The sequence below is a fragment of the Stomoxys calcitrans genome, chromosome 3 (genome assembly GCF_963082655.1).
Source record: "Stomoxys calcitrans chromosome 3, idStoCalc2.1, whole genome shotgun sequence".
Lineage (NCBI taxonomy): Eukaryota > Metazoa > Arthropoda > Insecta > Diptera > Muscidae > Stomoxys > Stomoxys calcitrans.
The window spans coordinates 16755014-16827102 of record NC_081554.1 but is presented as its reverse complement, the minus strand read 5'-3'; the positions used below and the strand labels follow the sequence as shown (position 1 = coordinate 16827102).

At 36.2% G+C, this 72089-nt stretch overlaps 1 protein-coding gene and 1 long non-coding RNA gene across 2 annotated transcripts; one reads left to right on the top strand and one right to left on the bottom strand.

The window, feature by feature from the left end:
* Positions 1 to 12567: 12567 nt before the first annotated feature.
* LOC106091859 (protein peste) lies at positions 12568 to 70865 on the top strand. Its single transcript, XM_013258546.2, has 7 exons — positions 12568 to 13153; positions 38963 to 39318; positions 62231 to 62539; positions 66609 to 66818; positions 66890 to 67193; positions 69673 to 69952; positions 70018 to 70865. The coding sequence occupies exons 2-7, from the start codon at positions 39193 to 39195 to the stop codon at positions 70445 to 70447; spliced, it is 1659 nt and encodes a 552-aa protein (XP_013114000.2). The 5' UTR covers positions 12568 to 13153; positions 38963 to 39192; the 3' UTR covers positions 70448 to 70865.
* Positions 47968 to 48957, bottom strand: LOC131995742 (uncharacterized). The gene is made up of 2 exons (XR_009397590.1): positions 48830 to 48957; positions 47968 to 48407 (listed from the first exon to the last, which is right to left on the bottom strand). It is a non-coding gene; the product is annotated as an uncharacterized LOC131995742 (long non-coding RNA).
* Positions 70866 to 72089: the final 1224 nt, after the last annotated feature.

Genomic DNA, 72089 nt, shown 5'->3' with positions numbered 1-72089 from the left:
AACGGTCGGACGAATAAAGATATCCGCTTGAAATGTTGCCCATATACCTCATATTGATGTACATCATTGGGCATGGCAAATGGGTCATATCGGTTCAGATTTGGTTATAGCTCCCATATAAAATGGTCCTTCCACTTGACTTCGTGGGCCCATAATTAATATTCGATTTAGCTAAAATTTAGCAAGAAGTGTTTTGTAACGCTTTGCCACACCGAAACAAATACGATCCAAATCGAACTATAACCTAATACGGGTCACTTAGACAGAGGTAACAGCGTGCTATATTCCGGGCTGAATGTTGGGAACCCACCACAGTGGATTCTACTAAATATGTATACAAAAGAAATTGAGTAAAGGGCGTAATTTTATTCTACATACCAACCTTCTGTCAAACTAGCAACAAATTAAAGCTTCTAGGAACCGAACAAGGCTAATCGAGAGACCGACTGATTTGGACCGTATTTCGCACAGTTGTTGACAGTCGTAGCAGAACACCGCATGCAACATGTCAGCCATATCGGGCAAAAATTGCGGCTTGTAAGGAATCAAGAAGTCAAGTCGGGAAATCAGTTTATGTGGGAGCTACATCAGTGTATAGACCGAATCGGACCGTAATTTGAACAGTTGTTGGAAGATATAATAAAACACCACATGCTCAATTTCATCCAAAAATTGCGGCTTGTAAGGGCTCAGGAAGTCAAATCGGGAGATCGGTTTATATGGGAGCTATATCAGGTTATAAACCGATTTGGACCGTAGTTGACACAGTTGATGAAAATCATAACAAAACACCACATGATCAATTTCATCCAAATCGGACAAAAATTGCAGCTTGTAAGGGCTCAGGAAGTCTAATCGGCAGATCGGTTTATGTGGGAGCTATATCAGGTTAAAGGCCTATTTGGACCGCACTAGGCACGGTTATCGGAAGTTATAACAAAACACCACATGCTCAATTTCAGCCAAATCGGACAAAAATTGCGGCTTTGAAGGACTTAAGGAGTCTAATCGATAGATCGGTTTATATGGGAGCTATATCAGGTTATAGATCGATTCGGACCATAATTGGCATAGTTGTTGGAAGTATTAATAAAACACTACATGCTCAATTTCAACCAAATTGAGCAAAAATTGCGGCTTATAAGGACTCAAGAAGTCTAATCGGGAGATCGGTTTATATGGGAGCTACATGAGGTTATAGATCGGATTGGACCGTACTTGGCACAGTTGTTGCAAGTCATTATAGAAAACTATCTGCAAAAGTTTTGCCGAATCGGACAAAAATTTCGGCATCCAGGGGCTCAAGAAGTCAAATCGGGAGATCGGTTTATATGGGATCTATATCCAATGCCTAATGACCTACATCAATAAGAAATATCTATGCAAAATTTCAAGCGGCTAGCTTTACGCGTTCGACCGCTATCGTGATATCGAAAGACAGACGGACGGACTGATATGGCTAGATCGTCTCAGAACGTCGAGGCGATCAAGAATATATGTACTTTATGTGGTCTTAGATCAATATTTCGAGGTGTTACAAATGGAATGGCTAAATTAGTATACCACCATGCTATGGTAAAAATGCAAATTTTGCCCTTGAATATTCCACTAAGGAACAGGGGCAAACTTCTCACATATCAATGAGTGCAGTCCGATTCAAGTTTAAGCTCAATGATAAGGGGCCCCCTTTTTTTATATCCGAGTCCGAACTGCGTGCCGCAGTGCAACACCTCTTTGGAGAGAAGTTTTTACATGCCATTAAGACCGATCTGCAAATTTGTGACAATGAGTTTTATTAGGCCCATCGATTTCCGACCTGAATACGGACCATATTTAATATAGCTGGCATATAGACCGATCTGCCTATTTTGGGACCTTACCGATTACCGGATTTCTCTGAAATTTGCGACCATGAGTTTTATTGGTTTTATATGGCCCGTCGGTATCCGAAGCAAGTATCGTTAAAATCGGACTTTATTTGCCATAACGACCGATTTAGGGTTTTAGGCCTTTAACAGACGCATTTATTATCCGATTTCGCTGAAATTTGAAACAAAGGGTTCAAAAAGACATCTTGACATCCATGACAAATACGGTCGTGATCCGGTTATATTGAGATATAGTTGTTATATTAAGGTCATTAGGACCTTATACCCGCAAAGCCCCATTTATTATCACATTTCGTTGAAATTTGAAACTGGGACTTTAAAAGGTTTCTCGAGATCTAAACAAAATATAATGCAAATTGGCCCATTTTTTTATATGATAGTGGAGTTATAATAAAATTGGATAATATAGAGGGTGACTTTTTAAGAGCTATAGGAAAGTTTTTCAAAAAGCAAAGAACATATACACCCAGACATGTGCATGACATTTTTATTTGAATCGATAATACGGTTCATATATTTTATTGTTTGAAGATTATTTCATGCAAATGCTGACAGTGGCTGCGCCTAAAAAGGTCCATCCGATTAGTTACATTTTGGCATACTTTTTCCAATGCGTCAATTGAAGCGGACTTGTCTGCTTAAATATGAGCTTTAACATAACCCCCTAAAAAGTCTAAAGTCCTTAAATCGTCCATGAAATAAAATGTTCACCGAACTCGCCTCTCAATTAATCCATTGTTACGAGTGCTGTGTGGCATGTGGCAGCGTCTTGTTGAAAACACATGTCATGCAAGTCAAGCTCTTGCATTTTTGGGCATAAAAGTTGGATATCATCTCACGATAGCGCTCACCATTCACAGTTACGTTACGATTCGCATCATATTTGAAGAAGTACAGCACCACGATGCCACCAGCCCATAAACCGCATCAAACTGTGACTGTTTATGCATGCATTGGTAGCTCTTGCAATGCTTCTGGCTGATCTTCACTCCAAAATCGGCAATTCTGATTTTTTACGTATCCATTGAGCCAAAATCAGCTTCGTCGTAAAATGGAAGAAGCGCACGATGAACTTTTTTGACAGAGCACGCATGCTGACAACAAAAATTTTAAAATTTTGCAGACGTTGTTCTTTTGCAAGATGATTCATGTTTAAATTATAGACCAAGCTGAAGATATATAACAGTAAAACAAGACACGAAACATGTGTGAGCTGTTTAAACCAGTGTTGCCAAAAAGATAGTAGCTTAAAAAACTGCCCTTTATAAGAAAATTTTTATTTGGAACCATAGTTATGGTTCTAAGAGCAGCATTTCCCTTTAAATAGCAGCGAAAATTTACTTCCGTTTCCTGGCTTAGCTTAATACAACATTTATTTGTTATGAATATGTTAATGGAAGTATTGCACTTTAAACTATGTTAACCATAACGGAATGTACAACAGGGTGTCTCTGCGAAAACACTGGGTGGTTGTATATTATATTGAATATTTTAAACAACGGCAAGAGGGTATTTGGCTTCACATATAGATGGCGGCTTGGAAAAAAGAGAGAATATTACATCTGAATTGTGAAAGAATTATTAAGTCGTTCGAGTTTATTATCAAAAGCCCAGTATGTACCTCTAGCGAAATTTTCGGTTGCAGCCAAGACATTTATGCCGCCACTGAAAAAAGTTGTGTAGAATACAAGGTGGCGACAAAAATCGATTCATAATTTTGGCCGAATTTAATAATTTTTGGCTAATAAAGTACATATAAATAAAAGTGAAAGAGCTATATTTGCTAACAATTGTTATTTATTTAAAAGACAATGAACGAAAATGCAACTAAAATTACTTTTTTTATCATGTTGATTTCTTCAGCCCTTAGAAGCCTAATTTTTCCCCGATTTGGCTGAAATTTGGCACAAAAACCTATCATATGACTTACATCAGTGCCAAGTTTTATCCGAATCTGTCAATATGGTAATATAGGCCCCCTATGTCCCGACATGACTTCTTCAAACCAAAATAATTAAATAATAAGTTAATGTTATAGCCAGGATTTGAACGCAGGCGTTCAGCGTTATAGGCGGACATAGGCTGCAGTGGCACCAATTCGATATACACAGTCAAGGCGAAGTGTCCCAACCCTAAAAAGATATTAGAGAGTTAAAGAAGGCGCAGCGTAGCGGTACCGGTTCGGCTAGTAAGCTATATCAGTCCCATAGAGAGGGTATAATTTTTGTCCGATTTGATTCAAATTTGTATACCCTCCACCATAGGATGGGGGTATACTAATTTCGTTATTGTGTTTGTAACACCTCGAAATAAAGTATATATATTTATAATCGTTGTGATATTTTAAGTCAAATTTTTAGCGGAATCCGGAACTTAGCACGCTTTACTTGTTATTGTAAAAACAAAACAAGCGAGAACAAAAAATATGGAATCCAGACTTCAATATGATTGGAGAGCTAATAATATTTAAATAGTTATTAAATTTTAAAGGCTGAGCCAAACAAATGAGCCATATAAATTTAACCGCCCTTTACACTAAAATAAGGCAATAGTCTGAATATGTCGTACAAAGTCAATTCTCTCCGCCATAGGATGGGGTTATACCAGGTGTTATACGCGATTCTGTAACACCTCGAAATAGTGATATAAGACCCCATAAAATATATATATATTCTTGATCGACTTGACATTTTAAATCGATCTAGCCATGTCCGTCCGTCTATCTGTCTGTGGAAAGAGTAAAGCTAGGCGCTCAAAATTTGGCACAAATACTTCCTATTAGTGTAGGGCAGTTGTGATTGTAAATGCGCCATATCGGTCCATAGCTATATCTAGCTCCAATATAAACCTAGAGAGCCCAATTCTTAACCGATTTTTTCATGAATTTTGCACAATGACTTCCCCAATGACCTCAAACTTAAGTATCAAGCATGGTTCAAATCGGCCCAAAACCTGATATAGCTCCCATATAAACCGACCTCCCGATTTGACTTCTAGAGCCTCTAGAGGGCGCAATTCTTATCGGCTGAAATTTGAGGTAATTTATAGTACAAAATCAATCCATAAAAAAAATCGACAACTTATAAATGGCTTCAAATCGAAAATCGTAAAAACCGTCACGTCTGGCAACCCTGCATATACATTCTCATTTGTAGTTGCAAGTAAATATTCTCCAATGCCTACACACAAAAAAAATATTTCGTTTGACATAAAGGAAATTCACATTAAGTAAACTTCTTTTGTGAAAAACGATGTACTTTGTAGACTATGAAAGTATACACATAATTCAAAATCGTCATTAGCCTAGTCAAAATCTAGTTTTTGACAGAATTGAAAAATAAAAAGGAAATCGTACGACTTTTCAACTGCAACGTTTCAACTTTTTGAATTTATTAATATGACAACACTGGTGCATAGGTTAGTACGTGCTCCTACAACAGAAAACGGCAGAGTTACAATCCTGACGAGAACGTCAAACACATTTTTTTACTATTATTTTGCTTTACTAATACATACCGGTGGCACATGGTAATGTGGTGGCCAAACCGCCCCGGAAGGCAAAACGCTGAAAATAAATATGTATGTCAATAGATATAAAATAAATTTTGTTTTATCCTATTTAAAATTTTATAAAGGCGCTATAACAACAACAAAAAATCTGAATCATCAATCGTCGCTGCCTCAAGGCGGATTTAAAAGGTGGTCTCACGCGAACAGCTGTTAACAGCCGGCCAGGTTTGACGGTATTTTTCGTTGTTTGTGTGTTTTATGGTTCTTAACTCTAATACACACACACAACCAAAACTCGTTGACAGATAGTGCACTTAGCGAGAAAAATTTTTACTCAGCTGTTTACGGTACACAACCTGGTAATTATGTCATGATACGGACCATCTCTGGCCACCATGGGCACGCTTGCAGAAGTCCAGACGATGAAACCAATTTTCGACGGTTTTCAAGCATAAATCGGCTGATACATTCGATATTCGTACGAAGTTCATCAATCGTGGCTGAATGGTTGGCGGAGACTCATGACATAATTACCAGGTAGTGTACCTTAAACAGCTGAGTACACATTTTTTCGCGTACAACGAAAAATGGCGCGAACTAGTAATATGTGTGTGGTATGGTTCTTAACTATAATACACACACACAACCAAATATCATTGAAAGATAGTGCACTTCGCGAGAAAAAATTGTACTTAGCTGTTTACGGTACACTACCTGGTAATTATATGATGACAGAGCCTATAGACTTGACGTAGCCCCACAGAAAATAGTCTAACGGCATCAAATCGCACGACTGAGGCGGCCAATCGATTGGACCATTTCTTGAGATAACACGTTCTCCAATCTTAGTTTCCAATAAATTGATTGTGGCATTCGCTGTGTGTTTTGTGGCGCCGTCCTGTTGGAACCACGTGTCCTCCAAGTCCATATCATCCAATTGGGGTCACAAATATTCTGTTATTATTGAATGAAGGAAGTACGGTCCAATGACGCTGCCGTCCCATAAACCGCACCAAACCGTATTTTTTCGCGATGCAATGATGACTCATGGAGTATGTGTGCATTGCTGTCTGACCAATAACGCATATTTTGCTTATTGACGAAGCTATTCTGCCAGAAATTAGCCTCATTATAGCGCAATTAACGTTGAGGCCACTGACTCCGAACTTCGGTAGTAAATTTTAATAATTTCGTCTTGTTAATGCCTCATATATCTTTTCTTACTGAAGAGACATGTCGAAAGATCGATAAAACATATGGCATTGTTTGCTGTTCCTATCGGTCTACTTTTGTAGCGTCCCTGTGTGTCATAAATGCATTGGCCAACTAAAAGCTAATGTGTTTGCTTGTCCTTTTACTAGTAATAAATTTTTCCAAAAATAATCCATATAAACTACATTTTGACAAAGTTTTATCTCAAAAGAAAACGTTTTACAATATTTTATAGAATCTAATTAAAAAAATACGCAAATCTCATACTATTTAGTTAGTTAGTTATTCTTGGTTAGTTATTAACGAATTTTTAATTTTAGATAAGATAAAAAAATAGTTTCCTATGTCTGGCTGCCTCTCTTCAACTGATAACAATGAACAACATAAATGAGTTTCAATGAATATTTTACGCTCTCTTATAACTCTCTTGCAATGTTTATTAGATTAGAAAAAAAACAATTATTTCAGTATTGAGTTTTAGTTTATGCACTTGAAATTATTGTTTGCAAAAAAATATACCATATTCAACAGAACATATTCAACTATAAATACATATAGCTAATGTAGCAGATATTAGAGATGTGCGCGTGAGTGATTTTCCACTCACGCTCACGAGAAAAAATGTTACGCACTCACGACTTTTCAAGTCGACTTACCTACACGTTCGCTCACGAGAGACAAATTTTAGTCATGCGCGACTTACGAGACAATCAGGACTCACGAGGCACTCTAAAGAAAATCACGACTCACGAGGCTCTCACGGTTAAAAAAATATTTTTCCATGAAACGAATATTTTTTTCATGCATCTCAAATCATAAAGCATTTAAACTTACGAATATCAATGTATAAAATGCATTAGCACTTATTTGCTCTTTTCATTTTCATGCCTCTGTAGAGAGAAATTTATTCTTCTTCTTTCATACTTCTCCAATAGTGACAGTGTGTCTGAATTCGTTAAAATATCGCGTGATTTTGTATTTTGTTATATCTTTTAACATATCGTCGTGATTTTCCCGGAATCGTGGGTGTTTCGTGAGCATGATTTCACACACTCGCTCACGCACGAAGAATTTTAATTCACCAACGGTCACGCATGATCATGTGATTGGATTTTAATTACTCACTCACGAACAGAAATATCCTAAATACATGTAAGACCCATTTATTTCCCTAAATCACAGGAATTTCGAACAGTTATTTGAGGCGAGTTTGGTCTAGAAGAGACCATACTTTGATAAAGCTACTATGGGTTAATAAATGGTGCATATTTCACGGGATTTTATCGAAATGTTGATAATATATAATCAAGGTTGAGCACCCAGAAAAGTTGATACCAAACGTGCTCATTTCAGTACCATACGTTATTGCTAGTACGGCAACACCGTATGGTACAAAAACAATGTACCATAAAATGATTAGAACCGTTTGGTACTATCCTTATTACCGAACTGATATTGTTTTTAATACCAATCTGTTATTGGTTTTAGCACCAGACCGTTATTGGTTTTAGTACCAAACGGTTAATGATTATTTCACCCCCTAAGAAACCAAAAAGGAATGTTACACAGTGACCAACCTCAATTCTTTGTATTCAGTAATTGGTTCCGTATCCATCTATTTTCAGAAGTGGTTTTCATACGAATACACCAACATAACATCTTTTTCCACATAATGGACTATAATGTTTTTGATGTAGAATGTCCTTAGAACTTATACAATTTCGATTTTCACCGCTTTCTAATATTTGAACAGGTTTTTGTGCACTCAAATTGTATTAAAACATTTTATTATTTACATTTATTATAATATTTATATTCTAAGGACATTCTACATCCAAAACATGATAGTCCATTATGTGGGAAAAAATTATTTTAACAAATATTTTATAATGGCCAAAATATTTTAAGTACAAAGTTCAACAACACTTCGGGCGCGATGACAAGAATATGAATGTGATGCCGTCAATTCTTAATAGCCTCCCTTGTCAGGTATTGATTTGATTCCAAATGGTATTAAAAATCTTTGCCAATGACACGAACTAAATAATACCTGGCTGTAGTGGCAAAGTACCGTCATTTTTCTATCAGTGTAGGTATCCAAAGTTCGGCCCGCTTAACTTCCCAGTGAGCCATGTTTGACGAGTTCGTTACGAATGCGAACAATATCTCTGCACAAGTTTCCGATTCAGATTACGAATTTTTTGCGAAATCGTAACGAAAGTTGTATGGGCGGTTTACTCGAATTCTGAAAGTTTGGTTAGGGGAAATTCGGAATCAGAGTTGCGTAAAGAATTCTTTAGGAATTCGTAAGAAAACTCTAAGCAAATTCTGAGCAAATTCAATTTCAAAAATTCAAATAATTTTTGAAATTGACAAGATATTTTCGATGTTTTGTTAGATATTCGTGACAATTTCAGACAAAACTCTAAAGAAACATTCGAAATTGACGGGAGAATGGAAACATTTTCTGATGTTTGATCCGAAATTCCAAACAGTTTCGGACATTCCATCAGAAAATCTGAAAAATTTCTTCTGTTTTGTCGGAATTTTTCCCGAAACTTTAACTGTGATCTAAAAAACATCCGAAGAAATACCAAACCCCCGGTAAAATTTCGGAGGTTTGTTTAGAAAATAAACAGATACTCTCCACATATTCGAACATATAGTCCGAATATTTTTCGAAATTTTGTCTTTTATCTAGAAAAAAATTTTAGGAAATTCTGAGTATTTTCGGATGTATGTTTAGAAAATAATCAAAACATCTCAAAATTTTCCCTAAAATTTATTTTTCTTTATTTTTTAATTTGTTTTATTTGTAACTATTTATTTATAATAAAATAACAAAAAACAAACAAAAAGACATTAAATATAATTCATTTCTTTACTATTCATTTCACAAATAATATTATTAGTTACTACTGCTCGAATGCTTCTAATCGACTAAAAAAAACCAAACAAAACCGGTATACAAACCAAAAATAATCTAGTACGAAAATGTGCAAAAATTCTGAAAAAACTCTAAGCTGATGCTCGGAAATACGAAAATTTACGAAACAACAAATTCTTTACGATTATGTGCAGAATTTCGGTACAAACCCAATCGGTATACAAAAAAATTACCAAGTCCGAAAATGTGCAGAGATTCTGAAAAACTCTAAGATAATGCTCGGAATTACGAAAAAATACGACGAAGCAATGAATTCCCTTACGAGCATGTGCAGAATATTTGCAGATTTTCGGTCATAACCATAATAAAATGTGCAGAAATGGTCGAAAGAAATCGGGCCGAAAATGTGATAAATTTCTAAGGGAAATTTTGAGAAATCGGCAAATTTTCTTATAAAATATCAGAAAACTTCGGGAAAAACTCTGACTTCAGAGCGCTCGGCAAAAATTGATCACTGGGTTAATACCTCTTTATATATGTTAGAAGAAGATTGCAAGTATTTTGGTTAAGTAAAAAATTTTGGTCGGCTAGGATGGAAATTAGTTGGTTTTTTGAAACATTTAGGTTGGAAACTTTTGGTAACACTGCTCACGAATCACGTAAATCATGTGACTCACGCGTGACATGACAACTCACGTGCACACCTCTAGCAGGCATCAAAGAATACTAGAAAAACATTAAGCATGAGTAACAAATGCTCCCATATACATGCATATAAATGGCGAATATGCCCGGCAGTCCGCGTCGTCAAGATGTCTTAAAAGAAGGGTGCATGACATGTTAAATCGTTGAAGACATATACCCGACAGCCCATACAAATCGTTGATGACATTTTCATAAAGTTGTTGCGAAACTCATCAATGACATTTTAAAGCGATATTGTGAACGAATATGTCATCAATGAATGTATACATTACAGTACCCCTCATATATTCGTTAACAACAATATTCCAAAATTTCTGCAAGTTTGTCTTCGATAACAAAAAAGAGGAAACAATCCACAAAATTGTTATTGACATAATATTCAACTTATATCTATACACAAAAAAATAAATTTTTAAAAATAATTATTTAGTTTTGGTTCTCCTGATAATTAGGAAATTTTGTTTATGGCTGGTGTAAGTTTTTCGAATTAATAAATTTCGCATTTGCTTCAACACCTCCTCATTTACGACTTCTAATAAAAAATATAAAAATGTATGAAAATTTACCTACACATAATATAACAAGTAAAAGCGTGCTAGGTTCGGCCGGGCCGAATCTTACATACACTCCACCAAGGATCGAATTTGACGAGTTCTTCTGTGCGGTATCTCTTTTTTGGCAAACTAAGGAAAAAAGAAAATAATTAAATTAATATTGGAGCTATATCAAGTTATGGTCCGATTCGGACCATAATTGAATTGAATGTTGGAGACCTTTTGTAAAATTTTAGTCAATTTGAGTAAAAATTGCGCACTTTAGGGTTTCAAGCAGTAAAACTGAGAGATCGGTTTATATGGGAGCTGTATCAGGTTATTCGGCCCACATTTAACACGTATTTTGAAGGTCATGGGAGAAGCCGTTGTACAAAATTTCATAAATCGGATAATAATTACGCCCTCTGGGGGCTCAAGAAATCAAGATCCCAGATCGGTTTATATGGCAGCTATATCAGGTGATGGATCGATTTGAACCATATTTGACATAGTTGTTTGAAGTCATAACAAGACACCTCATGCAAAATTTCAGCCAAATTGGATAAGAATTGCGCCCTCTAATGGCTCAAGAAGTCAAGATCTAGATCAGTTTATATGGCAGCTATATCAGGTTATGGACTGATTTAAACCATACTTAGAACAGTTGTTGGAAGTCATAACTTAATACGTCGTTCAAAATTTCGGCCAAATCGGATAGGAATTGCGCCCTCTAGACGCTCAAGAAGTCTAGATCCAAGATTGGCTCATATGGCAGCTATATCAAAACATGGACCGATGTAGCCCATTTACAATCCCAACCGACCTACACTAATAAAAAGTATTTGTGCATAATTTCAAGCGGCTAGCTGTACTCCTTCGAAAGATAGAGTGTTTTCGACAGACAGACATTGCTAGATCGACTTAAAATGTCATGACGGTTAAGAATATATATACTTTATGGGGTTTTGGACAAATATTTCGAGGAGTGTCAAACGGAAGGACGAAATTAGTATAAATTTTTAATGAGAGAAAATGAAAAAATCTGTGCTGACTTTGTTGTCGACACGACCAGTGAATTTGTCTATAATAAAACTTTATAACAGATAAAATACAAGACATGTCAGCAAAAATGCCATATCTATGACAAGATTCAAATTATCTTAAAAAAGTCTTTAACGACAATGTCATGATGGACTTTTGGACTGCTGGGATGGGAACATACTGTTAGCATGCACAGCCCACAGCCACCTAGATTTCCATAATTTAGCATTGAAACTGGTTTGGAGCATATCAAAACAAATCAAAACTCTGAGAGAGAGAGAGAGTAAGAAATAACATTACTCTGTTAATTAAATTTCGCACACTCTCTTTCTATGGTATTTACTTCTAATCGTGTACACCCCATATCAAAACTCTCCCAATGTTAGGTGTGTTTTTTTACAATAGTACTATATAGTGCAGCGGAATGAAATTTTAAAGAAAATGACATTCATCCAGACAACGATGTTCTTGATAAATTACCAGTGCAGGCAGTAGTTAAAATTTTTACAATTATTTTCGTTTTTTTCCTCGTATTGTTTTGACAGGTTGGCAAATAGCGTTACCACCTCATGGCAAACAAACAGACTTGCGACTTTTTTTGCGTTTTATATTTGCTTTACACGGCTTGTCTATCCAGTACTAAATAAAACACAGCAGTTGTCAATGATCGCTGAGCTCCTCTATTTCCCCCATCACGCATACACACACAAGAAATAGTAAAGAGCTTAATAGCATTTGTTTGAGCAAAATAATGCGTTGGGAAGATGTTGCTTAAAGTATTTTTAAGAAAATAGTATCAACACAACGGGCGCTATTGTGAGATCGTTTTTAAAAAAATATAAAAACTAATTTCGATTTGTTTTTAAATTTTTAAAAATAAAAATATCAAAATAACAAAACAAAAGAGTGGTGTGACGCGTGACAATGTATGTGAGCGCTAGAATAAAAAATTCTGTGAATAGGAATAATAGCAACAAAAACGTGCTACCGTCAACTAAAATAAACTGTGAAGCGATTAAATTTATCAAATAAAACCTATACAAAAAAACTGAATCATAAAAATGCCCAATAATAAGTTAATCTAGAATTAACAGCAAAAATAACGACAACAAAGTAAAGCCATAATCAAGTGTAAAATAATAAAAGCCAAGTATTATAACAGCTGCACAGTTTTGCCCTTGAAAAGTTCAATAACGGCTAGGTTTTTTGCGCAAAAAGAAGTCGTCAAACTACCCACTATACACATATAGGGGTTTACAAAAGAAAGTTGAAAATATACAAAAATAAAGGTCAATTGTTAAATTATTTTGTAATTAAAAGTTTTTAAATAGAAAAAAATATAAATCTCGCGATTAAATAAGTGATTAATTTGAGAGGTAAGCAGTATTTAACATAAGTCAATGCTCATAAATGTCAAAACACAAACAAACATCAAGGAGTTCTCATAACGAATCTATGAATTTACGCCTATTTTAATAATTTGTATGTCTCTTTCCATACATATTGAAAAACAAATATTTTTATAAATAAATATGTATGTATAGACAAGTGTCATTATGTATGTATATAATAATGCATATAACCATATCGAGTCCTTCTCGTGAAAATGATGTAAACGACATTTTATCGATTTTTGTTTTTTGATGGATATTGAAAGAGGATATCGAATTACTTCTACTCTCAAAATATCGGAGCAGCACCATGTACCGTTATGGAATGAGAGCGAAAAGGAATTTGGTGTAAGCCCCATTTAAGGTTTCTTTACACTTTTGTGTGACCGCAATATGCCGCTTACATCAAAATTGCACATTAACGTTAGGTCTGTTCGCGTACTTTTCGAGTAAAAATTTGTCAGTAATAATCTTAACGCCGGGTTTCTCATTTTCCGGTTAAAATGTATCGTATCGATATCAGGAATGATAAATGTGGTTTTGAAAATGGTCCAAAAAATCATGGTACTTTTTACTGGCAAAAAGTACCATTTTTGCTGAAGTATAGGAATGCACGCTGGGGGTTATTGTTACAGATTAGTTAGGGTAATGCACTTTACAGGGCGCACCCCGTTTTTTTTTTTTAATTTTTTTTTGCTAAATTGCCATTAGACGATCAGACATGTTATGTGTAATTTCAAAAATTGCAACTCTGAAAGTTGTACACATCGTGTGATACGTACGAAAATATCACAAATTGACATTGGATTAAATATGCAACTTTTTCGATTAAATCGAGCTTTTATTCATCACTTATACATGTAGACACATGCCGACTAGAGCGGGGTCTATTCGTATATGAAGTACATAAGACAAGTCTTATAAATTCAGAAAGTGACAGCTATTATGACATGTCTGATTGTGTAAAAGGAGCTTAAAGCTAGACTTAGAGCATTAGCTTAATCCGTAAAGAAAGTACCAATGATACCAATAGTAGCACTTTTAATATGAATCAAGAACGACACGTTACCTTTTTTTAAGTTAAGTTTAAGATTTACGAATTTAAAAAAATTTTGTCATACCCCGGGCCTATCTGCTACAACCAACGCGATAACACATTTGATAATTTTAGCGGTTTGGTCCAATCAGTTAGACACACCTCTCTTGATATGTGTAGACAAAAAGGAAAGTTTTTCTTTAAACCTAGAAAACTGGATACTAGTTTTTTCTAAATTTTTTTAACTTAACTTTTGAAAAAAGTACCAAATTGTTCGCGGGGTTACAGTGGTACTTTCGGGCTTTAAAAAGTATCAAGATTATCATACCTGATCGATATTCTTGTGGTTAAAAAGAACTTGGTTTTCTGAATACTTATTCCTTATCGTAACCATAAACCTTAAACGGTAGATGAGTGCCGGTTAGTGACTTATCATCCCGATAAATACAGCTGTATTTTGTTTGGCGATTGCTGCATAATACAACGGTGCGTTCGCGTACTTATTCAGTAGAAATTTGCCAATAAAAACTCACAAAAGAGTAAGAAACTACTGCGTGGGAAAAAGCATCCAGCAGAAATTTGGAACATCTTGGAACATGTCATAAAAGAAACCTACGACCCAAATTTTGTGAGGATCGGTTAACACATGACCACATTATTGTAATATTAGCTAAACTCGGCCAAACATATGTGGGAGCTATATATTAATCTGAACCGATTTCAACTAAATTCTATACATATAGTAGAAGTCATAGAAGAAGACATTGTGCAGCATTTGGTGTAGGTCGGTGGATAAATGTGCTTGCAATGTGCAGTGAAAATTGGAACAAAAATGTATGAGAGCTATACCTAAATTTGAACCGATATTTGTAAAATTCACCAGTAGTCTTAAGAGCAATAAGAAATTTTTTCGTGTCAAGTTTCGTGCATTTGTTGACAAATGACCAAGTTTTTGCAATATTAGACCAAATTGGACGAACATATATATAAATCTGAACCGATTCCAACCAATTTGAGTAAGCTTTGTCTCTAGGTGTCAAAAGTTATCTGTGCTAAATTTCGAGAAAATCAGATCGAAAATGTGATTTGTACTTGTAGATGTAAACGCCATTTTGTTCAGAAATAGCCTTCCAGTGTGGCCGCGAATAATGTAAGCGCCCAGTAAGGGTTGGTATTCTATTCTGCTTTCGGAATAGTAGTGGAATTTTTTAATTGTTCAGCGAGCGGAATTTGACAGCAATAAAATGTTTTTGTTTCCATACCAAAAACACGTGTTTTTATTGAAAATCTGAACAGAATACTCAGCTTAATGCAGCAAACGGCAAAATAATTATTTTTAATTTCATAAATATGCTACGTTGAATACTAAATTTAAATGGCCAATCATGAATTTATTGAATAAAAGTTATTCAATAAAAACCTTCACCTGTAAAATTTGGAATTTGTCACTTACATCATTTTTGCGAGAAGGGCTCGATATGAACAACTGTATGATCACCATATACAAAGTATGGACACATGTTTTCAGTTTATGCGTTTATCGAACGACAAAAACTACTCATGCCATGCTATAATTGTTGTTGTCTTTACTTTACTGCTGCTATAGCTGTGCTTCGTCCGTCATCGTGCATTTGTTTTTCTTTCTCCTATCAAGTTGGCTGACATTTCTACATAATAGCATTTGTGTGTTTGTGTGGGTGCAAATATGCATGTACTACGCATATGAGCATAACAGTGTTACCGAGAGAGTAGAGATTTACTTTTCTCATAATCAACTGTTATTTGAAAATGCATTTTTAGTTGACCCGATTTGAGAACATTTTTACACTCACCATCAAAGCATGGTGTTGCATTCATGCGTTAGCAACACATTTTCCACCCTTTGAGAAAGTTTGCAGCTGGAGAGCTGGTAATAGACACAACATTGCCACTGCAACAATAGGGGCCGAATTACCGATTACTTCAACGAGTAAAATCTTTCGAAATCTTTAATATTTTGAAAAATCAAATCATGAAAAATGTCTTTAAACCTTAACAAAACCATAGTGAAGAAAGACATCTAGAAACTAAGTGGCGAAAGATCGAGGTGCTTGGAAATCTATTCTGGGTTTGACAAGTGGAACCAACGTTATTTGATAGTCAACTAGGTTAGGTTAGTTTGAAAAAGTAACCTCGAATTCCGAGCTATCACAAAGTCCCTAATTGTTCTCCATGCCACGCCCCTAAATATGTTCAAGTCGGGTATTGTGTCGCCATCTGAGTGAAGGTGTCCGGTAGCCGCAAAAGCCGGGAAATACTCCAACGACTCATAAAATGTATGCTATCACTTGCCGCACTTATTCGATATAAAAGCGTTCGTAGTGCTATGTGTCCCGTAATAAAGCCTTTTTACTACCTTGCAGTAATAGCCTCGTTAACTCGAACTTTGGATTAACCAAGTTTTTTGACTGCAATCCTGCAGACCTCCACGGCCAAATCCCTTACTCTTTCAATCCTCCTTAGTCTGCTATGGCTCGGTAACCATGTAATGCGAATGGTGCCATCCTCAGAGAAGGCGTTAATCTACACTCCAAGAATGTTAGCGATCTTGCCGTCCTGGCTATTACAGCTCTGATGGTCCTTTATATGTCCGTAAAGGCTTTCACACTCGACGACCTGACCTCCATACCACCTTACAAATTCCGCGATCGCCCGGATCTCCGCCTGCAGCGTAATATTATGGTCAGGCAGTCGGAAACTGATGTCAGACCCTGGGTCGTAAATGTAGACCTCCCGGACCACTCTGCCCTCTTGCTTTGATCCATCTCTGTAGAATGAACTTCCAGATGGTAATACCCGAGTTCCGTCGATCCAAGACTGTGGCGCTGGCAGCAGTGCCTTGCACTCGACCTCAAGAGTCGTCTTAGCTATCCGATGCGAAGCCTCTTTCATTCCTTCCAGGTTTTTCATCGTCTCCTCGATTATACCACGATGGTGTCACCTGCTCCTATCCTCTATCCATTATTCCATCGCCTTAAGTCTCATAGCCACCGTAGCTGCCTCACACTTTATCTACATATCTATGGGTTGGATATCTAGAATAGTCTCCAGTGCCCTGGTCGGCTTGGTCCTAATCGCCTCGCATTTGCCAAGACATGTTCTATGAACTTGTTGTATTATCCTTATGTTGCACATTTTCTTTATCGCAGTCCATCAATCTATTGAGGCGTAAGTAAGTATTGATCTAATAACGTTCCTGCAGAACTAGATTATATTCTTTGATTCAGGCCCCGTTTTGAGCCCACGTTGCGTCTGTATAGTTCCCAACATCTGTGAGCCTTCTCGGTACGCTCCCGAACGTGACACTTCCAGTCCAGTTTGTTGTCCTGCTCCTTTTTATTTAACGATAAATTATTGACTTTGAGCTGAGTCATCTATTCTGAATGACCTTGAGACACTGAATAGGAGCTAAGCCGCTCAATATAACAATCTATAGAAAAATCTTCTTGAGATGAAGAACGACGAGTCATGCATTTTGACTCAGTCAAGAGATTGTACCGGCCGACTAAATTAAGAATCTGACAATATCAGACAAGGATCTGGAAATTACTATGATCGCAACATTATTTAAAGTTCGGACTTAAAAATCATGCACCCTCCAGCTTTGAAGATGCATAACACCGGGTGGAATACACCGCTTTCACAAGGTAGAGTACACTGGATATCAATATATCACGTGAGGTTATCTACGATGTAGGAACAAGTCAAAGGCTAAGAAAGCAAGGGGCGCCTATTAATGTGCTGGTTCTCTCCTACCAAGTTTTTTTTTGGTAAGGACGAATCCTATCTTACATAAAGGTAGAAGGAACCAATTCGACTCAACTGGAAATGGGGTCTTCGACATGGGAGGACATCTGGCGTAATATTTTGCAGCAGGATATTAAAAAGTCTCTATCTGAAATCCCGTTTGGTATTGAACAGCTCCGATAGGTAGGTAGTATAGGTCCTTGGCTAGGAATAATCCTGGATCGATTTCGATACGTTAATCCAAATATAGTAGGGATCGTGAACAGCTCGAATAGGTAGGTAGTATAGGTTACTGGCTAGAAATACCCCTGGATCGATTCAGACGGTCTACTGCTACGCTGATCTGATACTGGTATATTGGTGGATGTGGTATCCGTTACCGACTATCAGTAGCTGGGAAAAATATTCTTTTTATACCCTTAACACAGTTTTAAGATTTTTTGGCAGATTTCCTTACTTTTCTCTGCAGGAGGATGTTCCTGTAGCAAAAGCAAGTGGGTTTAAAGTTTAATTCATAGGTAACATCTCCATCCGTGGAATAGTATTGTCTTCTTGTTCTTTTTCTACGACGCGTTTCTTCCGCCTGAAGAGTTGCAACTGACCATTGTTTTACTCTGTATACCGCATGCTCTGTAGCATATCAATCCTGGACATATCATTCAGTTCTTAGGTAACGCTTTCGAAACCTAAGTAAGGATTTGACAGCAATAGTTTGCCATTGCACCGGGTGGCATTGCTTTCTGCAAGCAATTGGGTCAGTGCAGAGATTTGTGCATTTGTCTTTGACGTGAGAAGGGTCATAACGGATGTGAACCTTTACAACAAAAGAATCTACGCCAAGGTTTGATTAATCTTTTCGAAAGCCACCGTTCAAAAGTAAAACGACTGTAGACCAACGTTTTTTGCAAACCCTGCCAAGGTCAAGCCACCACCTCTTGTGAGAGTGCCGTTCCAGATCTCCACTGCAGGACCTCTCCATTGTCAAGGTATACCCGCACCGGTCAGGGCACCTGTTTTCGGTGGTGAAAGTACCGTTCCAGGACATCAACTATATTGACCAGCTATCGTCCAAGTCAGGATGCATTCTGGCCCCGACCCAGAGCCACAGCCATGAACTTCTGGTGAGAGTGCCATTTCAAAGTTCGGTCAATCCCAAGTACAATTTCGCAATGGTCATGTTCGTCAAATCGTTTCCATGGGTTTTTTTGTTTGTTTAAGTAAAAAAACTAACCACTTGAAATTTTGCACAAAATCGATGCAGGTCGGTTGGAATTATATATAGGTAAAATCGGTTCTTGTTTCGACATAGCTCCTATATAAAGTGATTTCCCGATTTGACTCCTTGAGTCCCTCGAGTGTGCAATTATTATTTGATTTCTGACACATAGTTCTCGATATTTTATTTATATTAAGGCTACCCCAAATGACACCATGGCGAGGTTGGTGTTTACGTCAAAGATGATCGTAGTCACCCGCACTGCGCCGTTGAAATCAATCGAACAGAGTTGACACACCCTGTGTCAGTTTATTCTGTCAGTTTTATTTATACCATCTTAATTTTGAATTCACCAAAAGTTTAAAATACTATGCCAACAAATCTTGGTGGTAAAATCCTAAATGGCAACACTACCGTTTAACTAAAATGGGTTTTCCATTATGCTCTTTTGCGTATTTACAATTCATTTATGTTGCTTACTTATGAGACGTAGTTAGCCTCTGTTAAACAAAAATCTTTGAAAAATCAATCCCTCTCTCTCTCTCTCTTCTTCTGACTCTTCCTCTCTCACACAAATTCCTCAAGCAACAGCTGAAGGGTGTTGTCGATATATGACAGTTTCAGTGGGAGCACATATTTGAGTGCTTTCTACACTCGAATAGATGAAAAGTGGTTTTTGGGTTTTAGCGGCAAACAATCTGGGATTGTTATTAAAAATCTAAGCTATTTGTGGATAAAATTTGCATAAAACATGTTAAAGATTTGCTTACGCCACTCCTTTAGTGTTTTCGCGATCACTAAACACTATCCGACATACGTCAGAGAGTGCGCAAATAAAAATTCTGTATTATGAAGGCAAGAAGTGAATTCCCTAGGTAATAATAGATCTGTTTTGTTTAAGGACTATACAGTACAGTGCTGTAAAATTTACAATATTCATATGGCATTTATCCACTATAACGAGGCTCTGAATAAGTCATCCAGTGCAAGCTTATGTGGTACATCTACCAGGATTGCCTTGCTGTGTATTTCAAAAATAAGTGTGGCTAACTGAGGAAACTCATATTGGTGTATGTCAATTTACACATATCCAGTGTTAAAAAAAAGGCTAATGAAATATTGCCGATGGCGTAGAATTCTCAAGATATTGGCTGAAGTTATTATTAAATCATAGGGAGAGGAGAATAGAAAAGTGGAGAATGGAAAAGTGTTGTTTCTACTCACTTTTAGATGAGTCAATACATACAAAGCACTAAAGGATTTTTATTTGAAGAATAACATGCAATATTTTTCCAAGACTTGTGGTTAACCATGACAATAGCTGTGTTGTATTTGCCAGTCTAGCGGATTCGCTAGGTTATGGATAAATAGAACGCTGTTCCCGCTTAATGCTTTATACTTTAAAGTTGGCAACACTGACACCACATCCTAAATAATAAAATATCAACATTGAATTGAATGTTGGAGACCATAGTAGAAGTCATTGTGTAAATTTTAGCCAATTCGAGTAAGAATGGCAAAATTTCAGCCAAATCGGATAAGAATTGCGCCCCCTAGTGCTTAAAAAAGTCAAGTCTCAAGGTCGGTTTAGCTTGAATTAAAACCGGCTGTCTTTACTCCTTTGAAAGTTAGCGTGCTTTCGACAGACGGACGGACGGACATGGCTAGATCGACTTAAAATGTCATGACGATCAAGAACATATATACTTTACGAATATTTCGAGGAGTTAAAAACAGAATGACGAAATCAGTATACCACCATCCTATGGTGGAGGGTATAAAAAGTCATTTTAATTTTAAATAACTGTTTACCGGAGTTCATAAATATGATTTTATTAAAATCCTAAGCAATTTTGCCACTTTAGAACGTTTAATCAGTGAATAAATATGTTGCGCCTTCCTCTTTTAGTTTTGTCATTCAAATTGAGTGATGACACCATAACTTTTAATAAACGGCGATAAGATAACCGTTAAGCTAAAATTTCTTCATACAAACCAAGCAAGAAAATCCGCTTAATGGGCAAACAAAACACTCCTAATAGCATTCGCCAATGAAACAAAGAGGTGGCGTGTGCCAATCATTTGTATCAACAAATGATACAAAATTACATAGACCTAGTGGTTGTGTTACAGGTTTAAACGCTTTTTTTCTTTTTTGGCATTATAATCATACAAGAAAGGTCTTGATACCCTCTTGCAACTCAGTAGGGTATATAAATTGGAGAAAGCTTTTTTACTTTCAATCCATTATAAATGCAAATTCGACTCATTATTCTCATACATTCTTATATGAACTGTAAGTTCAAATATAATTAAAAACGTGATATTTTGTAACTCTTAGCAATTTTAAATTGATAAGAAATTTCAAGAAAATTCAAATCAGATAGATTTTAAATGTGACAGGTAGAAATGATGAATCGAAATCCGTGGGTCAAAAGTCCATGACATAAATTGAAGTAGAATTTTGTCGGTTCAGCAAAACAGTGAAAAATGTAGACAACTAGCAACAGAGAAGGCCTGTCAGAAACTCTGACGTATATCATTTACATTTCCAACGTATAATACATATGTATGTCGAAAAAAATAGTTTTTGACAGAGTTAATAAATAATAGGAAATCGTACCACTAATTCCAACTTTCGTAAATTTATCATTACGGCATAGGTTAGAAGGTGCGTTTTTAACAGAAAACTTCTGAGATCGAATTTCGGCGAGACATTGCGAGAGGCAAGCACGTATCTGCCTCCGCCATATCTTATCGCCCCCTCCATTGAAACCATCCCGTCAACGAATCGCAGAAGACTTCACAGTGGTACGTTCGTAAGATCACCCAGATCTTCGTGTCCGGGAACCCATATAGGTGCCATATCGTAGACCCGGAGCCTATTCAGGAACTCCCAACAATCCGTCACATACTTCGACCTCACCGTCCTCGAAGCCAAGGCCTTGAGCACCGCCATTTAAATGCAAATCATAGGCGGACATGCTAGTCTCTGATCTACGGCGGCCTCCAGTGCCGCTATACTGTTCACATAAATCCTAAGTTTTGGGGCAGTAATTCGCTTAACAGGATTTCTCTTGCAGCTATTTTCAGGCAGACCTCTGCATGATAGACTGTACACTCGTCCGGCAGTTTCAGAGATATACAGATATTGATTGCGTCAGAGTAGACCCCTAATCCAGTCCCTGACTCCATCTTGGGGTCATCAATGAAGTCCGGGGTATCATCTTCCTCAAACACAGCATTCGCCCTCCATTCATCTCTCCCGAAAAAAGGTAATCTTCAATGTCCCAATCGTTGCCGCTGCCAGATAGTTGGGAAATCAACCCAGTTTAACCTCCGTATCCATGGCATTCAGAATGGAATGATGGCCGCACCTGTCCTCTTTCAACATGCCGAGCTCCCTCAGACTAAAGGGCTACATTGGGGCCACGGTTCCGAAGAAAGGCCTCAATAGGCTGCATATACAACATCACCTTTAAACCTGCCTGCGATGTGGATCTCAGTGCCCCTGTGACTCCGGTCAGATTCTGGACCTTCTCAAACTACCTCGCAAAACTCTTCTTATCCCTTACCATACCAGTGCCCCATACGTCAGTACTGATGTTACAATGGCCGTATACACCCAATAAATCATCCTGGGGATAATCTACCACTTTCTACCGAACGTTTTTCCATTTGGTGATCATCACTCTGACCTTCTTCTATGTCCTTGGTATGCCAGGATTGTCCTTGGGCAGGATGACTTCAAGGGATTCCTGCAGCATTGCCGGAATAATAAAGTCCGATCCGGTCAATTAAAATGGCCGGAAGTGAGTACTGCGCACATTATTATGAGGCCGTCCGCCAAGCCCACTTCTGTAGGTATTGCGATATCTCGATCGCCGACCACTTACTGGCCGCCCGGAGAATGTATTTCGTTTAAAAGTTCCACCGTCTCCTGACCATTCGCGGTTTAAGAACCGCCCTTTCTCATCCGGGAGCTAGGCGTAATAGGATCCTTCGAGACCACTTTGTGCAATCTAGATGCCTCACTAGGGCTTTTCCACAGAATTTCGCCCTGGAACTTCTCTTTACCTTCCTTGTCTCCTTCTTGAACCGAACTCCCGATCTGACTTCATGAACCCTTACAAGCCGCAATTTGTATCCGATTTGGCTGAAATTTGGCTTATAGTGTTCTGTTATGACTCTCAATAACAGCGCCAAGTACGGTCTATAACCAGATATAGCTCCCATATTTTAGCAGAATCCATGGTGTTGGTTCCCAAGATTCGGCCCGGCCGAACTTAGCACGCTTTTACTTGTTTCTTGTTAATTCAAATGACGATGAAGATATGTAAAAAGCTCAATTATATGTTAATCGCTCGTTTAGAATGAAGATACAATGGAATCAAAGTGATATTAAAATACTCTAGAAAATTCATAATATGGCAATTGAAAGCCTAATCTTACAAGTTTTGCAGGGATATCCAACTATAGCATGGAATATTTGCAATGTATGGAGGGAGCTATCTAAATTATTTTGCTTACGAAAGAGAAGTTTCTCCATTCCTCTATTTTGTCCTACATTTTCAATAGTTACCAAGCGACAATTCAATTCATTGGACTAAAAGTTTTTTTTTTTACATATTGCATTTGGAAATTTTCTGAAATCCAACCAACGACAAACTGTGTTGATCTTACCGACTAAGGGACAAATGTGGATAATGGACGCAGATGCGTGAATTGAAAAATTGGATATGAAGACCACTTAAGGTACAAAAAGCCATTGCATCTACACATCCCAGACAATAATTAAGGCAATCAAAGCCAATTTCGGTGTAGGAATATTTAAATTCCAAATCAAACTCAACATGTTTGCCTTAAGCAGTGGTCCTCCAGCTGCTAAGATAATCAAACCTTATGTGGCAACATAGTTGCGTAGGAAAATTAAATGCAAACACCAATTAAGTTGATTCAATGCGCTTATAACAAACCTACTCTCTGCTGAAAAATTCTTCCTTCTCAGTTACCAAGCCATTTATCAGCGTTTTTGTATACAAAACACCCTCATGGCATTATGGTTAGATATTCCATAATTAGTATATCCTCTTACACTTACTTTTGCAATTACCGCCACATGAGTATGTGTCGATTCTGACGTAACGAAATTGTCTATCAATTGCTCTGCCCAGAAAGTTCCAAGCGTTGAAAATTGTGAACCCAATCTGCTGCTGAATTTTAATGCAACAATTTGCACATCTGGTTTATATCACAGCAAGAATCTTTAAAATATTAAGCAGATGAAGAATATCAAATTTCATTTAAAAAAAAAAAAAAAAAAAAACAAACAAAGATTTTATGAAAATAAATATATTTTTAATATTTTATTATAGAATCATTGTGGTTATCATTGTGTTAACCAAACAAATGTCTGTCTGTTGGTGTGTGGTTTCAGCTTCAGATTTTGATTTTTGTTCATAACACCAAGCTGGACAAAACGACAAGACTGAATACAAATGAATTTCACATACTACTAGTACAGTCAATGGTCAATGAATTAGAACGGAAACGAAGAATTAAAAAAAAAGTAATATCAAAAAATTAAACTACATAGAAACTACATTTTGAAAAAATTTCCTAGAGCAGTTGAATTTCGCTCTATTTCCAATAGAATTTTATGTTGACAATATTCTATAATTTTTGAGAAAATTACCCATAGAAATCAAATTCTGAAAAAAATTTCCAGTGAAAATAATTTTTCATAGATAGTAAATTTTGACAAAATTTCCCATTAAAGTAAATTTTTAAAAAATTTCCCATAAAAGTTAATTTTTACAAAATTTCCCATTAAAGCAAATTTTGACAATATTCTCATAAAAGTAAACTTTGACGAAATTTCCCATAAAGCAAATTTTGACAAAATTTCTCATAAAAGAAAATTTTTACAAAATTTCCCATTAAAATAAATTTTGACAAAATTTCCCATAAAAGTAAATTTCAAGTAAATTTGGACAAAAGAAAGAAAGTTTTGACAAAATTTACCATGAAATTACATTTTGACAAAATTTCCCATAAAAATAAATTTTGACAAAATTATCCATTAAAGTAAATTTTTACAAAATTTCCCATTAATATAAATTTTGACAAAATTTCCCATAAAAATAAATGTTGACCAAATTTTCTACAGAAAGTTCATATTGAAAAACTTTCCCATAGAATAAAAATTCCTACTCGTACTTAATTTCACAAAATTTCCTACAAGAACAAATTTTTCAAAATTCCCCTTAGAAACTAAAATTTGGCAAAATTTCCCATAGTAAATAAATTTTGAAAACAAAAAAAAAAAATCCAACGTAATATCCTATAGAAAGTAAATTAAGACAAAATTTTCCATGGAATGTAAATTTAGAGAATTTAAGATACCAAATTTGAAAAAATTTCTCGGAGAAACTAAATTTTCCAGGGAAACTACAATTTTACAAAGTTCCCTTAAAAAATAAATTTTTGCGAAATTTCCATAGAAAGTAAATTTTTGGAAAAATTCCCATAGAAAATAATTTTTGTGAAAATTTCCAATAGAAAGGAAATGTTGACAACATTTTCTATAGAAATAAATTTTTTCAAAATTATCTACACCGCTCCAGATTGTCTTAGTCGATTTTGACAAAATTTTCTATGAAAAGTAAATTAAAAAAAAAAATCCATAGAAACTACATTGTGAAAAAATTTTCCAAAGCAACCTAATGTTGTCACAATTTTTTAAAATACATTTTGGGAAAACTTTTCATAGAAACTAAATTTTGAAAAAAATTCCCATAGAAAGTAAATTTTAACAGAATTTCGGTATTGCCTATAAAAATTAATGTTCACAAAATTTTTGAGAATATTTTCCATAGAAAGGAAATTTTGAAAAAATTTCCAAGAGAAAATAATTAGCCAAGATTCTCCGATAGAAAGTAAATTTTGACAAAACTTCCCATTGAAAGCAAATTTTGAAAAAATTTTCCATAAAAGTAAATGTTTACCAAATTTCCTATAAAAGTAAAATTTTACCCAAATTCTACAGAAAGTTCATATTAAAAAAATTCCCCATAGTGAAGAAATTGAGACAAAAATTCTTATTCAAACTAAATTTTGAAAAAATTTCCTACGAGAGCAAAATTTTTAAAATTTTTCATTGAAACTAAAACTTGGCAAAATTTCCCATAGCAAATAAATTTTGAAAAAAAAAATCAAACAGAATATCCTATAGAAAGTAAATTAAGACAACATTTCCTAAGGGAAGTAGAACTTGACAAAATTGCCCACAAAAAGCAAAAGTAGGCAAAATTTCCCAGAGAAAATAAATTTGGACGAAATTTCTGAAAAAACCAAAAATTTCCAAAAGTACATATTGATATTGGAGGTGAGCATGTCCGCCTATGACGTTGAACGCCGGGCTCGGCTTGTCTTAATTTACTTAACCTAGCCCGAACGGCGTGCCGCATTGCGACACCATTTTGTCAAGAATTTTTTACACGGCTGCCTTACTAAATAGTACAGTACCTGCCAAATGTCGCCAGCATTAGAAGGAGATAACCACCGCTAAAAATTTTCATTATGTTCTCGCCAGGATTCGAACCCAGGCGTTCAGCGTCATAGGCGGACATGCTTACCTCCAATAACAATATGTACTTCCGGAAATTTTTTGTTTTTCAGAAATTTCGTCCAAATTTAATTTCTCTGGGAAATTTTGCTTACTTTTGCTTTTTGTGGGCAATTTTGTCAAGAGTTACTTCCACCAGAAAATGTTGTCTTAATTTACTAAGGAGTAAAGTAAGTAAATAAGTAAGTAAGTAAGTAAATTTTTCAACATATTTCCCAAAGAAAGTACATATTGAAAAAATTTCCCATAGAAAGTAAATTTAGACAAAAATTTCCATATTTTAAAAAGACTTGTGAATCGGGATGGCCTCGTGCTTTTGCGGTTCTGCCAATTGAAGGGTAGTGGGGATAGCAAAGTCTCACGAAGAGCCTCAGCTTTAATTAGCTCTTTGGGCAAGGCAAGACGTTTCTTTCTTTCTTATCTAACTGCTTATTGATTTCCCTGAAAAGTTGATCCTATTCAGGAGTCATTTCACCTAATTCGGGCACAGTGCAATCTTGATCTTTGGCGACCACCTTCTCTATGTCCTGCACAACAAACTCTTGTTTGCCTACAACAACCTCAATCGGATGAGTGGTGGGGCTCTCCCCACCTTCGTTGCCGTCCTCATCATCATCGTCGATTTCATGTATAAATGCCTTATTGTCGAAAGAAACCTGCACTGATATCTGCTGGGGGTTCTACAACTTTCTCTACCACTGATACGCTGTGTTCGCTAGCAGTAAGGCCGGCCTCGCGGCTCACTTCGGGGAAATCTGAATGCATTTTAACTATGGGGGTCTTGTGTTTCTTCCCAAGGGTGATAAGATGGATTTTCTGTACGATACCAGGTGGATGTTGTCGTCTTCTAGGCCAAAATTTACCATAGAAAATAAATTTCAGCAAAATTTCCCATATAAATAAATTTTGAACAAATTTCCCACAAAGTTTCCTATATAATGTTAATTAAGACCAAAATTGTTCATAGCAAGTTAATTTTGACAAAAATTTCCTATAGGAAGTGAAATTTTACAAAAATTTTCCGTGGAAACTAATTTTTATCAATATTTCCCATGGAAAGTAAATTTTGGCAAAAATTCTTACAAAAAATTATGACTAAAAATCCCTTCAAAATAATTTTTTATAGAAATTTTCTAAGGAAATCAATTTGTTGAGATTCCATTGCAGGACATTGTCCGGCTTTAGACCATTGTTTAATGCTTTCTATTCAAAGAATAGTATAGCAAAAAAACATTTAAAAAGTCTGCAAAAAGTGTGTTGTTGCTAGAAGCATTTGATTGGTTTCTTTATCGCGATTTCATTTTCAACCAAGAAAAATCATCAGAAGGATATGTCAAATGGGTCATGGTGCTTTACAACCATTCCAACTTGAGTAAGTTGTAAAGCCCACATCTGAATTTGAACATGGCTCTTTAAGTCGACTTGTTTCATAAGCGCAATAGAAAGCAAATCTTACTTCCCTTATTCAAATCCAACTTATCCAACGATGCTAATAGCAACACACAACAGGAATTTAATTTGAACAAATTTTTCAAAATATCGACCCAATGACCTCCATTGGCAATTTCCAAAGAAGAAAAATCGTTTTCTGTTACTATTTAATTAGCCCATACTGTTCTCATTCCCATTCATTGGTAATCCCGCACATATATGCGAATTTAAAACAATTGCTGCTTAAATAGCGCTATGCAAATAAATTGATTTCATTAAAAAGAGTGAGCGACTCAGTGGTCATAGTGACTAATTAAAATGTTTGCAAGAAGTCAATAAAAAATGCTGATATTTATATAAGAGTGAGAGAGTGGGTTATGAGCCCAAGAGTAAACTCATATGTAAATTGTGTGGGAGCGAGGTCAATCAAAATGTTGAAGAAGATAAGCTGAGATAAAGTGAAAGAGAGAGAGAGAGGGAGAGCAAGTGAGAAGAAGTTGATAAAAATAACGTTAGTATGGTTGGTGTTCGTTGACATTTCTAATAGTTCATTAGCATATCCACCCAACATAGAAAATTGCAATTAATTTAACATTTTCATATTTGGATTGCAAAGCACAAAACAGATACGATTTGATATAGAAAAACAACATGTTTTTCTTGGCAACTGACAGCAATTGGCAAATAAACTTTGTTTTTTTTTTTTTACTAAAACGGGTCTCTACTGTGAGCCTTATTTAATTCAAGCTTCAAAAAATGAAAAACTAAAGACATGACCACATTTGAACCTTATGAAGCGCTGGAGTGAAAAGGTGGAAGAGTGAAGGCAGAACCCGGCTTTTGTGTAATTTTACACCAGTATGTGTTTTCATAATTACCCAGCAGTCCAAACGTCTATCATGACATTATCTTCAAAGACTTATTTAACACAAATTGAATATTGTTACCGCTTTGGCATATCTGCTGACGTATCTTATAGATTGTCATATATACAATTTGATTGTCGACGAATTCCGTAACCGTGTCCATGAACAAGTCAGCACCATTTTTTTATTGAGAAATTTAAAACTGTTTTCATTTTTTTCTTCGAAAAACGGACCGGACGGTACGAACAGTTCTTTAGAGAGCCTAAAGGGCATCGTAACAGACTTGTCACCTGAATTGTCATGAGACATGATGACTTTTTCGTTAGCAATGTCCCTTATAATGTCATGCATGATTTTCGCTACAACTATATGAAAATGTCAACAAAGATTTATGGAAGTCACCGTAGCACAGAGGTTATCATATCCGCCTATGACGTTGAACGTATGGGTTCGAATCCTGGCAAGAATATCAGAACAAAAATTTCAGGGGTGGTTTTCGCCTACCAATGCTGGCAACAATTGTGAGGTACTATGCCATGTAAAAACTTCTCTCCAAAGAGGTGTCGCATTATGTTCGGACTCGGCTATAAAAATGAGACCCCTTATCATTGAGCTTTAACTTCAATTGATATGTTAGAAGTTTGCCCCTGTTACTGCTTGGAATGTTCATGGGCAAAATTTGCATTTGCATCAACGATTTGTATGGGCTGTCGGCTATATGTCTTCAACTATTTAACGTGGTCATACACCTTTCTTCAAAGATCTCTTGACAACGCGGACTGCTGGGTGCGGTTTTGAATCGAGGTGGTGTTATTGTTCGCGCACTATCACGTTGAGAGGTGATATTAACGTCACTATTGTACTAAGATGTCGATGAGTAAATCAGCCTACAAAGCAACTGCAACAAATCGCAACTTATTCACAAATTAAGAGCAATAATAATAACAATAAATTAACATATTAGCAAGCTGAGCTTGTAGTTGGGGAATCACAGAATATTAGGTTGATATTGAAAATTCAAATTCGGCAGGACACTCAAATAAAGCATTGAAAAATATGACCAAATTTTTTTAATTAAAAATTTAATTGAAGATAAAAATGTTTTCAATTAAAAAATTTATTGAATCAATAATTGTTTTGACTGATTCCGGATTTTTGTTTTCAATTACGATTGTGATTGAAATTTAGGAGATTTTCAATTAAAAAATTAATTGGTTCAATCATTTTTTGTAATGAACCTGAATTTTTTTAATTACGGTCGTGGTTGCAATTTTTGTCATTTTTAATTTAAAAATTAAATGATACAATAATTTTTTAATTGAACCTGAATTATTTTTAATTACGATCGTGATTGAAAATTTTTTCAATCAGTCCATATTATCATTTTCGTGATTAAAGCAGTTTCAATTAAAAAAGTAATGGGATCAATTAATTTCGTGATTGAAACCGATTTTTATTTTTTTCCCGTGAACCATTTTACATGCAGCCATTTTGATAAAAAATAAAAATTTAATAAACAAAATTTTATTTTACAAAATATTTATTTGAAATAAAAACGTTACTAATTAACCAAAAATTAAACAAATTAATATCATTATTATTGTAATTATAAATCAAAACTATATTGTTGTTGTAATTATAAATCAAAACTCAATACCAAACCAAAGAAGATTTTTCAACTCAAAATTTCTAGAAATACAGTTGCAGCTACATTGATCTGTGTTAGTGACCTAAATAATTTCATATTGATGTGTGCAGGGAACTCTTATCGCTTCTGTAACAAGGTTGTGGTAAAGACTGTAGTCGTAAAAAAACATGATGCAGAGAAAAGAAAAGTTCTTCTATAGAACGAGATTATATTTATTCGTTTTCAAGTTTACTTATGATTATGTGTAATAACGTGGGCCTTCAAAAATCAATATATTGTATTTTTATTTTTGTGTGAATTTACCAAGAATATCAATATAATCGTACAACAGTATAACAGTTTACTCTTAAAGACAATATGTTTAAAATCCTAAAGTATACTTTTTAACGTAGAACAGTTTTTTTAAGTCCCCAATTTCACTTTTGTGAAAATGTGTCCATTCACTAAGGCAATCATTTAAAACATCTCGCTCTTCCTTAGAGTATAACACATTTATGGGAAACAGTATATTCATTTTTATGATTTTGTTACACCAATTTTTTAGAGATAATGAGCCAAACATTATTGGTTTTATTTGATTTTCCATATTATAGCTATAGGCTATAATAAAGTTATCTTGTAGATAAGCATTATCAATTGTGGTTTGTGGTTGTTTACCAAATAGCAAAGTATTGTTTGAATTATAAATCAATCAAAAATAAAAACCATAGACATAGAAAACAGTATTCAGTTGTATAAATGAACCGGTTCATTAATGATAATGTTCAACATGCTACAAACTTATTGTTATTATAAATTATTTGTAGATATAACATTAATTAATTTTACAAATTATAATTTCTTGCTGTTATAACAGTTTTTATGAGTATAACAGTTTTTTATATGTATAATAGTTTCACAATCTTAACAATTTTCACAAGTAGTACAGTTTTTACAAGTTTAACAGTATAATAAAATGCCCAAAAATTTCTAAGTTCAAGTTCATAATTGGTGGTATAACAGTTTCCACAAATATATCAGTATAATGAATTAAACTGTGTTTTTTCACAAAAATCTTCAATTCAAAATCATAATTTTCATAAATACAACAGTTTTCGCAAGTATAGCATTAAACAATTTTCCTGGTTTAAAGGTTTCAAAAGTATAACAGTTTTCATATGTACAACAGTTTCACAAGTAGAAACAGTTTTCACAAGTAGAATAGTTTTCACAAGTTTAACAATTAAATAAAATGAGGAAAAAATTCTAAGTTCAAGTTCATAATCGCTGGTATAACAGTTCCTACAAATATAACAGTAACTGGGGCCGAGTTACCGCATACGTGAACGAGTAAAATCGTTGGAAATCTTTCTAATGTGAATTAGGCATTTCTTTCTTCAAATTTGGAAATTTAAGATAGCAAATGTTTACATCAATCATAATTCGTAAAAAATGGTACATTAAATGTCTATAAAAGTGGTATAACATCCATAAAATACGAGATGAAGTTTCATTCGATACGAAAGCACATTCGATGACGTATGCGGTAATTCGCCCCTGTATTCTTCTCACTAAATTCTTCAATTCAAATTCGTTACTGCGTAATTTTCATAAGTACAACAGTTTTCGATAGTATAACATTGTCACCGATTGTAGAAGGTTAATCAAATCCTAAATATATTTAAATAGACAATATTTTCTGGAAATTGTTAGGTTTGAGTTCATAATTGCTGGTATAACAGTTCACAAATATAATATATTATATAAAATTAATGATCGAAAGCCACCGTAGCACAGAGGTTAGCATGTCCGCCTATGACGCTGAGCTCCTGAGTTCGAGTCTTGGCAAGAACATCATAAATAAAATTTCAGCGGAGTTTATCGGTCCAGATTTGGATATAGCTGCCATATAGACCGATCTCTCGATTTAAGGTCTTGCCCCATAAAACGCGCATTTATTGTCCGATTTCACCGAAATTTGGGACAGTGAGTTGTGTTAGGCCTTTCGACATCCCTCTTCAATTTGACACAGATCGGTCCAGATTTGGATATAGCTGCCATAAAGGCCGATCTCTCGATTTAAGTCTTGGCTCCATAAAAAGCACATTTATTGTCCGATGTCGCCGAAATTTGGGACAATGACTTATGTTAGGCTTTTCGACATTCTTGTCGTATATGGTTCAGATCGGTCTATATATTCTGTTTTAACAGTATAGCATTTTGTAACAATATTTTAAAAGTATGAATGTTTTTATATCCACCACAACAGGAAATTGCAAACTTAGCCCATAAACATTCCACTAAGGAACAGGGGCAAACTTCTCACATTCCAATGAGTGCAGTCCGATTCAAGTTTAATCTCAATGATATGGGGCCTCCTTTTTATAGTCGAATCCGAACGGTGTGCCGCAGTGCGACACCTCTTTGGAGAAAAGTTTTACATAATATAGTACCTCACAAATGTTGCCAGCATAAGGAGGGGAAAACCAACGCTGAAAATTTTTTCGCCAGGATTCAAACCCAGGCGTTGAGCGTTACAGGCGGACAGGCTAACCTTTGCGCTTCGGTGGCCTCCCATTCCGTTGTAACACCTCGAAATATTGATCTAGCACCCCATGAAGTATATATATTCTTGATCGACTAGACATCCTGAGTTGATCATGCAATGTCCGTCCGTCCGTCCGTCGAAATCACGATAGCGGTCGATCGCGTAAAACTAGCCGCTTGAAATTTTTCACAGATATTTAATATTGATGTAGGTCGTTGGGTATTGCAATCGGTTCAGATTTAAATTTAGCTCCCATATGAACCGATCTCCCCATTTGACTTCCTGAGCCCCTGAAAGCCATAATTTTTCTCCTATTTAGCTGAAATATTGCACATAGTGTTATGTTATAACTTTCAACAACTATGGCAAGTACCGGTATAGCTCCCATAAAAACCGATCTCCCGATTTGACTTCTTGAGTCCCTGGAAGCCTCAATTCGGCTGAAATTTTGCACATAGCGTTCTGTTACGACTCTCAACAACTGTACCAAGTACGGTCCAAATCGGTCTATAACCGATACAGCTCCCATATTTTAGCAGAATCCATGGTGGTGGGTTCCAAGGATTCATCCCGGCCGATCGATTTTACTTGTTTAATATTAATTTAATTTACAATGCAGTAAAAGAATTCAAGAAACCTAAGATCACATAAATATTAGCTAGTATAACAGTTTGCACTAGGTCAACATTCTAACATTAACTACTAAACAATTTTAATAGGAAAACTTTTATTTATTTAAATTTTTTGGCTGATATTACAGCTTTTTCAATGTGAGAAAGTGGAAAAAATTAATTGACAATATTTATTTTATTTCAGCATTGTATTCCGACTTTAAAACCGAGTTTACATTGTTTGGCATAATAGCTGAAAATAGTATATTATTGTGTTGAGAGTTATTGTAATTGTTTTGTATAACAATATAACAATTTGTTGAAATTGTTCAACATGCTAAAACATGACTTAGTCTTTTTTTGCGTGTTTACTATTTATATGAATCAAGTTTTTTAAATTTTTTATTATGATAATGGGGCTAACCCAATTTTATTATTCCTTTTAGTAGTTATTTCCCATAACATATTAGAGTTATCTTCTAGATAACCATAATCATTTTTTGTAGTTTATATTGTTTACCAAATATAACACTACAGCGGCTATATTGTTTGGCTACTAAATCAATCTTAACACTAGAAATATTCCACTACTTTCATTGCGATAGGGACTAACATAATAAAACAATATTCGGCCATTCCACAATAAGACTCTGCTTCCATTGAGAATTTAGTGTCATTGTAAAAAATTTCACGCTTTTGTATGGTGAAAGAAATCGAAAACAAACACATCAAACAGCCCACAACAAAAGGCCACTTGTAATTGGTGTTGTAAATGTTTAAGCTAGTAGTAAACAATAGGGTGGTTAGGGCGTTTAAGAGAAATAAAAGTTTTCTCAAGCGCTTACCAGAGTTCACTAATGGAAGGTTGCATTCACTTGCTCCATGTGCATTGTGAATGTCAAAATGTGCCGATTGAAAATGCAACATATGAGAGAAAATGTGAACAATAGAATTGTCACAAATTTATTATTGAGACATGCTTAAGTACTGAAGCTCAAATCCATAGAACCTCCAACCTAATGTCAAACAATAAATACGCACATACAAATCTTCATTTCAATTGTCATTCACAGCTTTATTATGGACATTCGTCTACAATTTTTTTGTGTCGCAGAAAAAAACAACTTAAGTAAAAGTTTAAATCAAGGAAATATTTTTATTGAAATTTGAGAAGTAGTCTTATTTAAAACGCAATTATATATCAACGGATAAGTGTGTCAACTGAATAATGTCTGATATAATTGTGTCCACTCTCAATTTGTCAATTTGTTTTTGAAATAAGAAATGGCTTCCTGTCAACATCTATTGCTCAAGTGGATATTCAATATGAACATTATATGAATATTTTTGTGGTGAGTTATGCTATATTGTGATGAGAAGCTGTATTTAATAGTTTTTAATCGCAGTTCTGAATGACATAAGAATGAATCAAATGAATAAACGTTGCTATTATACTAAGTTCAAGGTGGCAGCTTTTCAAGTAAGGGATTATTTAAGAGATATATAACTATTAGTTTTTTTCGATGTCTTGTAAGTTCACCTGCTCCACAACTCCCAGAAATAAATCCTGTTTTTAAACTGTTCGGCAATCTTGTAAAATGTTTTTTGACAGTCGTGGCGTGTTTTTGATTTCTAGAATATGTTCTTAAGATACACACTACTGTGATCCGTACCACACCATCCCGATATATACAACACAAACCCTGCATGAGGAGGCTTCTTTGGTGTTTCTGGATTTTATTTCCCTTGTTCGGCGCCCGCTGCTTTGTTCGTTCTTTTACTGCTTGCTTTCGGTTTTTCTCTCTCTCACTGGTTAAAAATCCTGTCCGTATTTTATCTTTATAGACATCCCGCCGATATGGATTTTTCATACAATGATTGGTAGAATATTTTCCTTCATTGAAAATTTACACGAAATTTGAATTTCATTGGAAATCTGGTGGAAATTGCAACATAATAGAAGATCTCGTCGAAATTTTCGTTTGAAAAAAATTATCGTAAAATGTTGCCTTCACAGAAAAATTAATTTAATAGTTCGTCAAAATTCTTCAACATTTCGTCTTCATAGACTATTTCTTTGAAATTTCGTCTCCATCAAAAATCTGGTCAAAATTAGGTTTTTATACAAAATCTTATCGAAATTCAATTATATCCGGAAATTCAGTCTAAGTTTCGTTTTCATTGAAAATCATGTCAAAGCTTGAAGTTCATCGACAATCTCGTTGAAATGTTGTCGTTATAGAAAATATCGCCGATATGTCGTCCTTTTAAAATATCTCGTCAACGTCGATTTATAAAGACTTCAAAGATTGGAAGTTCAACGGAAACTCGTCGAAATTTTGTTTTTTTTTTTTTGGAAAATGTAGCCGATTTTTCGTCCGTATAGATCATGTCGTGAAAATTGAGCCATCATCGAAAATCTGATCTAAATTGGTATTTAGACTCAAAGAGTAGAATACGAATACGATATTATTACGAATACGATATTATTCGTATTCTACTCTCCATTGATACCTCTCAGTTGATAACCAATATTTTGGGTTGCGTTTTTGGCATTAGGGGGAGGGTCCGTCCTCCTTTCGATAGCCAGAATTTATATAGCCTATGTTTCCTTTCAGACCAACCTACACAATATGCGCAAAATTTAGAGAAAATCGTTTCTGCCGTTCTTCAGTCAATACGGAACAAACAAACCGAGTCCCATATATCCGTGATTGGCTAATGTTCCCATTTTGGGGGTGGGGTATGGTTCGTTATGTACTCCCGCATACTTTTCATTTGATACCCATATTATCCTTATCGGTCCACTTTTGATTTTGGGTGGAGGGTCCGCCCTCTTCCGTTATCAATAAATTATAAAGCCTATTCCTACTTCCTGACCATATTCGTGTTCTACTCCCGAATACCTTTCATTTGAGTCCCATATTGTCATGATGGTCTAACAAAATCTATTTTAAGGGGTTTTGGGACTGGGGCGGCCCCCCAGGTACTTGGAGCCAACTTCTATATTGTCATGTTTTATAGTTACCAGAAGTCACGTCATAGTATAACGTTCAAAATTTAGTCAAAGTTTATTTTTCTGTTCTGTTCTTAAATTTACGATCCTCTTTTATAACAACTCCGCTACCATATCCATAGTAATATGCAAATGTGGCTAATGTGGATTATATTTGATTCAGGTGACACTTATACAAGTCACCGTTTCAACGAAATCGGGCAACAAGAGACCCTAAGACCATAATTGGAAGATCGGTCTATATGGCAGCTATACCTAAATATAGTCTGATCTGGGCCATTTGCTGATCGCATGACGGGAAGCTTTATTAATATCACTGTGTCAAATTTCAGCGAAATCGGGTAATAAATGCAGCTTTTATGGGCTTAAGACCCTTAATCGGCAGATCGGTCTATAACTGAATAAGGACCGATCAGAAGCATATTTGAGTCGGTTATCGAGGTGCTTAAAACAATTCACACTTTCAGCGAAATCGGGTTATAAATGCTGTTTTTATGGGCTCAATACCCATAATCGGTAAATTGCTCTATATATGAATATAGACCGATCTGAACCAGATTTGAGTAGAATAGCGGGAGGTTTTAATCAACTCACTATATCAAATTTCAGCGTAATCTGGTAATAAATGCAGCTTTTACGGGCTTAAGACCCTAAATCTCCACATCGGTCTATATGGCAGCTATATCCAAATATAGTCCGATTTGGCCCATTTAAGAACTTAAACTGCTTACAGGAGAAATACTAGTCTGTGCAAAATTGCAACTCAATATCTCAAATTTTAAAGCCTGTGGCATGATTAAAACTGTCGGACAGACACACGGGCATCGTTAAATCGTCTTAGAATTTTACGACGATCAGAAATATATATACTTTGTAGGGATGGATATTTCGATGTGTTGCGAAAGGAATAACTTAATGAATATACCCCCTATCCTAAGATGGTGGGTATAAAATTAATACAGTCTAAATTAGATTTTCTAAGAAAATGTCATCGAAATTTGACATTCAAGAAAATTCCTTTCGAAATTGGATTTTCTTATCGTATTTTCGGGAAAATCTGGTCGAAAATATGTCTTTTGATTATCATAGAGAATCTCCACGAAATTTTATTTTCAAAAAAATCTCTTCAAAATCGAAATTGGAATTTGTATTAAATTTCGTTAGTTTCCCCGGTTTTTTTTTTCAATGTGTCATTGTGCTTTTATTTGTTCGGCATATTTCGAACAAACTACGTTCTTTGTAGTTTTTGAAAATATTCAAATATGCCTTGAAATAACAAAAACCCTGAATTATTTCAATTCGGTGTAATGGCATCAGTGTACTTGTTGTTCTCTAAGCAATGAATTATCGATGATAATAGACCGACATTTCGACATGTGAGAAAATGCAAAACTGATAAAGCAACTTCGAACAAAGCTTTTGAATTAATGATTCATTCACTGATCGTTGGCTATTTAGGCATGTCTAGGAAAACTTAGTAGCTCAACAGATTATGTGTTGACAACACTCGTCTACCAGAAACCAGAAAAACCAGTTTTGATAAAAAAAACAAAGTTTATTAATTCATAATTAATCAAGTTTCATAAACAAAATTCGATTTTCGATAACAAAGTTCTTTGAATCAATCAATTTATTAAAATAAAAACTCTTTTTTTATTTATTTTTATCTTTTTTTTACCACTTTTTAATGCCAGTGTGCGAAGTTTAATAATGCTTGCCGCATTGTTAAGTAATTTCGCACAAATACAATGTTATAGAGCAAGTGACCACAACAACAAATTGTTCTTATCATTTAACTCATACCTGTCTGTTGTTTGATTGGCAGTGTTGCTGCAGTTAACAGCACATGTTCTCAGCAATGTTCTTTAGAAATGTAAACAAAGCCAAGAATGTTAATATTTGCTTTTTCTCTCTCTCTCACACACACTCTTACTCTCTTGTTCTACCATTTCTATATAAAAATTACTGTAATTAATCTCTATTTATGATTTTTTCTTCTCTCTCTCTCTCTCTGTTAATACCTTTTTTAGCTCTCTCATACTCCCACCATACACTGTTACAGTGTGAGAGACGCGCTGAGCGTCCCGGTCTATAGCAAAACAAAACAGATCGTCATTGCGGTGACTTTAGCAAACAACTGTCAAGGTTGGTTCCGCGCCATCGTGTATTGTTGCTTCGCCCCCGATGTGAAGAGTCCATTGTCAACGACGCCCTGTACGTCGAGCAGTGTTTTTAGTGAGTTTCCGGTTCCTGAAGCGTTATGACTTCACAGCAATGTATTTGCGTAAAACGTTTTTTAATAGTCGGTCTCGGCCTGCTATCAATCCTGGCTGGAGTCTATCTCTATCTGAATTGGATACAAATGTTTACCGAAATGAGAGGAAAGGTAAGTTGAATGGCGAAATGCTTTTAGCAACAGGGAATTGTCAAAAAGTAAACTGAATTTACCCTTAAATCTAAGAAATGGGTATGGTTTTTATGTGACGACTCATTTTATGGTCAGCCTTTATAGAATTTTATCTAATCTCGAAGAAATTTTAAAATCTAAGTGAGTTTTCATTTTTTGACTTTAACCGTCTGTGGGTTGGGTTTGCATGTGTTTTGTTGGTGTTGCTGACTTATTAGCCTTTCCGTTGCGGCAATGAAGGCAAAGATACAAAAAGTCATGTTAAATATTGTGAAAAACAATAATTTTTTAAAAAATATATTTGAATTGTTAGCCTTCGAAGTTCATTGAACTCGTCAAAAATGCAATGAAATGCAGCAAAAGTTCATAAGTGAAGTGAAAATTTCTGATAATAGGTGTTACGCTATCTCCCTGAAATTTAGCACAGCCGTCGATAATCGGAAATCGTCCCATTTCTGTGAATATTTTACAAAATTTTTTTTTTAATGGTTTAATCAGATGTGGGGCTTAAAAAATTAAAAAGAAGCCTTGGTGGGCCAGACCACAACGTCCAACTTCCAAATACTCAATGATGAAGCTGGCAAACTGTTCATTTTGATACTTTTGCTTAATGGTAATTCAACTTGGATGATTTATTTTTAAAGAAATTTCAGTTTTCTTACAAAAAATCATCAAAATTGGATTACCATTTTTTAAGAAAGTACAGTTTTCTCCTATTTTTCTAGGTAGGCCACTGTAGCCCAGACGTTATCATTTCCGCATATGACGCTGAACGCCTGGGTTCGAATCCAGGCGACAGCTTCAGAGAAAATTTTCAGCGGTGGTTATTCCTTCCTAATGCTGCCAACATTGGTGAGCTACTATGCCATGTAAAATCTTCTCCCCAAAGAGGTGTCGCACTGAGCACTGATTGATATGTGAGAAGTTTGCCCCTGTTCCCTAATGAGGATGTGTATGGGCAAATTTGCATTTATATAACAGTCTACGCAAACAAAAACACCAGATCTCGGAGATGGGTAAGGCGAAAATTTGAAATTTGGTCCAATTTTTTTTGCGAAATTTTAACAAAATATTTTAAGGTAAACCAAAACCAGGAATTTATTATAAAAAAAAGCGTCTGTTGACATATTTCAGAAAATCAAGATTTGTTGATGTTCCCGTTCAAATTTTGAGGACATAATTTTTTATCAAATTGGATAGGAAAAGGAAATTTTGACAACATATTTTTCTCAAAAAACATTTTATTAATTTCCAATTGAATTTTTAATTTTGTGGACATTTTTGAAAAAACCAAAATTTGAGGACATTTTGATTAATTGAAATTTTTAAATGAAATTTGGTCTAATTTTTTTGCGAAATTTGAACAAAATATTTTAAGGTAAGCCAAAACCAGGAATTTATAATAAAAAAACGTCTGTTGACATTTTTCAGAAAATCAAGATTTGGGAATATACCTGTTCAAATTTTGAGGACATTTTCGAAATCACTAAAATTGAGGACATTTTTGATAGAAATCAAATATTTGCAAAATATTTTATCAAAAACGAATTATGACATAATTTACCATCGAAGTCAAATTTTGACACATTTTTCTATAGAACTAAAATTTTGATCAAATTTTATAGGAAAACCAAAGTTTGACAACATTTTCTATGGTAGTCCAATATCAAAAAGCATTTTATGAATTTTCCAATGAACAACAAATTTTGAGTACATTTTCGAAAAAAATCACAATTTGAGGAAATTTCCTTAAAAATTAGATTTTGAATTGAAATTTGGACCAAATTATCTTAAAAAAATTGTTTTATAAAAATTTTCTATAAAAATCATTTTTGATGGAAATTTTCACGAAATTATCTTGCAAAAAAATGGCGATCATTTCTTCTACAATCGTACACTATTGGTAGACGTTTTGGGGGTGGTTACCCCTACATATGCAAGACCATCTCATATAATAGCGTTTGTCTTTGGGCTAAAAAAGTGATTTTTGAAAGTTTCGTGAAGATTGGATAACAAATCCGATCTCGACCTTAATTTCAAAAACAAAAACGGCACATGGACAATCAGCACTGAAACGATATGGGGACAGACGGACAAGGCAAAGCCGAATTAGAAGAAATTTCTAAGCTCAACTATACATTTTAACACAGCCACAGTAGTGTTGCGAGCCACGATTTCTGTTTTTATAATAAATTTCATATAAATGTGTACTTAGTTTACTAACTTTATGCTAGGACCTGAAATCCTCAACTGAATTCCTTAAAAAGCACTGCATTCAACATGGAACGGTGTGGTAGCACGGGTTTTCGTTAACCGATCGCCATAATATTTCGTACTTTTCTTTGCGGAATCAAAAGAAAACAAAAAACGTTTTGTTGTTTGGGACACTCTTTTTGCATTTTCGGGACACTCTAGTGTACATTCACTTTGAACATCGTGGCGGTGCTGGTTATCGATAACCGGTCGCCATATTATTTCTTATTTTGCTTATCGCGATCAAAATGCAACAAATGCAGGGTATGCGTTTTACTATTTGTTCCACCTTTTTAGCGAGGGACAGTCTAATACATACACATATTAATGTAGTGATTTATCACCTGCAATGACTTAACTTCACTTGAACAAAATATAGGCTTATTATTTTAGACTGACATTGCATTCCATTATGAAGACTGAAAACGTTCAAAGGTCATTACCATACGCTATTAACAAAAGCTTTGATTTGATGGGACATTAAACTTGTAGAGTTCTCATGGGTATGGTAGGTTTATAAACATTAATGCCGGAAAGTTAATTACTTGTAAAGTTTATATGAAGTTAATGGGAGGCATTAATTGAGTTATACCCACCACCATAGAATGAGGTGTATACAAACCTAATCATTCCGTTTGTAACACCTCTAAAAATTGATTGACTTTTATGTCGATTGGCCATGTCTGCCCGTCCGTCCACCCCTCCGTCTATCGAAATCACGTAAGTGGTCGAAAGAATAAAGATATCCGCTTCTTATTGATATGGGTCGTTGAAGATTGCCAATGGGCCATATCGATTCAGATTTGGATGTAGCTCCCATATAAACCGATCTGCCAAATCTGATGAGAATTGCGCCCTCTAGAGGCTCAACTCAAGTCAAGATCCCAGCTATACCAGGTTATGAACCGATTTGAACCATACTTAGTACAGTTGTTTGAAGTAATACCAAAACACCACATGCAAAATTACAGCCAAATCGGATAAGAATTGCGCCCTCTAAAAGTTGAAGAAGTCAAGACCCCAGATCGGTTTATATGGCAGCTATATCAGGTTATGAACCGATTTGAACCATACATAGCACAGTTGTTGGAAGTGATACCAAAACACAACGTGCAAAATTTCAGTCAAATCGTCATTCGACGAGAAGTGCGCCCTCTAGAGGCTCAAGAAGTCAAGACCCAAAATCGGTTTATATGCCAGCTATATCAAAACATGGACCGATTTGGCCCATCAATCCCACAGTCCCAACCGACCTACACCTAAAAGGAGTATTTGTGCAAAATTTCAAGCGGCTAGCTTTACTCCTTCGAAAGTTAGCGTGCTTTCGACAGACAGACGGACGGACATGGCTACATCGACTTAAAATGTCATGACGATCAAGAATATATAAACTTTATGCAATCTGAGACGCATATTTCGAGGTGTTACAAACAGAATGACGAAATTAGTATACCCCATCCTATGGTGGAGGGTATAAAAGTCACTCCCGAATTCCATTTAGTTATTTTCGTCTGTCTGTTTGTCCATCTGTCTGTCTGTTTGTCTATCTGTTTGTCTGTTTGTCCGTCCGTCCGTCTGTTTGTCCATCTGTCTACATGCCCGTCCGTCTGTCTGTGTGTCCTTTTGCCGGTCCGTCCGTCTGTTTGTCCGTCCGTTTGTCTGTTAGATAAACTTAAAATCACTACCTTATTCCGTTTAGTTATCTTCATCTGTCTGTTTGTCCGTCCGTCTGTCTTTTTGCCCATCCGTCCGTCTGTCTGTTTGTCTGCACGATGAACACAAAATCACTCCCTAATTCCGCATGTCTATTTTGCCCGTCCGTCTCTATTTCGGTCCGTCCTTTTACCTCCCCTATTCTATTTAATTATGTTCGTTTATCTGTTTGTATGTCTATACACCTGACCGTGTGCTAGTGTTTCACAACATATTTTCTGACAAAAATACAATGCAACCTGTATACAGATTGTATGGTATGATATATCGTACGAGTCTCATAAAATTTGCACAAGAGGTCCATTTCTTTTTATAACCTACACCACAACTGTGGTACAGGGTATGATAAGTTTGTGCATTTGTTTGCAACGCTGAGAAGGAGAAGAGCTAGACCTATTGATATGTATACCGATCGACTCAGAATCACTTTCTGATTCGATTTAGCCATGCCCGTCTGTGAGTCCATTTATTCTTGTAATCAAAGTGCAGGTCGTATTTCTTGTCCAATCATCACGAAATTTTGCATATATCACTTTTTTTGGTCCAAGGACAAACGCTATTTATAAATCGGTTCAGATTTAGATATAGCTCCCATATATATGTAACGCCCGATTTGCACTTAAAAGGCCGTAGTAGATACAATTTTCAACCGATCTGCACAAAATTTGTCATGAAACGTTTTGTTACTGATTTTAACATATTTGCGAAATTTTGTCAAAATCGGTTCAGATTTGGATATAGCTCCCATATATATGAACCGCCCAATTTGCACTTAGTTACAACAATTTTCAACCAAAAATTTGGCATGAATTGTTTTGTTACCAATCTTAACATACATGCTAGATTTCATCAAAATCGGTTCAGATTTGCATAGAGCTCCCATATATATGTAACGCCCGATTTGCAATTAAATGGCCGTAGTAGCTACAAATTTCAACCGATCTGCACAAAATTTGTCATGGAATGTTTTGTTACTGATCTTAACATACTTGCAAAATTTCATCAAAATCGGTTCAGATTTAGATATGGCTCCCTTATATATGTATCGCCCGATTTGCACTTAAATGGCCGTAGTAGCTACAATTTTCAACTGATCTGCACAAAATTTAACACGGACTATTTTGTTACTGATTTTAACATATCTGCAAGATTTCATCAAAATCGGTTCAGATTTAGATATAGCTCCCTTATATATGTATCGCCCGATTTACACTTAAATGGCCGTAGCAGCTACAATTTTCGACCGATCTGCACTAAATTGTACACGGATAATTTTGTTACTGATTTTAACATATCTGCAAGATTTCATCAAAATCGGTTCAGATTTAGATATAGCTCCCATATATATGTATCGCCCCATTTGTACTTAAATGGCTGTAGTAGCTACAATATTCAAGCGATCTGCACGAAATTTGGCATTGACTGTTTTGTTAGTGATTTTAACATATCTGTAAGATTTCATCAAAATCGGTTCAGATTTAGATATAGCTCTCATATATATGTATCGCCCGATTTGCACTTAAATGGCCGTAGCAGCTATAATTTTCAACTGATCTGCACAAAATTTGTCATGAAATGTTTTGTTACTGATTTTAACATATTTGCGAAATTTTGTCAAAATCGGTTCAGATTTGGATATAGCTCCCATATATATGAACCGCCCAATTTGCACTTAGTTACAACAATTTTCAACCAAAAATTTGGCATGAATTGTTTTGTTACCAATCTTAACATACATGCTAGATTTCATCAAAATCGGTTCAGATTTGCATAGAGCTCCCATATATATGTAACGCCCGATTTGCAATTAAATGGCCGTAGTAGCTACAAATTTCAACCGATCTGCACAAAATTTGTCATGGAATGTTTTGTTACTGATCTTAACATACTTGCGAAATTTCATCAAAATCGGTTCAGATTTAGATATGGCTCCCTTATATATGTATCGCCCGACTTGCACTTAAATGACCGTAGTAGCTACAAGTTTCAACCGATCTGCACAAAATTTGTCATGAAATGTTTTGTTACGGATCTTAACATACTTGCAAAATTTCATTAAAATCGGTTCAGATTTGCATATAGCTCCCTTATATATGTATCGCCCGATTTACACTTAAATGGCCGTAGCAGCTACAATTTTCGACCGATCTGCACTAAATTGTACACGGATAATTTTGTTACTGATTTTAACATATCTGCAAGATTTCATCAAAATCGGTTCAGATTTAGATATAGCTCCCATATATATGTATCGCCCGATTTGCACTTAAATGGCCGTAGTAGCTAAAATTTTCAACCGATCTACACAAAATATGGTAGGGATTGTTTTGTTACTGATTTTAACATATCTAAAAAATTTCATCAAAATCGATTCAGATTTAGATATAGCTCCCATATATATGTATCGCCCGATTTGCACTTAAATGGCCGTAGCAGCTATAATTTTCAACTGATCTGCACAAAATTTGGCACGGTCTGTTTTATTACTGATTTTAACATATCTGCAAGATTTCACTAAAATCGGTTAAGATTTAGATATAGCTCCCATGTATATGTATCGCCCGATTTACACTTATATGGCCGTAGCAGCTACAATTTTCAACCGATCTGCACAAAATTTGACACGGATAGTTTTGTTACCGATCTAAACATACTTGCAAAATTTCATCAAAATCGGTTCAAATTAAGATATAGCTCCCATATATATGTATCGCCCGACTTGCACTTAAATGACCGTAGTAGCTACAAGTTTCAACCGATCTGCACAAAATTTGTCATGAAATGTTTTGTTACTGATTTTAACATATTTGCGAAATTTTGTCAAAATCGGTTCAGATTTGGATATAGCTCCCATATATATGAACCGCCCAATTTGCACTTAGTTACAACAATTTTCAACCAAAAATTTGGCATGAATTGTTTTGTTACCAATCTTAACATACATGCTAGATTTCATCAAAATCGGTTCAGATTTGCATAGAGCTCCCATATATATGTAACGCCCGATTTGCAATTAAATGGCCGTAGTAGCTACAAATTTCAACCGATCTGCACAAAATTTGTCATGGAATGTTTTGTTACTGATCTTAACATACTTGCGAAATTTCATCAAAATCGGTTCAGATTTAGATATGGCTCCCTTATATATGTATCGCCCGACTTGCACTTAAATGACCGTAGTAGCTACAAGTTTCAACCGATCTGCACAAAATTTGTCATGAAATGTTTTGTTACGGATCTTAACATACTTGCAAAATTTCATTAAAATCGGTTCAGATTTGCATATAGCTCCCATATATATGTATCGCCCGATTTGCGCTTAAATGGTCGTAGTAACTACAATTTCCAACCGATCAAAATTTGGCACGGATTGTTTTGTTACTGATCTTAAAATATCTGCGAGATTTCATCAAAATCGGTTGAAATTTGGATGTAGCACCATAATCGGTTCACATTGGGATATAGCTCTCATATACATATATATTTATATATTGCCCAAATTTATAATTGTAGGGTAGGTGTAGGGTATTATATTGTCGACTCCGCTCGTCTTTTGCCTTTCCTTGCTGGTTTGTTTTATAAAATCATTTCAAATTCCAATATATATAAAAAAGCCATTAGTCATAGATTTTCGCCCAAAAACAAAATCTATAACAAACTGACTGCAGTGTTATTCTTGCTTTTATCAATATCACCTTTCAGGGTGATAACAATCTTTGATTTTCGAAACCAAAACATTAAACACCCAAAATATTTGCAATGCTAGTCATAATTTTCTTTGCAACATGAGGAACTGCTACTTGGCCCACAACATTATCTATGTCGGGCTTCCATGTAACCCCAAACAAGACACACAAAAACAATGCGCTTCTATAGATAACAATTTAAATATAAACAGACACCTGTGCAATCAAAAGCATGTTATCTCAAAAGTTTGTTTGTCAGAAACCAAATAGAAGGAAACAAAAATATAATTAACAATAAAACAAAACTACCATATCCAGCCATCCATCCATCCATCAATGATAGGTGGATTGAACTTTGCAAAAATTAAAAAAAAAAAACATCAACAGATAATTTCAAAGGCTATTTCGAACATATGACCAAAAATATATTAGTCTGCAAAATAATCAGTATTCTTCAAGCTTCGTACTGTCAATCTGTCTATCTATCTGTACTGTCTATCTGATAGCAACTATCTATGGAAGGGAAGGGATTTTTTTTTAATAATTTTTACATAACCCACTAATTTAAGCCAAACTGATGTAACAATAGACCAACATATCGGTTTTGTTTACCATTAGACCAGAATGGTTATACATACAAACCGAATCTCAGCCAAATATGATGCGAAATACTTCTGGCAAACTGAAGCTCATTTTCAATTTGTTACCCCAACTTTGAATAAAATTAAAATCTCATTTTGTGATAACATTTTTAGCTTTATCGGGTTTAAACCAGATTTTTGCTTTTTAAATAAAATAAAACGGAACACACAAAATTTATATATTTGTATAACTTTAAAATAAATGCATTTAAAAACTTGTTATACCCACCACCGAAGGATGGTCGCATGTTCATTTTGTCATTCTGTTTGCAACACATCGTGTTTGGGGTCAAACTAAGGGTTTTGCCTTTCGAAATAAAAAATCAGAGGGAGAATTAGGTTTAAAATTCAATGCTGTTGTAATGGTTTATTGTGTTTGTTGCTCATTTCATTATTTATAAGTAGTAAATCGAATTCAGTCTTTTGTTGTAGGTAAATTTAGATAGACAATTGTACATGTAGCATTAAGTAGTTAATTTCTTTTAGGATGAAGTAGCACAATTTATTCTTAGTTTAAGTAGCGAATTTTACTTTTAGTTTTGGATAGGAAATTTTAACTTTAGCTTTAAGTAGGAAAATTTAATTTTAGAGGGTAAGTAGGTTATTTCACATTTTGATTTTGGGTCTAAGGATATAGGAATTTGTTGATGGTGTGTAGAGTGGCCCGCACTTGTGTTTATTTTTGGTGTCCCGCACTTTGATGGTTTAACCATGTGTTGTGTTGATTTTGGGTCTTCTTGTGGGTTTATGTTGTATCTTAGTGTCTTCTTCACGTCTGAAAATTGAGTTTGTTAATTTTTGTTTCACTGTTTGTAATGTTCTTTTCTTCAACGATTGTTTATATGTATATATGTAAGATCACTTTTTTGCTTTTCACTTCACTTGGGTTCACTTTGAGGGGGAGAGAATACGATGCGCGGGTTTGAGATTTAAAAGCGAGACTGATCTTTTTTTGGTTGTTGCTTGTCACTTGGACCCCGCGAAAACGGTCAACTTTCCAAGCTACAAGCAACAATTCCAGGTAAACAAATATGAAGTCAAGGCGGAATCAGCGATTAAGAACTTACTTCAATGTACCGTTATGCACAGTGGGTCATGTGCATACGTGAACGCATGTCTGCACATGGGTGCACATGACTTCACGTTCAAACGTACTTTGAACATTCTCCCCCTCCAAGTGACGAAGTGACATCTTACCTTTTTAATTTTGGTTTCTTGCCTGTGAGGTGACTGGGCCGACGAACACGTATCCCCAATCTGTCTCCTGGGCGAAGACGGCTCCCAATCCGGGTTGTACAACACCACTCCTCCGGAGGTGGGCGTAGGCATCGGCCCCTACCTCTACATTGATTGGTTCGTTGCCCCTAGGGTCAGCATCTGCCAAAGAAAGGGATCTTAGGCTGCTTGTGGGGTCGGGAATGATGGGATCTGAATAGGGTCGTCGCGGCAAATCCCGGGTCACCACTGCCCGGATGGTATACATGGTCCTCCTCGACGCATGCCTTGACCGAAGTCTTATTGTTGCCAGACGGTGCCCTCTGCGCTCTCTCGTTGGTATCCCCAGGCGAGTTACTGTGGCTGCCGCGATTCGGGTGATGGTCGATGCCTGGCACAAAAGTACCCGTACCCCAGCCCAATCGTCCTGCTCCTCGGGTGCCAATTCCACCATCGCCGTGGGTACAAAAACAGTGGCCCGGCTGTAAGGTATCTCGACCGGGGGAGGGCCTTGGACGATGGGCATCTGGTTGGCTGGTTCGATTGCAAGTTGCCGTGGGTTGGCAATCTCCATTGGGGGCGGGCTGTAGCTGCCGTATGTCTCCCTAAGCTGTGGGGCTCCATGCAGCATTGTGTGATGGCGGTAGTCGCATGTTCGGCAGGCAGTGACCACGGGGCAGTCTGGGGCCAGATGGCTGCGCGCCAGACAGTTCCGACAGTAACTCCGTCTCTCAACTGTCTCGTATCTCTGATACGGTGTCATTTGCCGGAACCGCGGGCATGACCGTATGGCGTGGTCCTCCTGGCAGAGGCCACAGGCATACTGCCAAGATGCGGGGCGATACCTGGGTTCCCGTGGGTCGAAGCGAGGGCGTGTGGGTCTGGCGGGTCGTGGGGACTCTGGGCGAGGTAAATATCCGGCCATTATCTGTAACCAAAATCTCGTGAGTACCGTGTTTTGATGTGATTATGAATTGCTAGGGGTGTCTGAGAATAATTTGACAATCTTAGTTATGGGTCGACTGACTATGCCATTGGAAGTTCGAATATCTACAACGCGAGTGTTCTGATCAACACCGGGGTATGTTTTAAAAACTCGTCCTAACTTCCACTCGGTGGGATATCTCTCATCCCTGATGACAACTAAATCATTGACCTGTATGTTATCTTGCTGATACTTCCATTTGTATCTACGGTGAAGCTCATTTAAGTACTCTGACTTCCACCTCTGACAAAAGTTTTGGGAGATAATCTTTAATCTCTTCCACCGATTTGCAAGCGTTATGTCCTCCTCTGAGATGTCGGGTTCTGCCGGGGTCAAAAGGGAAGAGCCTATAAGGAAGTGAGCTGGGGTCAAGGGTGCTAAATCGTTAGGGTCTTCAGAAGCTGGACTAAGGGGTCGTGAATTGAGGCAGGCCTCGATACGTGCCAATATGGTTGACAGTTCTTCGAACGTGAAGTTCATTTTGGGCATAGACTTCTTAAGGTGTATCTTGAATGATTTAACTCCTGCCTCCCACAATCCCCCCATATGGGGAGCTCCTGGAGGAATAAATTTCCACTCTAAATTCTGATGAGCATGTTGCTGACTGGCGCTGCTCTGTAAACTTTTCATAAACTCTTTCTGATCTTTCTTGAGCATTTCTGCTGCGCCTATAAAATTCTTTCCATTGTCGGAATATATCTTTTCTGGGCACCCTCTCCTTCCTATGAAACGAGCTAATGCCGCCAGAAATGATTGAGTCGATAAATCACTTGTTGCTTCTAAGTGGATGGCTTTTGTCGCAAAACAAACAAATATGCAGATATAACCCTTGGTTATTAAACACGCTCGTGCTGTTAAGCTTTTGATTCCGAAGGGTCCTCCAAAATCTACCCCTGTATTCGTAAAGGGTCTGGATAAAGTAGTACGCTCGGGTGGAAGAGATGACATAATTTGGGTCTGAGTCTTTAATCGATATAGGGTACAAACTCTGCAATTGTGTATAACTTTCTTGATCAACTGTTTCAATCTGAATATCCAAAACTCCGTACGGATGAGCCGGGTCATAAGTTGATTGCCTCCGTGCATTGAGACTTTATGAACAAATTCCACTAGAAGGAGTGCAAATCGCGAATCATATGGGATTAAGATTGGATGACGTTCGCTGTACGTCAAAGCTGGCGATTGAACTAAACGACCATTGGATCTAATTACTCCTTTTCTATCTATGAAGGGGTTGAATGGTAAAAGACTACTTCTAGGTGAAAGCCTTTTCTTTTGGGTCAAAGAACTGTATTCCTCAACGAAGTAATGTTTCTGAGTTGCCACTATAAGACGCATCTTTGTGTCTATGAGCTCTGGGCTGGTTATTTCTTGCGATGAAATTTTAAGTGAGGATCTAGTTGAACCTGTGTTACGCCAGAACCTAACTGCGTAAGACAAAACACGATATGCTCTAGCTAAAGACGAAAATCGAGTCAAAGGGTCATCAAAAGTGCCTGTTGCGAATACTTTAACTTGTTTTGCTTCAAGATTAGTGTCTGTATTAACTCGGTCTTGCGGCCACTGATCATGCGGCAATTTGAGCCACTGGGGTCCCGTCCACCATAAATTATGAGATATTAAGTCGTCAGGAGAACAGCCACGACTTGCTACATCTGCAGGATTATATTCTGAGTCAACATGTTTCCAATTCTCACCACCGACGTTCTCTAATATCTCTGAAACCCTGTTACCAACGAAAGCGCTCCATGAGCATGGTGGCTTTTGTAGCCAGGCTAGAACGATTGTAGAGTCGGTCCAGAAATGGGTCGTAAACTTTGATAATCGAAGCTTAGGCACAATGGCATTTGCTAACCTTGACAACATAACTGCACCGCATAATTCTAACCTTGGCAGAGAGATTTTCTTAACTGGGGCTACTCGGGTCTTGGCTGCTAGAAGAAAAGTGTCTACAGTTTTATCGATGTGTTCAACGCGTATATAAATTGTGGCTGCATATGCGCTTTCTGACGCGTCGCAGAATCCATGTATCTCCACAATACTAGCAGGTGTAAACCGAACCCATCTTGGTATCGATACAGTGTCTATAGAATGGCTGCCTCTCACAAAGTTATTCCAGTTCATTTGAGTCACTGGCTTCAACGAGTCATCCCATTCTACCTTATCTAGCCAAACCTGCTGCATGATTAACTTGGCTACAACAATTACTGGCGCTAACCATCCACATGGGTCGAAAAACCTTGCTATCGTTGATAATACTTCTCGCTTGGTGCTCATTTGCCTTTCTTCAACTGTAGGGGCCGTAAAAGTGAAATTATCACCTGATATATTCCAACGAATTCCTAGGGTTTTTGTCGAAGAAGCTTCGGAAATATTTAACCAATCTATTGGAAGAAGCATGTCTTCATTTAAATCCTTTAACAAACGTGTGTCATTTGACGCCCATTTTCTTAGCCTGAAACCAGCTGATTCTAATGCGGAGGCTAATTCTTTCCTAGCTGCTGTAGCTTCTTCTATGGAGTGTCCGCCCGCTAATACATCATCGACATATAAATTTTCTTTAATAATTCTTGATCCTAACGGATGAGAATCTTTCACGTCTTCTGCTAACTGGAGAAGGGTCCTAATCGCTAAAAATGGGGCGCAATTTATGCCGAAGGTAACAGTTAAGAGTTCGTAATCCTCAATTGGGTGGTTTTCTGATTTGCGAAAGAGGATCCTTTGAAATGCTGTTTGATTGGGGTCTACTAAGATCTGACGATACATCTTTGTCACGTCTGCATTGAAGACGTACTTAAAAAATCTCCAGTTCAACACTTGTACGACAAGGTTTTGCTGAAGTATGGGTCCTGTATGTAAGATATCATTAAGACTTTTCTTGTTTGATGTTGGGCTAGATGCGTTAAAAACCACTCTAAGTTTTGTGGTAACCCTATCTGGTTTGATAACTGCATGGTGAGGTAAGTAGTAGTGAGGGGTCTTGTATACGCTGTTTGGGTCTACCTTCCTCATGTGTCCTAATTCCAAATACTCTAATATGGCTGCATCATAATGTGCTTTAATATCTGGGGTCTTATACAACTTTTTCTCCATTCTATGAAACTGTGCCAATGCGATGTTCCTAGATGAACCGATCTCTGAACAGCTTTTAAAAGGTAAAGTTACGATATATCTCCCCGCCTCATTACGTCGTGTTGTATTTTTGTAATTATTTTCGCAATAAATATCTTCTGCTGACCTCAAAACCTTTTTTGGGGTCTCTTCCACCTCCCAAAAGCGAGTGATTATCTTTTCTAATGATGATGCACTATAAAGTGTGATTTGTCTGTCGGATTTAGGGTCTTCCGTAATGGGTCCTCCTATGATCCACCCAAAAACGGTGTCCTGCGCTAAAAGTGATCCACAGGATTTCATAGTACCGCCTTTTGTGTATATAAGGGGTCCAATATCTAATCCGATTAACATGTCCACGGGTCGACTTTCAAAGAATCGAGGGTCCGCGAGACTAAGGTGTGCAAAATCTCCAAATTGATTTTGCCTTAAATCGTGTGTTGGTAAATGAGAAGGTAGGGTCTTTAAGACTGGTGCCCAAACCTCCAGCTCAAAACTAGGATTTACTCGTGAGCAAAGATTGAAGACGCAAGCTTTTGTCGATGTTTCAGAAACTGCGTCGCTTAAACCTGTGACGTGAATTAAATTCTTAACTGTTGGAAGTTGTAGTTTGTTTCTAATTTTCTCTGAAATGAAAGTTGATTGTGACCCAGGATCGATGATTGCCCTGGCATCATATCTATGTCCTCTAGATTTGATTTGAACTATTGCTGTGAACAAAAGTGTCTCTTTGGGTTGCGGAGTGGGTCTGATTTCCTGAAGTGTCAAAGTCGTTGAACAAGGTGCTTCTAAACAAGGTGTGGACTGTATATTTGGCGATACCGATGGTTGTACTAGGGTGGTTAAAGCGGCAGCACTGGTACTAGGGCGTGCGTATTCGCTAACCGGTTGAGCTAGGGTGGTAGGATCAGTAGCACTGGTGCTAGGTCGTGCTTCCTGTCTACCGGGTTGAACTAAAGTGTTGAGAGCGGCAGCACTTGTGCTGGGTCGTGCTCCGTCTCGTTGGAGTGTGCCTGTTGTAGGGTACTGGGTCTGGTTGCCTTTATGTATCAAACTGTGGTGTCGTTGACTACATTCCCTACAACTAAAACGACTTTTACACTCCCTGACTCCATGATCCGAAGAAAGGCAGTTATAGCAAAGATGACTGGTCTTAACAATGTTTATTCGATCGTTGATCGACCTTTCTAGAAATTGAGGACATTCTCGCAAAGAATGATTGGATTTACAAAGTTGACAAACCGGTTTGTTATTCTGAGCATTATAGTGTGATTGTGTGTTGTTGCTGGGTCTTGAGCCCGTGTTCTTGAAATTGGGATTTACATTTGTTTGAAAACTATTAACTCGCTTTTCCCGCTTATCGTACTCCGATCTGGGTTGATTATATCTCGAATATTGTGGCTTGATATTGCCGACTGATTCTAGGGTCTTGAATTTATGGGTCAAAAATACATCTAGTTGATTCCACGATGGAAGAGACGAACAATCTGCTAGGCTGCTTTCGAATTCTTCTAAAAATATTCTTGGTAGTTTGGTTGACACAAGATAAACTAAGATTGGGTCCCATCCCCCCGTTTCTACTTCAAGGGTCTGTAAAGTTTGGGTACAACTACCTATAGTGCGCTGTAATTTCTGGATTGTTGACGCGTTATCAACGGAAACCGAAGGTAAATTAAAAAGAGCTCGCAATTGCTCATTTACCTGCATGCGTTTATTTTCGTACCTATGAACGAGATTTCTCCACGCTATGTCGAAACCCTCATGGGTCAGTGGAACATTGGAAATTATTTCGCGGGCTTCTCCTGCTGTTTTCTGGGTTAAGTGAAACAACTTCTCGACTTTACTTAATTTTGAATTGTTAATGTAAATTGCTGAAAATAAATCCCTAAAGGTAGGCCATTCGCGATATCCCCCTTTAAAAACATCTGTGTCACAGGGCGGCAATCTTAGAGCTGGTGAAAAATCATTAGTGTCTCGCTGTTGGGTCATCGATATTCTCTCCTGTTTTTCTTGATCTTGTTGCTCGTTAAGGGCCAAAATTTCTCCGTTAAGAGAGCTTAAACACCGTTTATAAGTTTCTAGTGCCTGTTTGTAGCTATTTCGAAGCTTAGTTTTATCTATAGGTGTCTCATCCTTTTCCGGAATGCGATCCCTACAATCTAAGTATGCCTTCTTGATTTGATCCCATAAAGAATTGAGTTCTACCCGCGTGATTTCTAACGAATGTATATTATCATCCGACTTAGCCGCGGAGTAAACGGTCTCAAAATCCACTAAATCATCCACACAGTTTACAAATCTTTCGCGTAAATTCTTATCCATTTTGTAATTGGCTTGTATATGTTTTAAATAGGGTCAAAAAACTATAAAACCAAGGAAAATTTTACAACAAAATGTCCTAAAAAAAAAACTGGTTATTTGTAGAAATCAAATCTATTTCAAAAAAACCTAATGCGAGAAAAAAAAATGTGTGTCTTGATGATGGGTCAAATATCTAAGGGTCAAACCTGAAACTTTTTACAAAATTCGTAATAAATGTTTTATCTGGGTCACTAGAAAAAAAAACAGGTTAATATTTCTGATGATATCGATTATACAATAGCCGCAAAAAATTGTAAGAAAAATTTTCCTTTCAAATCGCAATACACCAGCAATTTAATTCCGCTCGAATTAAAGTTGCAAAAAAAATTTATTTTTCTCCAAAAAAAATTAAACTTTCACTTTTCAAAATTTGGCATACAGAACTAGATGATTCTTTACAATAATACTGCTTTGACTCGTTGGGTCAATTTGCTTTCTGTATAAAAAACAACAAAGGATTGCACAAACAACCACAGTCCTTTCCGACCGTTTCCACTTAAATTTGTGCAATAGAATGAAGTTTTAAAATTTCGAAGACAAATGAGGCCAGCACGCAATATTATTTTCGTTATTTCTCACACAAAAACAATTCTTGATAAAAAAAAAACTTCTTCTTTTCTAAAAGCACTTCGATTTTTCTTAGACACTTTTCCTTTTCTTTATAAAAAATTTCAACAAAAAATCTCGTGGATGTCTGTCCCGAAAATCCTACACACTGCCTTGAAAGTAGGGTCTGCTATATTGGGTCAAATTCACTTGGATCAAATTAATTTGGGTCAAAATTAATTGGGTCAAAATTTATCAGACAACCGAATTAGCGATTCATAATCAGAAAACGATCAAAAACAATATTAAAGTACGCTGGGTAAATGTATGAACTTTTCCTTTTTTGAAAAAAAGGTTATGTATGACGTAATACCCAAGCGCACTTTAATAGAAAAACAAAATGGTACTCACTTTGAAGCTTCTTTTTTGATGTGTGTGTATGTGTGTGTGTGTGTAGGTGGGCGCTTGGCTTGGGTCCAGAATTGTGTGTTGGCGCCTTTTGCAATTTTTGTAGCTTTGTGTCGTTAGAGTCTTGGATTTTGTTGTTTTAGGGTTTTTGATTTGATGAAGTTTTGGGAATTTAACCGTTGTAGCGGGTTTTTCCGTTTTTATCCCAGAGCGTAGATTTTTTGTTTTTGTGTTTTTACACGGAACGCACGAATTTGATTTTGTTGGGGTTTTTTGAAAATGCACAATATTTTATGTTTGATAGAAAAAGAAAGAATTAGTTTGGGATAAAATTTACAAATTTATCGAGCAACCCATAATTCTGTTTTAACACTCTAATTTGTTTTTTAAGTTAAAATACTGAAAAATTTATGATTTTTAGAGAAAAAAAAATTTTTCAAAATATGTAGAAAAAATTAACATAAATTTTGGGTTGGACGATAAATTGTTAAATTTTTCAATTTTTTAGCTCTTTTTTTTCAATTTAACACAAAGAAACTTCTTTAAACAATTTAAAAAATTTTTTGATTTTTATAATTTTTTTTTGAAATTCCACTTTTTTCCACTTCTGTTCCACTGTGCGGGTCACTTTACGTTTTTTGGGTCTTTTGCACACTTCTTTTTTGATTTACCACAACTTCTAATGATTTTGGGGTCAATTTTTTGCACATTAAAATTTAATTAATTATTTTTATTTTTACACGGGTCACCCTGTTAATTTAATTAGTTTTTGTTTTATTTGAGTCTTTATGTACTTTAATTGTCACTTTGCAATTTGGTTATTATTTTCTTTTGTTATTTCGTTTTGATCTTCATTTGGTTGGAATATTTTATCAAATTTTCAATAAAATAAATGCCACAACCAAACGAAGAACACTGAGAGCCGCTATATATTTTTTAATTTGTGATTTGTGTATTATTTTGTTTTTAATAAATTGCCAAAACTGATCTTTTATGTGTTTTGATATTTTTGTGTTGGCCGTCCGTCCATACGTGTATGTATGTACGGTTGTGTGTAACCAACCCTTTTTTCACACTTTTCTCTATTTCATTTGCTTTTAATTGTTGGGTCACTGCACTTTTGTTGTTGCGAATTTTTTTGTGTTTCGGTCACTGGGTCTTTTGAAATGAAAATGAATTATTTTTGGGCACAAAACAGAAAAATTTTTTTTTGATTTTTGGTTTTTTAATTATTTAAAAAAACCACTTATCCGGCTCGAAGGACCAAATGTTTGGGGTCAAACTAAGGGTTTTGCCTTTCGAAATAAAAAATCAGAGGGAGAATTAGGTTTAAAATTCAATGCTGTTGTAATGGTTTATTGTGTTTGTTGCTCATTTCATTATTTATAAGTAGTAAATCGAATTCAGTCTTTTGTTGTAGGTAAATTTAGATAGACAATTGTACATGTAGCATTAAGTAGTTAATTTCTTTTAGGATGAAGTAGCACAATTTATTCTTAGTTTAAGTAGCGAATTTTACTTTTAGTTTTGGATAGGAAATTTTAACTTTAGCTTTAAGTAGGAAAATTTAATTTTAGAGGGTAAGTAGGTTATTTCACATTTTGATTTTGGGTCTAAGGATATAGGAATTTGTTGATGGTGTGTAGAGTGGCCCGCACTTGTGTTTATTTTTGGTGTCCCGCACTTTGATGGTTTAACCATGTGTTGTGTTGATTTTGGGTCTTCTTGTGGGTTTATGTTGTATCTTAGTGTCTTCTTCACGTCTGAAAATTGAGTTTGTTAATTTTTGTTTCACTGTTTGTAATGTTCTTTTCTTCAACGATTGTTTATATGTATATATGTAAGATCACTTTTTTGCTTTTCACTTCACTTGGGTTCACTTTGAGGGGGAGAGAATACGATGCGCGGGTTTGAGATTTAAAAGCGAGACTGATCTTTTTTTGGTTGTTGCTTGTCACTTGGACCCCGCGAAAACGGTCAACTTTCCAAGCTACAAGCAACAATTCCAGGTAAACAAATATGAAGTCAAGGCGGAATCAGCGATTAAGAACTTACTTCAATGTACCGTTATGCACAGTGGGTCATGTGCATACGTGAACGCATGTCTGCACATGGGTGCACATGACTTCACGTTCAAACGTACTTTGAACACATCGAAATATCCATTTCCGACCCTAATCTAAGACGATCTAGCCATGTCCGTCCGCCTGTCGGTTGAAATCACGCTACAGTCTTTCAAAATAGAGATATTGAGCTGTAACTTTGCACAGATTCTTTTTTTTTTTTTTTTCAATAAGCAGGTTAAGTTCGAAGATGGACTATGTCTTGATATAGCCCCCATATAAATCGATCCGCCGATTTAGGGTCTCAGGCCCATAAAAGCCACATTTATTATCCGATTTTGCTGAAATGTGGGACAGTGAGTTGTGTTAGGCCCTTCGACATCCTTCTTCAATTTGGCCCAGATCGGTCTAGATTTGCATATAGCTGCCATATAGACCGATCTCTCGATTTGGGGTCTTAGGCCCATAAAAGGCTCATTTATTGTCCGATGTCGCCAAAATTTGGGACAGTGAGTTGTGTTAGGTCCCTTGACATCTTTCTGTAATATGGTACTAATCGGTTCAGATTTGGATATAGGCCCCATATAGACCGATCCGCCGATTTAGGGTCTTAGGCCCATAAAAGCCACATTTATTGTCCGATTTCGCCGAAATTTGGGACAGTAAGTTGCGTTAGGCTCTTCGACAGCCCTCTTCAATTTGGCCCAGATCAGTTCAGATTTGTATGTAGCTGCCATATAGACCGACCTCTCGATTTAAAGTCTGGCCCCTTCTTCAATTTGTTCCAGATCGGTCCTGATTGGATATAGCTGCCATATAGACCGATCTCTCGATTTAAGGTTTTGGACCCATAGAAGGCGCAATTATTCTCCGATTTCGCCGAAATTTGGGACAGTGAGTTGCGTCCGGCTCCTCGATAACTTTCTGCGATTTGGCCTAGATCGGTCCACATTTGGATATAGCTGCCATATAGACCGATCTCTCGATTTAGGGTCTTAGGCCCATAAAAGCCACATTTATTATCCGATTTCGCCGAAATTTGGGACAATGAGTTGTGTTAGACCCTTCAACAGCTCTCTTCAATTTGGCCCAGATCAGTTTAGATTTGTATGTACCTGCCATATAGACCAATCTCTCGATTTTAAGTCTTGGCCCCATAAAAGGCACATTTATAATCCGATTTCGCTGAAATTTTACATAGTGACTTATGTTAGGCTTTTCGACATCCGTGTCGTATATGGTTCAGATCGGTTTATATTTGGACATAGCTACCAAATATTTTGACCAATATTTTGTTTTACAAAATTGAACAATAACTTGTACTTATTAGACCACTCAATATGCGTGTCGAAATTGGTCCAAATCGGACCATATTTCAATATAGCTGCTATGGGAGCATAAATTATGAATTTTTCAACGGATTATGACGAGCGATGGTTTAAATATATACCCGAGGTGGTGGGTATCCAAAGTTCGGCCCAGCCGGCTTTTTACTTGTTGATCTTAAATTGCCTCATTTTTGGGCTGTTTTAAGCGGGATTTTACAATTGATGTTATTGTTTGTTAAGAATCTAATGTTTTTTTGAAAAAGTCTAGAAATTGAAACTGTTTTTTCAAAATCGCATTGCGCAGCGGTAAATTTATGCAGCGGTATGAAGTTTGGCCCCAGGAAATTACATTCGAAATAGAAAATGAAAATATGCCCCTTTAAAAAATACTTTCGTCTCTTAGGGGCATTTATTGGGGCCAATTTGGGTTTTCCTCAATTAAATCTGAATTTTTCCAATTAAATTGGGGGGTAAATAATATTGGGGCATATTTTCCTTCAATTTGGGTCCATGTTGGTACTCATATGTATTTTTTTATACCCTCTACCATAGTATACCAATTTCGTCATTCTGTTTGTACCTACTCGAAATATTCGTCTGAGTCCCCATAAAGTATATATATTCTTGATCGTCATGACATTTTATGTCGATCTAGCCATGTCCATCCGTCTGTCTGTCGAAAGCACGCTAACCTTCGAAGGAGTAAAGCTAGCCGCTTGAAATTTCGAAATTTAGTGTAGGTCGGTTGGGATTGCAAATGGGCCATACCGGTCCATGTTTTTATATAGCTACCATATAAAACGATCTTGGATCTTCTTCTTGAGCCACTAGGCATGCTATATGTATTTAAGCAGTTCGCTGGATGTCCTTTTCTTTATCCACAATTCGTTCCATGGTTTTAAACAGAAAGGACGTAAAGATTATAGGCCTGTAAGACTTTGGTATCACATAACTTGCCTTGCCAGTCTTGGGTGTAACACCACCTTTGCCTCCTGCTAGGCTTTCGGAGTATATGCAAGTGCCAAGCACGCTATGAAAATAGTGGCCAAATGAGGAGCCAGATAGTCGGCCTCCTTTTGTAGTAACGCCGGAAATATTCCAACAAGTCATCCATGGAGGCCACCGTAGCGCAGAGGTTAGCATCACCGCCTATGACACTGAACGCCTGGGTTCAAATCTTGGCGAGGCCATCAAAAAATTTTTTTCAGCGGTAGTTTCTCCCTCCTAGTGCTGCTGCCATGTAAAACTTCTCTACAAAGAGGTGTCACACTGCGGCACGCCGTTCGGACTCGGCTTTAAAAAGAAGCCCCCCCATCATTTAGCTTAAACCTGAATCGGACTGCATTCATTGATATGTGAGAAGTTTGCTCCTGTTCTTTACTGGAATGTTCATGGGCAAAATTTGAATTTGTATTAAACGTTTATCGTCATTTTATCTACCTCAGTTTTTGCTGTAGTTGAAGCAACTTCAACAGCAGCAACAACAACAACATTTACAGCGCCATCTGTGTAGAAGCAGTGAACTTGCTGACAACTGATCCAAACATAAAACAGGGATGGCAACTTGAATATGCCGAAAAAAAAACATCGCAATTGTCAGCTGATCACTTGTTAATCATCTTTATTGACAACATGTTCGTCTGCCAAAAGCCATAATAAAATTTATCAAAAAATTGGTGTTAGGTGATTTTATTTTTATTTTAAGTTCTTCCATACGGGATGAACTTAAACAAATGATTTAATTGTTGTTTGAAAAGTTGAATATTCTTAATTTAATAACAGCAGACAGTTTTAGCTGATATCAGCGAACTAATTTCTCTGAGTGTACTACCTACTAGTTGACCAATGAGTAAAATCCGAAGATCAATTCTTTTTGAAGTTTATTACTGCAATTGGTTTTACAAAACTAAAAAATGACCACCAGAATTAAAGATATGAACTTGTGGCCAAATGATTTTAATTTTGGACCACTGTGTGGCACACAGGACTGAATGTATGATTGCAAAAACAAGTATCTCTCATTACTGTTATCGTTTTTATGTAACGAATGTGTATCGCTATTGAGCTATAACTTGTAACACCTGCGGGAGGTTATTGGTCACATTAAAACTTGCTGTGGGTTTTGCGTTGGTCGGCAAGAGCCCTTTAATAACGTCCTCGGTTAAAAAAGTTCTGCATGCTGAGCTTTTCGGGCTTATCTACGCACATTCAAAGCCCTGATGTATTATTCATTTTTTGATTTAGTCATCTACAAAAAATTATGAAATTTTTTAGTTAAACCGTAGAAAGTATGATTGAAAAAGGATGAACAATACCTCAAGTGTTTTTTTTTTGCAAAAATTACTAATCCCATACCACTAAGTAGTGATCACAAGATAATACTATCCTAGATTCCAACAACTACTATTCAGCAAAAATGAATCATAATAAATGCTTCTATGGGGATTTTTTATGTATAGGGTTTTTATTGCTTGTCTAATCATTTTATTAGTCTCCCTAATCAGCTTTTGTGCTATCTGCTTTTTCTTGCGTATGATAATTATTTTAATATGTTCTTTGTTTTTCTTGCGTCTCTTTGCAGGAAATGGCCTTAAGTGCCACTTCACCAGCGTTTGCTGGCTGGAAGGTTTCCCCAATTCCCTTAGACTTTGATGTCTATCTATTTAATTGGACAAATCCTCAAGATTATTTTATAGGATCGCCACGTAAACCACGTTTTGAACAATTGGGCCCCTATAGATTTCGTGAAACTCCCGATAAGGTGAATATAGTCTGGCATGCGAGTAATCATTCGGTATCATTTCGCAAGAAGGCCACATTTCATTTTGATGAACGGGGAAGCAATGGAACTTTGAATGATATTATAACCACAGTGGATACAGTAGCGCATGTAAGTTATAACCACACTGAAAACAATTCTGTACTAGGTTTTAAGATTTTAATCGGTGATGAAGAACTAAATTTAACTATGCACAATTTTTAAGGAAAATTTTCTTTGGTAAAAGATTTTTTTTAATGAATTTTAGTATTTTTTTACATTACATTACTGTAAACATACATCTTTTATGAAGGTTGAAGGCTAGTAAGTTGGTGTAGAAGAAACATGTAAAGTTTTTTTACTCTGAAGAAAAAGTTTCTTTGGTCTATCATACTTTTTTACGGATTTTAAATATTCTTATACGCTACACCACCATTGTGATACAGGTTATTATAACTTAGAGCATTTGTTTGTAACACCCAGAAGAAAGAGAGATAGATCCATTGATATGTATACCGATCGATTCAGAATCACTTTCTGATTCGATTTAACAATGTCCTCCTGTCTGTCCGTCTGTCCATGTTAATTTGTGTACAAAATATAGGTCGCCATTTTCATCCGATCGTCTTCAAATTAAGCACATACATTTTTTTGACGTAGAGACAAAGCCTATTGAAATAGGAAAAAATCGGTTCAGATTTGAATATAGCTCACATATATATATTCGTCCGATTTGCAGTAATAGTGCAAATAAATGGTGATTTGTAAATCGATTCTCTCGAATTTTGGCAGGAAGGATTTTCTTTAGAGTTTTAATATTACTAATGAATTTGATTAGATTTAGATACAGCTCTAATATATATACGTCGTCCGATTTTCATATCTAGAGCCACTGCAAGCGCATTTATTGACCCATTCTCCCAAAATTTTGCACAAAGCTTTCCTCAAAGACTACTACAATATCCATAGAGTTTGGATTTAGATGGTTTAGATCGGATCGGTTCAGATTTAGATATAGCCCCCATATATATGTGCATCCGATTTTGAGAAATATTGCAATAAAGTGCTCAATTTGGTAACCGATTCTCTTGAAATTTGGCAGGAAGGATTTTCTTATGATTCTCGATATTACTGGTGAACTTCATAGAAATCGGTTCATATTTACATACAGCTGCCATATGTATTTCGCCCGATTTTCACTTCTATGGGTTGCCCAAAAAGTAATTGCGGATTTTTTAAAAGAAAGTAAATGCATTTTTAATAAAACTTAGAATAAACTTTAATCAAATATACCTTTTTAACACTTTTTTTCTAAAGCAAGCTAAAAGTAACAGCTGATAACTGACAGAAGAAAGAATGCCATTACAGAGTCACAAGCTGTGAAAAAATTTGTCAACGCCGACTATATGAAAAATCCGCAATTACTTTTTGGGCAACCCAATAGAACCACTATAAGCGCATTTATTGACCCATCTTCTTAAAATTTTGTGCAACGCTTCCTCGAAAACTACTACAATATCCGTAGAGTTTGGTTGAAATCGGTTCAGATTTAGATATAGCTCCCATATTTATATTAGTCCGATTTTGAAAAATGTTGCAAAAAAGTGCTCAATTTGTTGACCGATTCTCTTGAAATATTGCGGGAAGGATTTTCTTATGACCCCCGACCTAACTGGCGAAATTCATAAAAATCGGTTCAGTTTTAGATATAGTAGACATATATGTATATCGCCCGATTTCACTTCTAGAGCCACTTCCCAAAATTTTGCACAACGCTTTCCTCGACGACTACTACAATACCCAGTTTGGTCGAAATCGGTTCAGATTTAGATATAGCTCCCCTATATATGTTCGTCCGATTTTGAGAAATATTGCAAAAAATTGCTCAATTTAACCGATTCTCTCGAGATTTGGCCGAAATGTTTTTTTATTGACTCTCTATATTACGATATTACTAACCCACTTGAAAACATCCTGCGAAGTCCACCACAATTGGTACAAAATTAGATATAGCTCCCACTTTGTACTTAAAAGTTGGTGTAGGCGCTCGATTTTTGGCTTTCCTTACTGGGTTTTCCCTGGATTGTAATATAATGGACCCTTAACTATTCGTCTTAATATTTAACCCTGAACAATCATCCTTTGTAAAAACGACAACACGCGAATTTATTTTCGACCAGGTATCTAGGGGAACGCCTCGATCCAAAATTTTGGTCCCAGTATCTAGGGAGGGCACCGACCCGAAAACTCACTGAAATGAGTATTTTGGACGATCATGACAATATGGGACCTACAGGAAAGATATAAGGGAGGTCTAAAAGGAGCAATAGGCTATAGAATTTGTTGATATCGTAAGGGCGCGGACCCTTCCCCTTACCCCAAAAGCACCACCCAAAAATAAGAGTGGATCGATCGAGAAAATATGGGACTCAAACGAAAGGTATTCGGTAGTAGAATACTTATCTGATAATAAACATTGGATCCGGTATCTAGGGGGCCGCCCCGTCTCAAAACTTCTTCAAAGAGGCATATTGGGTGATAATGAGAATATGGGACTTAAATGAAAGGTATTAGGGAGTAGATTACGAATATGGTCTTGGAGAAGCAATAGGTTATATATAAGTTGTTGATATCAGAATAGGAGGGTCAGCCGACCCTCCCCATTACCCAAAAAGCACCACCCAAAAATAAAAGTGTATCAATGGGGACAATATGGGACTCAAATAAAAGGTATTAGGGAGTAAATTGCGAATATGGTCTGAAAAGAGCATTCGATTATATATAAGTTTTTGATATAAGAAGGGGGTCTGACCCTCCCCATTAACCAAAGAGCATCACCCAAAAATAAAAGTGTATCAATGGGGACAATATGGGACCCAAATGAAAGGTATGAGGGAGTAGATTAAGAATGTGGCCTGGTAGAAGCTATAGGCTACAAAATTTTTTGATATCGTAATGGGGCGGACTCTTCCCCTTCCCCAAAAGCATGACCCAAAAATAAGAGTGGACCGATCGAGACAATATGGGATTTAAATGAAAGGTATTCGGTAGTAGAAAACTTATCTGATAATAAACATTGGTTCCGGTATCTAGGGGGCCATCCCGACTCAAAACTCCCTCAAATAGGCATATTGGACATTAATGACAATATGGGACTCAGATGAAAGGCATAAGGGAGTAGATTACGAATATGGTCTTAAAGGAGCAAAAGGTTATATATAATTCCTGATAATAGAAGGGGGCTGACCCTCCCCTTTGCCCAAAAAGTACCATCCAAAAGTTAAAGTGTATCAATGGGGACAATATGGGACTCAAATGAAAGGTATTCGAGAGTAGAGAACGAATTATATATAAAACATTTGGTCGAAGAACCTAGGGGGCCGCATCGACACGAAAACCCACTTAAATGAGTTCTTGGGCGATCTTGATAATATGGATCTCGAAAACCCTTCCTAAATGGGAATATTTGCCATACATGGCTATATGGGGTACAAAAAAAGGATGTAGTATTTAGGACTAGGTACCCAAATTGTCCTAGGTAGATATCTTTAGTATGTAAAACATATGGCGTTGTCATAATAACGAAAGCACATCGAAGCGGGCCGGGGTCAGCTAGTACTAATTAAATAAAATGAACTGAATTAAAAAAAAATTACAAAATTTGGGTTACCATTTTTGGTTACAGCGCCTAGAAATAGGTCGAAGGCAAAATGACGAAGGGTGACGTCAGTGTACAAAAAAAAGTATTATCTTCCTGGTTGAATAAAAAAGTATTCTCTAAGATTTAAAATGTCGTTGAAGATTTGGTAGTTGAGTTAGAAGAATAGGAGCGTCCTTAAATGTAATGAATCTAAGTGAAAAGAAGACTTTTCAAATATGTGAAGAAAACTGAGATTTAGTTAACGATGGAAGTTCGCAGCGAAAGGATGAATTCTCTAAACAAACCTACTGTTATTTCAATAGAACACTGAAATAAAATAGGCCTGGTTATTTGCCAGAAATTTTTAGCAAAATTCTTTGCCCTGGAAAAAATCTCTAATTTTAAGAAATTTTTATTAAATTCAAAGACAATTATTTTAGTAAGTAAGTAATAATCTTTAACTAGATTAAACCGAAAATTTCTAGAAATGCTTAATTTTTATTATGTATGAAAAACCAATGGAACATTTCTAATTGTTTTATTTCCATCTTCCTTTTACAGTCAGCGGCTTTGTTAACCAAAAATGGCAGTGGATTTGAAAAAGGTTTATTATCGCTGGCTTTAGGCAGACGGTCGGTGACTATAACAAAATCCGCCAGAGAATGGTTATTTGATGGCTACGAAGACTCATTGGTCTCCATAGGAAAGTTTTTTGCGAAATTTGTGAAAAAACATGAGGTTCCCTATGATCGTGTGGGTTGGATGTATACAGTAAGTTTTTCCTTACATTAAATAACATAGATGGTTAAAAATTTTAATTTCTTTCTTTCATTCCATTGTAGCGCAATGGCAGCTCTACCTATGAGGGGCATTTCAATATGTTTACCGGTGCTGATAATATTTCCAAAATGGGTCAAATACACGCCTGGAATTATAAAACCCATAATGGTGCCTTTGAGGGGGAATGCGGCCGGGTTAAGGGTTCAATGGGTGAATTCTTTCCACCCAATCTAACACCGCAGGATTCGGTGTGGCTCTATGTGCCGAATATATGTCGTGCTGTGCCATTAGATTACACCGAGATGGTGAAAATTCATGATGTTACAGCATTTAAATTTAGTGGCACCGAGAGATCTATTGATAATGGTAAGTGTTAGGTAATAAAAAAAAGCAATAAATTCGCCGTGTCGAACTTTTAATACACACCACGGTGAATATATTAGGTAAGGTTGAAAAGAGGGTGCGGATATTAATCCGCCCCATCCCACTATGAACATACATCTAGTGGCCACTATGGACATACGCTCTAAATACTAAAAAGTAACCTCGAAAAAAATGTTAAGTCAGGAATTCCGTTCTGCGTACAAAATCCCTAATTGTTTTCCATACCACGCTTCCTAGTTGGTTTATGTCTGGTATTGTGTCCCTACCTAAGTGCCGGTGTTTGTTAGCCTCGAAAGTCTGGCAATGACATAGGAAGTGCTCCAACGTTTCATCATCTTTCCCGCATGCCCTCCACATGGTATCATTTGCCACACCGATTTTGCATAAGTGAGCTCGTAGTCCTGTTATGAAACCGAAAGCATTACTGACCTCCTGCTTACTTCCTTGCTTGGATATATTTATTATCCTATTTTTGTAGAACTCTACTATATCCATATTAATATGCCAATATAGGCCTATATTAATCATATATGGTTCAGGTGCCGATAAGATTTATATTCCAAATTTCAATGAAATCGGGTAATAAATGCGGCATGAATGGCATAAGACCCTTAATCTCTATGGCAGATATATCTAAATATGGTCTAATCTGAACCATATTTGGGTCAAATGTCAGGAATCTTAAAGCAGCTCACTGTTTCAAATTATACCCAAAACGGATAATAAACGCCAATCGGCCAATCTGAACCATATTTGGATCGGACATCAGGAAGCTTAAAGCAGATCACTGTTTCAAATTTCAGCGAAATAGGATTATAACTGCGCCTTTTATGGTCTTTAGGCCCTAAAGCGGAAGATCGATCTTTGGGACCGCTATATCTAAATCGGCAGTCTTCATACAGCTTGCAAATTTGCCCATGAACATTCCATTAAGAAACTGGGGCAAACTTCTCACAAATCAATGAGTGCTGTCCGATTCAATTTTAAGCTCAATGATAGGGGACCTCTTTTTTATAGCCGAGTCCGAACGGCGTGCCGCACAGCGACACCTCTTTGGCAAAGTACCTCACAAATGTCGCCAGCATTAGGAGGGGATAACCACCGCTGAAAATTTTTCTGAGGTACCTGCCATGATTCGAACCCTGGCGTTCAGCGTCATAGGCGGACATGCAAACCTCTGCGCTACGGTGGCCTGCAGCTTACTGTTCCAAATTTAAGCGAAATCGGATTATAAATGCGGCTGTTATGGGCCTAAATATGGCCCGATATTCAGGTCGAATATTGGGGTCCCTAGTGGAACCCGCTGTGCCAAAATTCAGCGAAATCTGATAATAAATGTGCAATATACCCCCTATTCTGTGATTCCAGTTCACTGAAAAATACCACAGACCCACAGAGTTTAGGTAAATTTTAGGCACCTGCCGCTAAAAATACGAATGTGACCACCATAGCGCAAAGGTTTGCATGTACTGCTTAGTACCAGGGCCCTTTTCTATTTATTACCCGTGTACTATTTAGTTCCAGAGTACTACTATATAGTGCCAGGGTATTATTTAGTTACAGGGTACTATTTAGTACCAGGGTATAATTTAGTACCCGGGTACAATTTCATACTCGGGTACTATTTAAAGTACCAAGGTACTATTTAAAGTACCAGGGTACTACTTAATACCAGGGTACTATTTAATGCCAGGGTACTATTTAGTACCAGGGTACCATTTAGTGCCAAGGTACTATTTAGTACCAGGATACTATTTAGTAACAGGGTACTATTTAGTATCAGGGTACTGTTTAGTACCTGGGTACTATTTAGTACCAGCAATAGCTATGAGCATTGAGTTCCGATCTGTGTGGTCTTCACTGCTGTCACGAGAAGCTTAGCTACGAGCTACCGGGCGCGTCCACAAGTTGCGGATAGTGAAATGCTCCATACGGAGTAGCTGCAATGACAGTCGCGGACATTCAGCGGTATTAAGCGCAGAGTCTTAGTGATAGGTCGGGCGGTACCGGCTCTTGCACAAATGCTGAGTGCCTATGATGCTCGATATGACAAGACGAGTTATTGGCGCCTTTAAATAACCAATGGGCAGCCTGTTCCCACGGCGATCGGATCTTTGGACAGGAGCTTAACGAGGATACGCCACCTCCACATGGAAATGTGGCTACAACAACAACAACTATTTAGATCCAGGGTACTATTTAGTACCCAAGAGAAGAAGTGACTAAGAGAAGAAAACATTTTTGAAATTTATGGTTTGTGGGTGAAAAGTTTACTAATATTCCGAAAAAGGTTGCCTGATCTTATAAAGCAAAGACGACCCCTTGCAACTTAAAAAGCCAATAGATTCCGTGGCACAAAGAAATCAGTTCTTAAAAACATCTAAATCCATTCTAAGAATCGAAACTTCAATTTTATGTAATTATAATAAACAAAATGTCTCTTTATATTTGGTATTTCCAGGCACTCTTTATCTTGAAAATAAATGCCTCTGCGTAAATGGAAAATGTGAAGCCTCGGGAGTCTTTAGCATAGCACCCTGTAAATATAACTCTTCCATATATATGTCATATCCACACTTTTATCTGGCAGATCCCATATATCTGCAAGCCATAGAGGGTTTAAAACCCGAGAAAGAGAAGCATGAGTTCTTTATGACCTTAGAGCCGACATCAGGGGTACCCATGGATGTGGGTGGAGGATTTCAGGCAAATTATTTAATGGAGCCTGTTCCCGGTATAAGGTTAGATTTCTCATTCATTTTTGTTTTTGCAATAACTTTTAATTAAAATTATTTTCTTTTTGCAGCCCCTATCAGAGAATACCGCGCACCTTTATACCAATCATGTGGGCCGAAGAGCGGGTACGTGTGCCACCCGAAATAGCAGCTGATATTGCTTTAGTCCCCTTTATCACACTGATGGGACAAATAGTCACTGGTATCCTATTTGCATTGGGCTTCATTATGTTATGTTGGTATCCCACCAAGTTCATTACTCAACTGTGCCATGATCCCAAAGGGAAGAATGTCCTTTTAAGGTCACTATCCACACAAAAGAACACTGTCACGGTTAATATAGCCAAGCCACAGTATAGCAATAGGGAAACTCTTTCCCTGCTAGAACAAAGAAACGGTATTAATTTACTACGTGCCCAAAGTTGTTCCCTAACCGAGGGTTTAATTTATAACTCAGGGTCCCAGAATACCTCCAGCGATATGATATCTCCAAACTCTTAGGTCTTACACTCAAGTTGTATTCTTTATTTTTTGTATTGTATTCTTTCCATCTAATTCTATCATCCTTGTATCCTTATGGACAAAGCTTTTAAAGCTTTTCTGTTATTACCTTTATATATTGTAAATATTGTAAAAAATCAAATCACCATTAAATTTGAAATAAGTCCTTCGAGGAAGAGAGCTCTTTTTAGTTTGGACTTAAACCATTTCCTTGGTTATAGGAATATGTACGAGATGTTTTTGTATCACAAACATTTTGGTACATCAATCAGTATATGTAAATTTTTATATTCATAAGGTCACATCTACACCATTTCCATTTAAAATTAAGAAAAAAAACAACTAAAATTAAGATAAAGTATTGATGACACCAGAAGATGGAACTTTTAAATTTAGTGGACGGGATAATGGATTGAAACTTGTGTTTTATGTATCAGATAAACAATGGATAAACTCTTAAATTGTGTTTATCGTATCGGACAACCTCTATTTATCGGATAAATGACATTTATTGGATAAACTGTGTTTATTGGATAAACTGTGTTTATTGAACAAACTGTGTGTATCGGATAAATTGTGTTTATCGGATAAACTGTGTTTATCGAATAAACTGTGTTTATCGGATAAACTGTGTTTATCGGATAATCCGTGTTTATCGGATAAACTGTGTTTATCGGATAAATAAAATTATTCGGATAAACTAGGTTTATCGGATAAAGTAGGTGTATCGGATAAACTAAGTTTATCGGATAAACTAGGTTTACGGGTAAACTAAGTTTAACGGATAAACTAGGTTTATCTGATAAACTAGGTTTATCGGATAAACTAGGTTTATCGGATAAACTAGGTTTATCGGATAAACTAGGTTTATCGGATAAACTAGGTTTATCGGATAAACTATGTTTATCGGATAAACTATGTTTATCGGATAAAATATGTTTATCGGATAAACTATGTTTATCGGATAAACTAGGTTTGTCGGATAAAATGGGTTTATCGGATAAACTAGTTTTATCGCATAAACTAGGTTTATTGGATAAACAAAATTTTACAAATAAAAGATTTTATCGTAAGACTTTGTTTATTGGGTACACGATGATTATACGATAAACGATGTTTGTCGTATAAACGAAGGCTATCGTATATGTGAATAAACTATGGTTGGGGTAAAATCTATGGTTATCGGATTGATGAATAAAGTTTCGTAAATTATTGATATCGATAACTATTGTTTATCGATAATATATGGTTTTACATAATTTATATTAATGAATAACTTATGTTTATCGGTAAATTCTGATAATCAAAGTTTTTTTTATTTATCGATAAACGATGGTTATTGGATAAACGATGATAATGGGATAAACGATATTTGTGGGAGAAACGATATTTGTAGGAGAAACGATATTTATGAGATAAACAATATTTATGTTGATCGCTAAACTATATTTATTGAATAAATAATAAAACATAAATAAAATTAATCGAAAAGTATTGATTATCAGATACATATTTTTTTATCGATAAATGATTTTTATCGGAACACTAATATTTTTTTAATCGATATCAACATCTAACCTTTGTAAATTCAGCTGGTTTTAATGTGTTGGTTAACTTTTCGAATGCCAAAATTTCATTGGTT

Coding starts and splice junctions, on each gene's coding strand:
- LOC106091859 (XM_013258546.2), top strand. CDS start 39,193: ATGACTTCACAGCAATGTATTTGCGTAAAACGTTTTTTAATAGTCGGT. Junction 39,319..62,230: donor TTACCGAAATGAGAGGAAAG/GTAAGTTGAATG, acceptor GTCTCTTTGCAG/GAAATGGCCTTAAGTGCCAC. Junction 69,953..70,017: donor GAGCCTGTTCCCGGTATAAG/GTTAGATTTCTC, acceptor TTCTTTTTGCAG/CCCCTATCAGAGAATACCGC.